The 69335-nt window shown below is 57.8% G+C and overlaps 1 long non-coding RNA gene across 3 annotated transcripts; it reads left to right on the forward strand.

Annotated features, from left to right (window-relative positions):
* The first annotated feature begins 1238 nt into the window (after positions 1-1238).
* On the forward strand, positions 1239-36404 carry LOC135272963 (uncharacterized). Of its 3 annotated transcripts, none has more exons than XR_010340861.1 (5): positions 1239-1306; positions 16128-16165; positions 33567-33696; positions 35299-35382; positions 36311-36404. It is a non-coding gene; the product is annotated as an uncharacterized LOC135272963 (long non-coding RNA). The 3 variants fall into 3 exon arrangements; XR_010340860.1 differs by lacking the exon at positions 1239-1306 and adding an exon at positions 3350-3427; XR_010340859.1 differs by lacking the exons at positions 1239-1306; positions 16128-16165 and having other exon boundaries at positions 33372-33696.
* Positions 36405-69335: the final 32931 nt, after the last annotated feature.

The raw sequence follows: 69335 nt of genomic DNA on the forward strand, positions 1-69335 counted from the left end.
CTCTTAAACTCTTCATCCACCCACCTTATCCTCCAAGAGTGACGGGATTACATGCGTGAGCATCCGCGCCCTGCAGATTTTTTTTTTTATTTTTAATAAAATGGGGTTTCACCATGATGGCCAGGCTGATCTTTAACTACTGACCTCAGGTGATCTACCCACTTCGGCCTCCCAAAGTGCTAGGAGAGACAATGAGGGGTGGGGAGGGAGCCAGCCTGTGTGCCACATTCCTGGAAACAAGGTATGGGGTGACGCCCACTGAAAACCCCAAACCTCTCCGGAGGAAAGGCCTGCAGCACACAGCTGGGACAGAGAAGGGGAGGCCTACCTGGGGCAGGCCGGTGTCCTCGTCAGCCTTCTGTGGGGTGGTCTCAGGGTCAGGGTCTTCACCCACATCGCTATCGGCCTCGTCCTGGGGGGTGGCCGTCGAGACCTGGCTGTGGAGGGCCGTCTCTGGGTGCGCCCCCCGCACAGTGGGGCTTGGGACAGCCTCTGAGCCCTCCTCACAGGGGAAGGCTCAAAGCCCAGCCCTGAGATCCAGCTTCCTCAGTATTCGCGGTGTGCACCACTCAGGACGACTTACGGCTTAAGTCCCAGGACAAAGGGGGCATGTCCTTTCTTGAAAGTCTTGGCCGGGCGCAGTGGCTCACGCCTGTAATCCAAGCACTTTGGAGGCCAAGGCGGGTGGATCACCTGAGGTCGGGAGTTCAAGACCAGCCTGACTAACATGGTGAAACCCCGTTTTAATACCAAAGAAAAAAAAATCCTACTTCTTGAAAACGAAAACGAAGTCCTGCTCTGGCTGCCTGCCCTCGGGGAGAAGCTGCGCCCCCTCAGGCTCCAGGGCTCTGGCCGCCTGCCGCCGCCCATTCCCGGCGCGCAGCTGGAAGTCCCGAGTTCGGGCCCCGCCTTAGCCGCCCCCTCCATCGCCCCGCCCCACTCCACCGCGCCTGCGCCCCGCTCCACCGCGCCTGCGCCCCGCTCCACCGCGCCTGCGCCCCGCTCCAACGCCCCGCTCCAACGCCCCGCCCCGCTCCACCGCGCCTGCGCCCCGCTCCACCGCCCCGCCCCGCTCCACCGCGCCTGCGCCCCGCTCCACGGCGCCGGCGTAGCGGGCGCCGAGGCTGCAGTTGCAGTCTGTCGGGCGCAGTGCGCGGGTTCGCTGGCGTCTGGGGAGCCGGCGGTGTTCGCGGCGAGGGAGTGGGGTCGGGGAGGCGCCTTCTGGCTCGGGCTGGGGCCGGCGAAAGCCCGAACGAGCGACGGCGGCAACCGTGGGCCTTTGGACGGCGGCCTCAGTGGCCAGCAGGTAAGGTCCGCGCGGGGCGAGCATGGGTCGTGCGGGCCCGTGAGGGGGTGCGGGTTGCGAGCGGGCCAGGGGTGCGGCGGCCTGGTCGGGGGCGCAGGTGAGCGCGGCCCGCGCGGGGCCCGGCAGAGCATTGTCTTTCCGGCGGCGTCCGCACCGCGGCCACTGCCGGCCGGGCCGTGGCGGGGACCCGGGTGGGGCGGGCCTGGGCTTCGGAGCGGGCGCGCGCTCCTTTTTCGTCGGCCCGTACTCCTCCGTCGCCGCATCTCCGCCGCCCCCCGCCAACATGGCCGCCACCCTCCTGTCCCCACTTCCCTGGCCGCTGTCTCCATTGCCCTGCAGACTTCCCATTCCTCCTTCCTAACCCAGCTTCCCTGAGTCTGACCCTTTGCCTGCCCAGGCTGGGATGTCCTTGAGATCCACTCTCTTGTTTGACTCAGAGAATGGCTCTGGGAAGCCGTAAACCATCCAGTGGGAAGAACCTGTGCCTGCATCCTCATGGTGGCCCTTTTGAGGCTGTGCCCACCCTGTTTGGTCTCTCCCCAGGTGCTTTGAGAGGCTGGCTGCACACGGCTCTTTTTTGACCTTTTGCTGGACCGTGTTGCTTTGCCCGTTTCCCTCATCCTTCAGGTTTCAGTTCGAGTACCAGGTTCTCAGGAAGGCACCTCCCTGCCCTGTCGCCGCGTTCTCTAGCATCTGCCCTTCCTCCAGAACTGTCTACTGCCAATGACCAGCCAGCCATCTGGACGTCCACTGGGGCAGTGATTCTCCGCCCTCAGCTGGAGCCCAGGAGGCACAAGGGGCTGGCTCTGTGTTGTTTGCCAGGTGCCTGTACACAGGGCGGACACCCCTGTCCTAAAGTGGAGGGCTCTTTTGTCTTGCAGGGTGAACCCTCACCAGCACGCTTTTACTGAGCAGGTGCGGTGGCTGGTGCATTGCGATGCCCATGGTGACCAAGGCTTCAAAGGGCTCAGAGTCTAGTAGGGTGGAGTAGTGAGCGGGAACAGAATCCTGTGTGAGGAGTGCTTTATCAGAGGTATTTACAGGCTCCTTGGGGGCACAGAGGAGGGACAGGCAATTCTCTGGAGGTGGGTGGGGCAGGGAGTGGGGACGTTGTCAGGATGACATTGTCAGGATGATGAGGAACTCAAGGACTGTTCTGATCATTTGTTTATGAATCTCTCTGCTCCCCTGGGCTGACTGTCCCTACTAGGATGCAGTGCACTGCTGTCTCTTGGGCATCCTGAGTCTCAGCAAAGGGCCTAGAGTCCAGTAGGTGCACAGGGAATGTAAGTTGTATGACAGTCCAGACGAATTTGTGACCTGGCTCATTGATCTGTTCTGTTCTTCTCTGGCAAATCCATGTAAAATGGCTCCAGCTGTTATTTCCAAAGTTTTTTCGAGAGCAGTTGGAGGTGATGAGTCCCCCACCCTAAGGCCAAACCCAGCCCTACCCTGGGGCTGACTCCCATCCGGGCACTGAGCTCAGCCCTCCCGTCGGACTTGCCCCATCCAGAGAGGTGGCAATATGACAGAATCTTCCAGAAGCTCCCAAAGCGGGAAGAGGCGCCCAGGCCAAATTTCATCTGAATAATTTCTGGTTGGTGGTGGTTATCAGATGGGAAGCAGCCTTTTGCTGCCTCTAAATTCTGCTCCCCTGTCACAAGACAACTCCTTTCTCAGCTGCTTCCACGTGGAATTTACGCGTGGATTTTAACTGAAATCCTTCCTGTTTTCTAACTCTGTGGCTGGGAAGAAGGCCTGGCCCCCTCCCAGATGTTTCTCCACTGTCTGGCTTGTCAGGATTTGAGGTTTTTGCATGCCAGGGACGTCTGGGTTGTGTTAGTTGATTGTGCTGGTGGATTTTGATTTATAAAACTCCCTGAGTACTGTAGCCAAGCTCATAAATCCAAGTATTTGTTTTACAGTAACTGTGATCTGGAATTTTATGTTAAGTTGTGGGGTTGTTCTCTGTCGGTTTATTCAGATGGATGTAATGCTGCTCTCTGGGTGCTCACGGTCTGCGTGGGCATGGCGGGGGGAGGAGGCGAGGACAAGTGGCAACTTCTGATTCCATGTCCTCGAAGCCGGGGAAGGGGCAGTGCTGTGCTTCACTGAGTCTGCGTGAGTATCGGCAATCCTGGGACCCTAGTAGGCCTGAAGTGTTAAGACATGTGAGGAGCTCTGTTCCAGAGGATGGGGTCGAAGCCTGGCCTTTGCGGGACTCGGCCAGGTGTGCCCTGGCCTAGGGTGAGCGTGGATGGGCAGGCTCCCCTATCACCCTCGCCTCTCCAGCCGGCTCACTGTGGCTAGCATGGGTCAGATGCCTGCTGTGTTAGGTGCTGGGCACCCACACACACATGGACATCTGTCACCAGGCTGCTGGGCCAGTGAGGAACAGACAAGTCCTGGACAGTCACAGGCATGTGTGTGGGGGGACTGGGGTTCTCGGGAGGGTGCTCCTGGTTTACACGGCGTTGAGTGGTCCCACTGCCGGGGTCTGCTTACAGAGTCCAGTGGGGGCTTGTTTCCTTCAAAAAACATATTTGAAGTAGACAAGTACTAACAGGATTTCCTGAGTTAGACATCAGATGTTTTTGAGGGATTGGTACCATCTTCTTTCTTTCCTTTCGTTTTGCAATGTTCTATAATATGATCCCTTTGAATATCTGATGGAAATGCAGAGATGGTCTCCTTTGCACCCGTGCCTTGTGTTGGAGGATATCTTAAATGGGGAGCAGGTTGACAACAAGGTAGAGACAAGAAGGTACGTCCCCTACATAGATGATGTAAGTAATTATGTTAAGGATGGGAGCTGGCACCTGGGGCAGAGCAGCAGGCCGGGCCCCAGTGGGTCTCACTGTCTCTGGGCTTGATTCTCTGGACTGTGAAGTGGTCAGTGAAGCCTGGCCGGCCCTGCTCACAAGCTGTTAGGAGGAACGTGTGAGTCAAGGGATGTAAAAGGACTCTGTCAGCCCTTGAGTGCTTCACCAATACTACTCATTGCCACAGCTGATTCAGTGTCCTGTTTGTGAAGATTAAGGCCACCTCTATTGGTTGATTGATTGGTCTTTGAGCGACTCAAAGGTTAAGGCTGTGGTCTCCAGAGCCATACAGATGTGAGTTCAGACCTCAGCTCCACTCCTGCTCTGTGCCTCAGTTTCCTTGTCTGCCGCATGAGGACAATAACTGAAACTCATCAAGGGTTGTGTGAGGATCACATTCATGCCTGAGCACGTGAACCGTGCTCATACGTTAAGAACCCCTTGAGGGGGTTAGCAAGTATTACTATTGATTGATTGATTGATTGTCTTTCTTGTAGAGATGGGATCTTGATGTTGCCCAGGCTGTTTTCCAGCTCATAACCTCAAATGATCCTGCCAGCTTCCCCTCCCAAAGTGCTAGGATTACAGACGTCGACCACTGTGCCCGGCCCCAGTGATGATTTTTTGAGAAAAGAAAAGCGTTAATGTGGATAGAATGAGAGAGAAAGAATAAAACTGAATACTGGGGATAAAAACTTGAAGAGTTTTAGGAGCGGTCATCTTGAAGTGCAGCTCAGTGTTCTTGGGCAGATGTGATGTGGGGAGGTGAGGATCTGTGGAGAGAGTGAGAACAGCAAATAGATAAGAGCATGGAGAGGGCCGCCCTGTGACATCGGACGGGGGACCCCGTGGACATCGAGTGCTGCCGGTGCAGAGCAGGCACACAGCAAGGGCTGCCCTGGCTGGAATGGGAGCATCTTGGGCCTTGTCCCCATCCCTGAGCAGGTGTCCAACAGAGTGTGGTCTGGGGGCTTTAACCTCCCTCTTGGGAGGCACCTGGCTGAGGAAGTGGTGCTGTGGGAAAGCAGGCTGGGCGTAGCAAGAACCTTGGGGTCTCTGCACTGCCAGTCAACCTGCCACAAAGGCCTGTGCAAGTACTGGAGTTTGTGAGTGACCATCTTGGTTGACTGATTCTTGATTGATTGATTATTGATTGGTTAATGCTCTCAACAATTCATTTTTCTAGCGCTTTTTGGGTGCTTACCTCCCTAAGGCTGTGTGACCCAGCTCCCTGTCACCTTCTTACCCATTTGCTGCCATTTTTCTTCTTGTCCCTTCAGTTTTCTTGACCCGATACAGAACGTGAGTGTTGACCCCTCCCTCTGCCTTCAGGCTCCTGCTCCACTTTCCTGGCATTACTTCCTGGTCCTCGGGTAATCTGATCGAATCCAGGTTTCCTACTGATTTCCCTTTCCTCTTGCTCTGCAGTGTAGATTCATGAACGTTTTCTGTGTTCCCAGTCGTATCCAGTTCCAGACCAGTTTCTGTAGGTACCCAGGACATATTTATAGGCTTACAAAATGTTTCCGTTGTGGATGTTAATGAATACCTGTGGAATTAATGAGGGAATAAAGGGTAGAAGTATTTAGTGTGGTGAGTTTTAACTGGTGGTTAGCTTTGCATCTTTACAGACATCTGGTTTGTTGGAGGTGGTGAAGGTCCCCTCGGGTGAGCTCTTCCCCTGCCCCTCCCTGACAAGACTTATCTGAGACTTGCCCCGTGGGTGGCTTTCACTGGTGAAGATTGGTAATGACACGTTTTCTGTAGGTTTCTTTTGTCAAGAGTGAGACTGCAGGGTGCTGCGGCTGTGGCCATGGTGAGATGAGTGTAATTTGAAGAGGGGCTTGTGGAGACCATCCAGGAAGACAGCTCAGCAGGGCTTCTGTTGCAAGGTTGAGGATTCTTGTCTTCAGGTGACATTGGCCAGGCTCCAGTAGGACCCATAGAATTGGCACACCCCATGACATTGTGAAGGAAAAAGAGCCTGTGTAACTGTACCAGGCTAAATTGGTATAGAACACATGAACTATATATATTTTTTTCTTTTAGATAGAGTTTTGCTCTTGTTGCCCAGGTTGGAGTGCAGTGGTGTGGTCTTGGCTCACTACAACCTCCACCTCCCGGGTTCAAGTGATTCTCCTGCTTCAGCCTCCCGAGTAGCTGGGATTACAGGTGTGTGCCACCACGCCTGGCTAATTTTTGTATTATTAGTAGAGACAGGGTTTCCCCATGTTGGCCAGGCTGGTCGCAAACTCCTGACCTCAGGTGATCCACCCGCCTGGGCCTCCCAAAATGCTGAGATTACAGGTGTGAGCCACTGCTCCTGGCACACATGAGCTAGATTTTTATTTGTGTATGTCTGTGTATCTTCACAGGAAATTTTTGCTCTTGTCAGCGTATTAGAAGGAGGACGGACCTTGCCCATTTCCTTCCATGCTGCCACATGTGTAGATGGGGCATTAGCAGGGTGGGGGGTGCTGCTTGCTGAGTTGGAGCGGGGCATAATCACTGGGAGTGTAGACGGGGCAGAGGCAGGATGTGGGGACGCTGCTGCTCACTGAGTTGAGATAGGGTCCTGGTAGTCACTGCAAGTGTAGACGAGGTAGAGGCTGGATGTGAGGATGCTGCTCATGGAGTTGAGATGGGGTCCTGGCAGGCACTGCAAGTGTAGATGGGAGCCTATCAGAGTCTGGGATGGACTGCTGTACAGGAGGCTGTAGCCCTGGATAGTTGCACCGTATTTCTGCTCCTCGGTGCTGCAATTTTAACAATTTGTATGTTAGAGTAGTTAATCTCCAGGATCTTCTCTTTCTCAAAACACTACATAGAAATCTACATGGGAGATTCTGGGGAAATCATCTCCCAAAATAGATGATTTCATAGTGTCCTCTACTTATAATTAACATATGTCGTATACATTTGCGTTTCGAACCCTTTGTGTACATGCTACCTAGAGACAACAAGGTATGTGCCTTACATAGATTATGTAAGTAACCATGCATCACAGTGATGTGACATTTTGGTAGATGTATCCTTTCTTTGGCTTATTTCTGGGGAAGCAGCAGAGCATGGTGGAAGTGAGGTGGATGGTGAAGACAACCTGCCGGCGTTTCTGCTCTGCCTCTTTCTGCTTAGAGTCATTGTGAGGAATAGCAGGGTAAATACACATGAAACACAGAGAACACTGAGGAGCTCAAGAAAGTGTTCAGTGGTGTCACTAATGACAACGCTGATGTGATGGTGATGAGGGTGACAGTGGTGACACTGACGATGATGTTGTAACCGACGGTGATGGTGGTAACAACGATGATGGGGACGACGATGATGATGATGGCGCAGTGATGCTATGTCAGTGATGATGGTGTTGATGGGGTTGGTGATGACGGTATGATGGTGAAGATGGTGATGGCTGTGATCATGATCGTGATGGTGTAATTGATAGTGATGATGGTAACAATATGATGGTGATGGTGTGGTTGATGGTGACAGTGGCACTGGTGATTATGGTGATAGGGATGATGGTGATGGTGATGATGTTGAGGAATGGTGACAGTGGTGGTGATGATGGTGATGACGGTGATGTGACTGGTGATGGTGACAGTGATGGTGTAGTCGATGGTGAGGGTAACAGTGGCAGTGGTAATGGTTGTGACAAAGATGTTGATTGTGGTGATACTGATGTTGGTGATAGATGGAGAAGAGTTAGGGGCATATTCTGTGATGCAGGCCAGTATTTTTACCCTTCCTTTTCTGCTTATTCTTGGACCTTCAGGCCCCTGACTTTTCACATTTTAACCTCCTATTTAAATGCAAATTTCATATGTGGCTAAGTTGGAAGAAGACGTTTCATGTTTTAAAAACTGTTATGTTAACATGTAAGGGCCCTGCTATCTCTACTGTTGGAACTTGAAGTAAGGGAAAGAAAAGCTAGAAATGACATTGAACAATGGGCTTAAGTGTCCAGTTACGGTTTTTCTTATACTGCTGAAAACCTTGCTGGTGTGCCCGTACCATCAGTTAGGACTCTGAGGTAGCCTGTTCTCACTACATGTCACTGAATTCCCTTGGGTGGCCTAACATGGTTCAGTTGCCACTGATATCCCAAACTGGCTGTATTTCACAGAGGAGAGAGGAAGGCACTGGTAAGTGTGAGTCTTGGCATTCGGGTATCGAGTAGATTGAGCCCCAAGAGTTACAAGTTTTGTGGGACTTGGTCCCTGCAGGAAGGTAGATGCAGGGAGGATCCAGAGTCAGACCATGCAGAAATGCTCCCTTTGTGAGAGATGGTTTTCCTGGATCTAATGGTGGAATCAGTGAGACTAGCATGGAATGAGTGGGATAGGATGGCACAGAATAAAGAAGCGCCACACAAGAGAGACAGCTGCAGGGAAGAGCCCAAAGGAGATGAGAGTTGAGAAAGGAAGCAAGGAGAAAGCTGAGAAGGGAGACCAGAGGGAAAATGGGATGAAGGGAGTTTTGTAAGAAGATTTGGTAATGGGCTATTCCACTCAATTAACCCAACATTATTAAGCACCTGCTGGGAGAGAAAGATGAAAGTGTCGTGTCCTGTCTCTCAGTCCATCACAGTCAGCAATACACTAAGTGATTGCAGATGAAGGTTTGGAAATAGGAGGGCAAGTTGGTAGGTGTGTGTTTTTTAGCACTTGCTTTGAGCCAGGTGCAGTATTAGGATTCCAGAGAACATGATAGTTATTTAAGACTAACAAGGCAACAATGGGGTCACGGGGCCAAGGAGTGAAGGTGGGCATTGGGCAGGCCCTGTCTGGCGGTCCCCCCCTGTGGGTTGGTCACTCCCCTCCTGCCTTGTGGAGCTTGTTACTGGGACACAGAGAGGCTGGCAAACTTGACAGTAGATGTGAGGAGAAGCACAGGGTGACTCACAGGCTTGTTGATAACTTGGTCAATATGTGTAGAGTGTTGTATGAAAGATTCTGACAACCCTGTAAGACAGTGGCCTGGATTCCCAAGGCTCGTGGAGACGTTGTGAAGAATAGCAGTTCCAAGACAACATATAAAAATGTTGGGCGTTTGCAAGCCAGACAGCTCTGGGCTATAACTGCTGCAGCGGGAGCCAGGATTCTTAAACATGAGTCTGGAAACCTTGTCTGACAGGGGAACTGATGTGCAGTTTGCAGATCGTCAGCTGTGGAGCGGAGTGTTCAGGCAAAGCCACCAGAAGGGGCCTGCCACACACCTGCTCAGACGCCGGAGAGTAAGCGGGGCAGGAGAAGGGACAGGCTCCTCACAGGGAGATGCTCTTGGTGGAGCCTACTTGCATGGAATGTTACCGACTCTCTCACTTGAGATTTTTCAGCTTTTCAGTTTTGCAAGTTGTTGGATGAAAAGTGATGTCTCCTTTTTATTGTGTTTTTCATTCATCTGGTGATTGCATGAGGTTGAACATCTAAAAAGATACACAAAAGCTGCCTGTAGCATTTCTGTTTACTTAACAAAGTAGCCTTTCAAATCCTTTGCTCATTGCTTATTTTACAGTTAGATTATTTTAGGGCGTGGCAAAGGTAGCTTATGCTTGTAATCCCAGCACTTTGGGAGGCTGAGGCGGGAGAATGGATTGAAGCCAGGAGTTAGGGACCAGCCTGGGCAATAAAGCAAGACCCCATCTCTGCAAAAAATTTAAAAATTGACCTACACAGTGGCATGTGCCAGTGGTCCCAGCTACTCTAGAGGCTGAGGCAGGAGGATTGCTTGAGCCTGGGAATTCGAGGCTGCAGTGAGCTATGATCATGCCACTACACTCCAGCCTGGGTGACAGAGTGAGACCTCATCTGTAAATAAACAAACAACTAAAATTTAAAAAATGTAAAAATCAAGTGTTTTAATTTCTATGAATTCACTGTATGATGTATACTAAATCTTATCTGTGATATTGGGCAGAACTTTTGCCAATTTCTAATGACTTTCGTCCTCAGAACAGGTTAGTTTCTTATCTTTCCACTTTGCACATTGCAGACATTCTAGTCAGTTGCTTGTCTAAGTTTGTTTGTGCCCTGTTTGTCATGCAGAAGTTGTGATGTTTGGTTCGTTCAGATCTACCCATCTTTTCATTGAGTTCCCGTTCTTGCTCCTTGTTTTAGAACGCCTGCCCTTCTCCAAGACCACAAAGATGTTCTCTGACATTTTATTCTAATATTCGTTTCTGCTTTTCCGATTCCGAATTCAGTTCTGTGATTGATGCATCTAAAATTCATGTTATTTCTGCCATTATTATTATTTTCATGGGATAACCGGTTTTCCCAGTTTTATTGTCTGGCTCCTCCTTTCTGGTCTGCATTGCCCTGTCTCTCTCCAGTGTTGGTTCTCTCTTACGGATGAGGCCACCGCATGTGTCTGTCTTTCCCAAAGTTTACCACATACAATACAGAGTGCTGTGTGTCTGTCAGCCTTGCCTTTTATAAGAACTTTCCCATGTGAAATAGCTTGACATTATAATTTTTCAATAGCTATCTAATATTTTATTTGTAGAAGTATATATAATTTTATCTTTTTATTGCTTAGGTAAAATTTTTTTTTCACGGCAGAGAGGAATCTTGGCTATCACCCTGTTCTACTCCTAAGTACAAAAGGGGAAATGGGTGTCAGAGGGAACATGACTGGCACGGATACTTGGTGAGAGGATGGGGTGAGCATCGTCCTTTCAGCTCCTCTGCTCCATGGACACCGGATCCTGGTCCTGGTGTAGCTGGTGGTAGTTGTTTGCTTTAGTGGCCTCATGCATGTGGAGCCCCAGTTCTTGCACCAGGCAGAGTGCCTTTGCACACCAGCTCTCTGGGTGTTCCAGTCCAGCTCTAGCAGGTGGGCTCTGCCCACGTAGAGCCAGGCTGGCAGCTGATGTCACTACTTGACCTGCTCTGCCACTCAGGGCAGGCAGCTTCCGCTCTGTGCTTCAGTTTGCTGTTCGTACAATGGAGCGAGAATGTGCCTTTCCCTCTGGTCCCTGTGGGAACGGGTGGAATAAGCCATGCAAAGCATATGGAGCTGCGTGGGAGGCACCATGGCAGCCAGTCACGGGGCTGCACAGATGGAGCCTCTTTCAGCCAGCAGGGCATGGGTCTTCTGCTGGGGGCAGGTGTGGTGGCTGGTGGGCTCCGGGCAGTGCACCTGGGCCCTGGTTCAGCAGCCCGAGTCCTCCAGGTTCCTCCTGTGGGTCCAGCTCCGTGCTCAGAGGGGCAGGGTCCAGAGGCAGAGGCATATTCCTTCTCTTGCTTCATTCATAGGAGTGGGGAGGCCTTCGCCAGAAGCCCCTGAGAGAGTTCGCTTACCTTTCTGTTGGTCAAAATTGAGTCCTTACCCCTTTCTGAGAGCCTCAGGCAAGGAGAATGAACGGGGTTGCCCTCGCACTGCGTGTCTCAGGCACCCATTGCGGGGCTGCTGGAAGACCCTAAAGGGTTCCTGTCAGTGTGATTTATATTCATCACCATTTACCCTATTAGATAAGGGAAACTGATGAATGTTTAAAATATTTAAGCCAGCTAAAGGCAACAGTAATGAACTCATTATATGTTAAAGTGAACATATGTTTAATAAAAAAATGACTGTACGTGTCAAAACAACAAAATGAGAGGAGGGGCATTCTTCTTGTGATCCTGTTATGCAGCCTTAATCAATAGGCTGACTCCTCCTGTGGACTCCTCCTGCATGCAGTCTTTCTGCATAATGCTTGGTTTGAAGTGTTGAAGACTATCTAGCCCCATAAACATACCTACTTGGAAAAGGAAGCATTTTAATAGGCTTTTCAGGCCATCGTGAATATTACATTTTGATTCTACACTAAAACTCAAGTGACAGTTGCTTAAAGTTCAGTTTCACCGTGGAATCTGAAACTGTATGGGTGGAGTTTTTCCTACTCTGTTTTATTAAAATCCACTGACCTGTCTTGCACTCTGAGTGCATCTTTTACCCAGTGTGGAACACCACACACTGGCCATTTGGAAATTATTGGTCCACTGACAATGATGCAGAACTTCTACATGTTGACATGTTTGTTATACAGTCTCAGGAAAATCCCCACATTTGTTAATATGATCATTGATTTTAACAGAAATGTCCTGGGGTTGTTAGGCTCTGGTGATGGGTACAAGTCTTTTTTTTTTTTTTTTTTTTTTTTGAGACAGAATCTCACTCTGTCACCCAGGCTGGAGTGCAGTGGTATGATCTTGGCTCACTGCAATCTCTGCCTCTTGGGTTCAGGCAATTCTTGTGCCTCAGTCTCCTGAGTCGCTGGGATTACAGACATGCACCACGATGCCCAGCTAATTTTTTGAATTTTTAATAGTGACGGGATTTCACCATGTTGGCCAGGCTGGTCTCAAACTCCTGACCTCGGGTGATCTGCCCTTCTCAGCCTCCTAGAGTGTTGGTATTACAGGCGTAAGCCACCATGCCAGGCCTGGGTACAAGTCTTCTAAAATTCTGATTTTCACTTGAAATCTCAAATTTTGACATTGGTTTATGACTACAGACTCATTAAATTTTTGAGAAAATGACAAGCACTTGAGTCTGAATAACTACATTTTGTCTGCTAGGAGTTCTTTCAGATAAAAATGACCTTCCCTGAGAAGGCGGCTGCTTAGCTGCCAGCTCAAACAGGTGGTATTCCAAAAAGGAGGCAAGTCTGTGTGGCTGAGGGTCAAAGTGAATGCATACATTTTGTCTTTTGGGCCTGTGTGCTTTGGAGATGGATTTTGGTGAGAAGTTCCTCGGCTGTTTTGGAGTCTCCCTTGTGGCCAGCACCTTCACAGCCCGGAGTCCCTCATTACCTCATCAGGTAATGGGGTCTCCACAGCACATGGGCCTGCTGGCTATGGGCTTCTGAAAGCAGACCTGGAACAGGTCAGGATTGGCACACGGTTGCTCAGCACATGAATCCTCAGTCTCATCCATAAACCGCAGTCTCACATTGATAAAACAGGCAAAGACAGGCAGCTTCTTTCCGGGGTGTGGTGGAAATTTGGTAATGCCCATGCAGTCAAACTTTTAGGCATTGAGTGCGTCAGCTGCTTGTCACTCCTGTTAGTGCTGCTATTGTGAGATCCCGGTCATGTACAACAGAGACGCCGTCCCTTGATGAGCTTGCAGCCCATCAGGAGAGGTGGACACAGGGAGATCACCATGATGTGACAAGCTATGATGATCCACTGTGATGACCCATCCTGATGGGTCAGTGGCACAGAAGGGTGTGGAGAATTCAGGCACAGAGGCAGCTGAGCTGGGCCCAGGAGGTGGGTGCAGGATGGCGTGAATGAGGAGCTGGGGTTGGCATGGGCAGGGTTAGGGCAGGCAGGGGGCCATCTTCTGTATGTGGCAGGATAGGAAGCTGAGCCTGGGCACTGTCTGATTCTTTTTTTTTGTAATATGTCAGAAAGGCAGGGAGAGTACAACTGGCTGAAAACGCTGAACTTGATGCACAGACGGGCTGGAGTCCTACCTTCACAGACCATGGCTGCCTGCTTGGCTGAGTCACTCTTACAGTTTCTCCCTGAGAGGTGCTCATGAGGAGCAAGTGCAGTAACATACAGGGAAGTATCTCATACACTGCCTGGTGCAGTGCTGACCACAGCTGGACCACGGACAGGTTGACAGTGGACTTGCTACTCTGAGGATCACCCATGCTGCTGGCAGTTGAGTGTAAAGTCCTAGTGCAAACATTTGTAAAACTCTGAGGGTTACTTGCTTACATACCAGAAACAATGGCTCTGCCTCTCAGGATTGTAGTCTTGGCTCATGGGCAGTTGATATGATTTCACTATGGTTATTGAATATAATGATTTTTCTCTACAATGCCGATAGCTGTCTGGTGGCCAAGTAGGATTTATCATACCAGTGCTGCCCTTGCACTGACCAGGGCCCTTTTTTGTGTTTAGTTGGCACGTTATATTCCTGTTCCATGACAAATTACCCCCAAAGTTAGTGCCTTAGCGTAACAGTAAGCATTTGTTTTCTCTCACTGTGTCACTGGATCAGGAATTTGGGACATAGGTGACTGGGCAGTTCTGGCTCAGGGTTTCTGGAGAGGCTGCATCATCTGAAGACTGGCTGGGGTTGGAGACCAGCTTCTGAGGTGGCACACTTCTGGCTGTTGGTGGGAAGCCTCAGTTCCTCTCCATGGGGGCCTCTCCACAGGGCTGCTTGAGTGTCCTCACACCATGGCGTCTGGCTGTCCTCAGAATGAGTGATCCTGGAGACCAGGGCAGAAGCACGATGCCTTATCGCCACAAAAGTCACACACTGTCCCTTCTGCCAGGTTGTATTGTCACACAGCCCAGCTAATTCACTGTGGGAGGGGGCTGCGCACAGGCATGGTCCTCTGACATGCTGCTAGACATGTGTGGGCAGAATTCTTCCCCTGACTCTCTCTTAGCCAGAGGCCAAAGGCCTGCCCACCGCCCTTTTCTTTATCTCAGTCTTTCTTGCTGGCCTCTGCCGGGGATGGTGTCTGTCTGGACTTTCAATCCTGTGTGGAAGCCCCTTGTGGCGAGTCTCTCTTGATTTGAAAATCATTGATCACTTTTGTGTGTTTTGCCCATTAGAAGGTGTAGGATAAATACATGTTTTTGTGAATAATCTCACAAACCTCAGAGCTATAGAAAGACAGTTCAGCAGTTCAAAAGAATAGATCATACATAGATTAACAACGTAACTGTAACTGGAGTTCGAATAAAAGCCAGGAAGTGGGCAAGTGACCTTATCTGTTTTATCTTCATTCAACCCTACACAAACGTTTTTGACTTTGGTAGATCATAGAAAACAGAGTGCAGGATGGGGAGTGAGACATTGGTTGAATTCACAGGGCCTTGACACACAGAGCCGGGATGTGCAGTCCCTCTCGCTGACTTCTGAGGCCTTAGTCTCTGGTCCCACACACTTCTGCATGTGGATGTTGCTTTCCAGTTTCAAAGCAGGGTGCCTCGAAGGATTCCTTTTGACCCATGATACCTCTGTGGGAGGAAACAAGAGACCCAGCTAGAGGTGCAGAGCCTGGATTGGCGTCCCCAGTCACTGTTCCCCCAATCCAGGTCTCTTTCCTCCTCCCACAGCTGTCCTTGTGGGCTGGCAAACATGGGGGAAAAGAGGGAATGTTCTGGACCTTTCCCTGGAGCTGGCACAGGAGACCGTGCTGGGACTGTTCGGTGCTGTGGCTTCATTTCTTTCTCCCTGTCCTGCAAGGCCTGCCTGCAGCATGCTGGTGTTGGTGGGGAGGTTTATGCCTCCTCATCACAGCTGCAGCCTCTGGGCGAGAGGGCCTGTGAAATCCACATTGGTTCCAGCTCTGCGTGGCATTGTTAGGGCCCCCGAAGGGACACAGGACTCATCCATTCACACAATGGCCCCTGTGGAAGGATTCTCCTGTAGGAATTTAGACATGAATTTATTCTGACAGTCAATTCTCAGGTTGTCCGGAAGTGGAAGCAGTTCCGAAATCATATGCACGACTTTCTCACAAATTTAAAGGCTCCAATCCTGTCTTTCATGGATACTTTAAATTCTTATTCTTAAGGGCATTTTCCAGTTTCTTTTCTTTTTTTAGGGATCAGCTGTAATTTCTGGGCACACAGGAATGCTTTCTGCTGCTGAAGTTCACTATTCTTCTTTAGGAATCCAGTTTGGCTGGATGCACATACCACTTGAAAAACCAATCTGCTCATGATCCTGCTCCCGAGACATTCCCCCCTGAGATATTCCCACCCAAGACATTCCCACCCGAGACATTCCCACCTGAGCCGTCCGAACTGTTGCTAACAGGCAGCAGTTGTAACTCAGCTCTTGCACACCACGTCCTCACTGCCTTCTGTCCACACTGCCATGCGTCATAAGTAACAATCTCCCTCGTGCCAGAGAGAGGCCACCCATGGGGATCTTCAAGCCAGAGACTGAAGGATTGAGAGGGTTTGGAAATGTAAGAATCCTTGCCAGAGAGACTGCTCCACACACATTCTTTCTCTCTCTCTTTTTTTTTCCAGCCTGCAAGTTTTCCTGCCACAAGAAATGTGAAGCCAAGGTAAGCATTCCGTTGCCTTCCTGTGGGACTCTATAGCTGAGTTGGCCTTCGTTGAATGATATGTGTTTGCGGGGGGAGGTGCCGCTTTGGACTTCGGCCACGGAAAGAAAACTCTTGAGGAAAGCCGGGGCTGGTAGCTGCTTTTCGATACGGTGTATACTTTTCATCTCAAGAATCAAAGAACTTTGAAATCCATGGTTTCAATTATAGAAAATAATTCTTAAGAATTTGATTTCAGATAAGAATTAAATAATTTGTCCCCTGGCTACATCAACAGCTCTTTTTCAGTGGTACCGGTCCCTGGTTTCTCACTGCCTTGTCTTACTGCCTCTCAGGGCGGAGACGGCAGGAGTGGGGAGGTCCAGGGCATTCTCCTGGCCTGGGGACTTTTCCGGCCTCATTTTGGAAATGCTTGTGAGTAGATGGATTGGAGTTTTCAGGTGCCGGGGAAACCTGGGAACCCTGGAGTAAGGTTTAGTGATGCTGAGTTTTTTTTTTTTTTTTTAATTGAACTTTAGGTTCTGGGGTACATGTGCTGATCATGCAGGATTGTTGCATAGGTACATAGTTGGCAAGGTGGTTTACATCCTCCATCCTCCCGTCACCTGTAACTGGCATTTCTCTCCCCATGTTATCCCTCCCAGCCTCTCTGATGCTGAGTTTGTGAGTCCCTGGAGAGGTCAAATAGCCTGATGGCCTCCATGACCGAAGGAGGCTTGGCTATGTCCTTTTAGGTTTATGGTTTCAGTGAGTGGGGAAGTGAGGTGGCCTGGAAGTGCCATGTGGGAAGTGACAGACACCCCCAGGAAGAAGCACATGGTTTTCTGCCTTGTCTTGGTGCCTGCACCTTCAGATCTCCTGGGGATGGTGGCTGTACCCATAGAATCCCCAGTCGTGATTTGGGTCTGCAGTCGGGGCTGCAGTGTTTTGCCCCATCTACTGTTCGGCCTTGCCTATGGGGGCTCTGTAGGTGTTCTGACAGGTTGTCTGCATGGCTGTAGGTCCAGGGAGGAGGAGTTTTAGAGTCTTGGGATTTTGCTACTGTTACAGACCTCATGGGTCAGCGTTTTGATCATTTCCAGCCCTGCCTTGGGCTCTGCTGTGCTGGAAGCGGACTTCACGTTACCATGAGCTCACTGCACGTGAGTGTTTTCCATGTGAGGACTAGGGGGGCTGGTTTCCTCGACTCTCCCCATCTCAGGGATATACAAACACACACGTGCATAAATACACAGGCATGCATACACAGAAACACACACACATGCATATGTGTGCACACAAATACATGCTCATACACACACACACACACACACACACACACACACGCAAAGTTAAAGAACTAGACTAGTACAGTTCTATTTCTTTTTTCCCAAGAGACTTTTCTTTGTAAAGTCTTCATTATGGAGAATGCTGAGCACGTGCAGGAGCAGAGAGGCTGGCACAGGGGCCCTGCTGCCCCCTTCCTCAACTCCAGACCAGCGGCCTCTGTGACCTGGCCACACCTCTTTGCTGGCTGCCTCTGCCAGATGTCATGCGGGGTGCACTTCTCCGGCCTCTTGAAGCCGGAGCGTTTCTGCTCTTGCTTCCTGGCCTGCTCTGGAGAGGGCTTCCCCTTTTCCAGAGGAGATAGGCGTTTCTTGTTCACACACTCCTAGGCGTAGCTGATTTCCGACTGTGTATTTGAGGTTTTTTTGTGCACAGGTAGGCTCCTTTCCTGAGGTGCTGTGCCCCTTTAGTGGTGTGGGAGCGGTGCTCCTGAACGCGGTGGTGAGTGGGGAAGATGGCCCCTCTAGGGGAGTATTTCAGACCCGGAGCGGTTCCCCCTCCCCGAGGAGGACTGGAATATGTCCCTCGCCCCTGTTGTGTGGTGGCTGTTGTCCGCGTGGCTTGCACCTTGTGTGGGCTCCGGGGTAGGAGGAGGAGGTGGTGGGCTGCTTGTCTTGACTATGTTGTGGGCCCAGCCACTTTTGAGCCGTAGCTGCAGAGATGAGCCTGCTGTTGTTCCTTCCATGTCTTAAATGGGGCCTGTCGCTGGCTGCTCAAGGGATTGAATTCTTTGGTTTGAAGTGTATTCCAAAAGCCTTACGTATCACTGAATATGGAATTTCTAACGGCAGCAATTGGCAGTTTGCTGAGGGATGGATAAGCTCTTATTCCTATCAGATCACCGTGCAGAGAAATATATCCATGTTCATTTTTTTTGATAATTCAGCTTTGAACCGCAGGAGAGAAAGCCCCTGGCAATAACAAGGCACCTTCTTATTCCAAAAATCATGCTGGCGTTGTTGGGGATATGAGGGCCACAGCTCCTCAGCAGCTCCTGCAGGGTACGCGGCCAGGGGAGCGGCTCGGTCTTCCAGGAACTGAATGTGGCTGTGGCTTCTCCCACGTTATTGCACTCGGGTTTTGAGTCTTTGATTACCGTGTTTACATATATCGCCCAATGGGCTCCTTAGACACTGTGCTCAGATTGCTCGGGAGTTCGAAGCCTTGGTTCAACACATAGGGTTGGGTCTCACGCCAGACCTGAGACTGGGTGATAGCGTGTGCTGTGTTAAACCCCCCGACGGTGCTCCCCTCTGTGTGGGAGCACTTGTTCCCGTGTCCACAGGCTCTGCACATGCCCTGCAGTATGTGGCTGGTGTGTGTGGTGCTAAAGGTCACAGCCGTTGATCTGCTGCTGTCAGTGACATGGTTACGGGCTCCTCCGGTCCAGGCCCTCGGAGCTCCTTCTGTGGCACTGAAGATGTAGAGGAACCATCCTGCAGAAATGGGGACTGAGACAGCAGCTGGGGGCTCAGGCAGGGAAGCAGAGCCATTGTTGGAACGTTTTGAGAAACTCCAAAAGAGTGCTGTTACTCTCTTCCTGAGCCGTTAGACAGTGTGTCCTCTCAGGCCAGGCCATGAAGCTCAGTGGGTGGATGGAGGTAGAGACCTGGGCTTGGATCCCAGCAGGGCTTTTGCTCTCCCGAAGCCGTTCTAGTCCCCCTTGCTATGGTCGTGATGTTTATGTCTTCCCCCAAATTCCCGTGTTGAAACCTGACCCCCAAGGTGATGGTAGTTGGGAGTAGAAGGCCTTGGGGAGGTGATCAGGTAATGAGGTGGATACCCATAAACGGGATTAGTGCCTTTATGAAAGGGACCCCAGAGAGATCCCTTACGCCTTCTGCCATGTGCATACATGGTAAGAAGGCATCCTCTATGAACCCTGAAAAGGGCCCACACCAGACACTGAATCTGCTGGTGCCTTGATCTTGGTTCTAGAATTCCCAGCTCTAGAACCATGAGAAATGCATTTCTATTGTTTATAACCTTCCCGGTATTTTGTTATAGCAGCCTATGTGGACTTAGATAGGCCCTGAGCCTTACTTTCTTCCTGCATAAAAAACGTGGATAATAGTTTTCTTTCTTTTTGTTCTTGTTGCTCGGGCTGGAGTGCAATGGTGTGATCTTGGCTCACTGCAACCTCCGCCTCCCAGGTTCAAGCGATTCTCCTGCCTCAGCCTCCCAAGTAGCTGGCATTACAGGCATGTGCCACCATGCCTGGCTAATTTTTTATTTTTGGTAGAGACGGGATTTCTCCATGTTGATCAGGCTGGTCTCGAACTCCCTACCTCAGATGATCTGTCCGCCTCAGCTTCCCAAAGTGCTGGGATTACAGGCATGAGCCACCAAGCCCAGCCAATAGTTTTCCATAATAAACAGAAAAATGACTTTCTTTTAGCTGTTGGTAATGATAATACTTATTATATAAGTTTTACAGAAGTCAAACAATTTACGTACAGTTACTTGAAAGTTTGGGATTTCAAATATTTTGCTTCCTGGAATGTTGTGCTTATTCATTTGAGCCACATGAGCTGTGTGGGATTCATGACTTGCTTCTTTCTCGGCTATCACTTGACTTAATGGCAAGAGTGAAAAAGGAAGTAGGAGAAATGAAGCCGTTTTAGGAAAGCAGATGTGGGTGAGGGGAGAAGGGGGAGGAAAGGGTGGCAGGTAGGGTCCCCCTAAAGGAAATGAAGGCGAGGTTCTTTGGAGCTTGGGCGAGCAGGTGGAGGCGTGGTAATACCATCCCTGAAACCTGCAAACGTTGCATCTGGTGAGATGCCCCTTCTGCCTCTGCCCACTTGCAGGCATGTCTGCTCCTTAAGAGTTGCACTTTGTGTAGGGTATCGAGTGTCATCTTGAATCACCAGAGGTGGAATGGACCTTCAGATAATGTTTTTGTAAACTTAAGACCCCACATAGGGAACACACACAAGAGTTAGCAAGGGAAACATGCATGGGAGTAATGTTGAGGAGACGCCCTGCAGGGGGTCCCGATGCGCAGTGCCTCCTTTAATCCAGGAAAAACACAGAACCTCCTGCCATCTGGGCTCCCATGCTCTCAGACGCCCTGGCTCATTCATCAGCTTTCACAGCCTGGCTGCGAAGATCCGGCTCGCCGTTCCTGTCTCTGGGCACATCTCAGTTTGCACCATTCTTGGATATAAAGTACAGGAGTGCTGGTGCTGCCTGCCCTTCTTGAGTCTGTAGAAGGGGAATGCAGCAAAAGGAGCGAGGTCCCAGGCTCTCTCCAGCCTCTTGGCTCCTGCAGACGGCCTTTTTTTCCCCTGTCCTGGTGCTCCATCTGGGCAGGCGCCAAGCCAGGAGCCTTCCCTCACTCTCCAGCTTGCCGCTTGAGGGAGAGATCTGTGTGACAGGCTTGCTGCTCTTTTTAAGCCGAGACTACAGGAGGTCCCGGGAAAGTCATTGGAACCCACCGCTGCTCTCATCGTCCGCTACCCTGGGGGCCTTTGCTGGCCTCTCCTGGCCTCTCCCGTCGGGGATCCCCATGTCCTGGCTGCAGTTGATGCGGGAACCCTGTCACTTCCATCAGACAGGCCTGGGGTAAAGACTTGGTCCTCTGCCATGGTAAACACGGGACCTAAAGTTTATGACTTCTTCAGAAACTGTCTCTAGACATTCATGCTGGGTATCTACAGACGCTCAGTGGCCTGACTAATAAGTGCTAACCATTAACTTCCATCTGGCAGTTAACCTTCATTTCAGACCACTTCTCTTCTCTGCGTAAGAGCCGCTGCTGCCGTGCAGTGGGATACAGGCCTGCTGGGTCCCAGGGACTGACCTGTCCAGCTCCCTCTCCCCATTGTCTGATGAAAAACCTTGAGACCCGGGGAGGTGAAATAACTTACCTATTGTCTTATAGGTTCTGAGGCCCAGAATTCCTCGGTGTTGTATTTCAAACTCTGATTTTTGCTGTTCCCCGTGTTCTTTTTGGCGCTTTCCCATCTTCACTTATCAGAAATGGAGCTGAGGTTCGCATGGGTGACTCTAGCTCACCTTGCTCGTATGCCTACGGAACGTACTGTGCCTCTTGGGAACTGCAGCTCCAGGACCAGCTTCTCTAAAACATGAGTTAAGCGGGATATAAAACATATCCCGCTTGGCTTGGGGTTCACTTCTCCTGGGCTGTGTCTCCGTTTCTCTCTCATGAAGGATGCCTGAGAATTCTCTGACTCCCTCATGGCTCAGGTCTCTTCTTCCCCCTGCAGGCTCTGCTCATCCTTCGTTTGTGGCATTTGTCTGAGACTCCCAGCCCTCCCAAGGGACACTGAGCAGGGGCAGTATCTCTCCCCAATTCTCACAGCTCTTTGCAACCCTGCAGGAACCTCAGCTGTCACAGCTGTGTGCTTCTGTGTTGGACCTCCTCACCCATACACAAGGAGGGAGGCTGTGGGAGATGCGGCTTTGCTGACCGTGAGCCCTCGGTTACTGCATTCTCTGGGCCTGTCTCATCTCCCTGTCCAGACCTTACCCTGTCTATGGCCCCAGAGCTTCCACTCTCCAGTGTCCCACCAGCCAGCTGCGCTCTGCTCAGGGCAGGGGCCTGTCTTTCCTGCCAGTGGGATGGCCTTGGAGGCAGGGCCTGGAGGTTGAAAACTCGTCCCCGCCTTCAGCAGGGTTGGTGCTCTCTGGGCTCTTGGTGAAGGGACCGAATCCGGTGAAGCTCATTGCTACAGCATTTAAGGTTGGGGTGTCTGCTTTGACTTCCCAAAAGGTGTAAGTGGTGGGCTCTTTTCATATGGTCTTTCGCTAGGAACGAATGATCTGAATTTGTTAGTAAAAAAGACTAATAAATTTCTATTTATTTATTTATTTATTTACTTATTTATTTTTAGACAGCGTCTCCCTCTGTCACCCAGGCTGGAATACAGTGGTGCAATCTTGGCTCACTGCAACTTCCACCTCCCGCGTTCAAGTGATTTTCCTGCTTCAGCCTCCCAAGTAGCTGGGATTATAGGCATGTGACACCACACTTGGCTAATTTTTTTTTTTTTTTTTTTTTTTTGTATTTTTAGTAGAGACGGGGCTTCTCCATGTTGGCCAGGCTGGTCTCGAACTCCTGGCCTCAGGTTACCCGTCCGCCTCGGCCTCCTAAAGTGCTGGGATTACAGGTGTGAGCCACTGTGCCCTGCCCATGTCAGTTTTTAACATGAGTGTGCATGTAGTTGTTAGTATGTTCTTTTATTACCTGTTTAGTGACTACAGGATCTGTGGTTATATGTTCTCTTTCAGTGCTGGCATTCTTAATTTGAATCTCCTCTATTATTTTAGCATCAGCAGATTGTGAAGTTTACTGATTGTATTAAAAGAACAATTTTAAGCTGCGTGCTGACCATCGTAAAGGACTGAGCCTTTCTTCATTCTTTCCCATGGCTCTGATGCACGGTTTCCAGATACCAGTTAGGAAAGAAGTTCCTGAGATGATGGAACTTGTGCTAGTCCCATAGGGCTGCTAGGACAAAGTGACCATAGACTTGGGGGAGCATATTAAAAACAGAAATGCATTAGTCACAGTCTGGGGGCTGGAAGTCCAAGGTTAGGGTCCCAGTGTGGTGAGGTTCTGGTGAGGGCTCTCTTCCTGGCTTGCAGATGGCTGCCTTCTCACTGTGTCCTCGTGTCAGGGAGAGAGAGCTCTGGGGTCTCTGCTTCTTACCAGGGCCCTAATCCCAACATTAGGTCCCCACTCTCATGATCTCCTCTAACCCTGAAGAACTCCCAAAGGCCCCATCTCGAAATACCATCATCTATCCTGGATTAGGGCTTCAACACAGGAATTGGGCGGGAGAGGGGAACGAACGTTCAGTCTGTCAGAGCCCCCCAGTCGCCCCTATTGTCCCCATTTAGGGGCAGATTTTAGGCCTCAGGTGGGACACAGAGGTGGAGGAAGCACACGTTCTGCCTCCTGGGAGTGGTTCAACCAAAACAAGGACAGGGACGTGGGGCAGACAACATCCAGTGGGGTAACCAGCAGGAGTCCCGAGGTGTCACTAAGCCGAGGTGTCACTTTCATCTTTAGGTGAGGAAGTTGACTGAGCACCCACACACAGCAGAGTACAGACCACGTTCCCTTCAAACACAGCTCACTTACCATTCCTCAACCCTGCAAAGGGGAGGTGCTACCTCGTCTCCTGAGGATGGTCCTGGAGGTAGAGGAGTCACGGGAGCTGCGCACATCACCCACCAGTGACTCTTCACTCCCCACATTTTCCCCGATGGGCTGATGTGCGCTGAGCTGGGGATGCCTTGCCAAGATAAACTCTTCTTCCCAAAGGCCACAGAGGGCAGGCCTCTGACACTGCCCACATGGAGCAGAAGTGATGGGGCGGAGGGGCATCCATCCAGCTGACTGGTGTATTCTGGGGGAGGATGGGGCCGGAGAGGACCCAAACATGGCTCCCTTTGTCACTCGGCAGAGGGGCCAGACCACCGTGTGCCAGACAGCTGTGCCTCACCAGCTTCTGCTGCCGGGCCAGCCCCTGGTACCATGACCACAGCTCTGCATACAGGCAGTGCTGGGACCAGTGCTCTGGCAGTCACCATGGTCCTGAGCCAACAAGGGCCCTGGGGAGGAATCGGAAGTCAGACAGCGAAGAAGGTATTGGCCAGAAGGGAACCGGGGCGGGTGCCAGGTCCTGTCTGTGCTGGGATCTGAGATTCTGAGAGGTGGATTAGGGGTAAGGGGGTAGAGGTCAGCCACATGGGGTGAGGGGAGTTCAGCAGAGATGAGGAGGACCGGACGATGTGGGAAAGAGCAGAGCATCCTCCCCAGCCTCAGTCCCTCTCCTGATGCAGTCGTCGTCTCACTCTTAGACTCCAGAAGTCTCCCTTCAGCGAACACCTGGCCCCCAAATCCCAGGGCACTTCCCAGACAGCCAGTGCCACATCTCAGGCAACCCCTGCTCTGCCCTTGAGGTCTGTGCCTGGCAGAAGGGCAGCTGACCCTCGGCCCCTCTCGGCCTGGGTCCCAGCTCTCCCTGGCCCTGGGACCAGCAGACACAGCCACCCTGCGCCTGGCAGACTGGCCATGCTTGTACCCGTTTGTGATGGTGGATTGGGAGGGAACTGTTTGAGATACCAGTGTAAATCTGTGTCTGCATCAATTCCACACAAGAGTTGAATTATCATATGGGAAGGGAATCATAGCTGTGGGGGGCTCCATGCAGCACCCCGAGGGCCCCTGAGGCCAGTCCCTGTGGCCACGGCAAGGAGCATCTGCTTCCGCCAGTTGGACAAGATTCTTTCCTGCCCAGAAACCGGCAGAAGGACTTTCTCTGCTCCCCACCCACCGTCGTATCCCAGACACACCCGTGTGGATGGATGCCTTGACATCTCCCCCCAGCCCAGGGCCTGAGCTCTTCCTGATGAGGGTTAAGCAGGAGCGGCCGCCTCTCCCCGTGTCCATGTTGCGGGCAGTTGCCTTCTCCTCAGGTCCCACGGGGCAGAACAAGAGCCAGCCAGCTCTCAACATCCCAGGATTTTCCAGGGATGCTGATAACTAAAGCAGGCGGGGCCTTGTGAGTGGGTGGTGGGAGGGATCAGGGTTTCCTCAGCATCTGTCAGTCCCTGGAGCATCTGAAGGGGCAGCCTACACCTGGAGGAACGAGTGGGGCTGGCCCCCGTGGGTCCCCAGTGCCTGGCATCTCCCGGTCCCTCTGCTCTCCCAGACCCCCTCCACTGAGCAGCACAGCCCTGAGGACAGAGACAGCAGCCCAGAGAGCGTTCCCAACACCACTATATTTATTCCTATTTACATAGGAGACCCCCTAGGCATTGCTCCCACCCCCTCCCCCTCCCCCCAGGCCCTCCCTTCTGGTTCAACCACCCTCTCCTTCCCCTCCCTCCCTCCCCCACCCTTCCCTATCAAGCTAAGGCCCAGCAAATCCGCACTGGGGGAGAAGCTTTTGTCTGCTTTGGGGCAACAGATGTCAGAGCCCCACCTCGGGGATTGGCACCAGAGAGCCTGCCGTGTCCCCCTACTGGCTGCAAGCCCGCTTCTTCTTCTTCTTCCTGGAGACCACGGGGTCACCCTTTCTCTTTTGAGGCCGCGAGGGGCCAGCCAGCCCCCAAGCCAGGGATTGCGCCCCAGAGACTCTGAGCCCAGGCCCTAGGTGGGGCGTCTGTTGAGCAGAGGATGGGCCTCCGAAGAGAGCTCGCTCCTGGGACTCGGTGGTGGGAGCCGCTGCTGGGCTGAGGCCTCCTCTCTGAGCAGAGGGAGACTGACGAGCTCCCTGGGGACCCTGTCCTTCTGGGTTGAGGCGGCCTTGGGTGGCAGGCAGGGAAGCCTGAGGCAGCTGGGCTTCCTGTCAAAGACAGAGGGTGTGGCTGTGCCGGGCATCCCGTTGGGCCTCACTCCAGTTTGCATCCTGACTCCCCTCCCTGGCTCCTCTCCATCCCGCTCCATCTGAACCTGCACCTCCCCACCTCGGAGTGGCTCCCCAAGAAGCCGAGCATGCCCCGCAGGGTGGGGTAGACAATCAGGTGGGGCTTGTGTGCCGGGTCCCTCCTGCCCCCGGGGTACCTGGGTTCCCCTCCCTCCCTGCTCTACCTGGGCAAGGGTGAGTCCTTCCTCCTGCTCCAGCTCCTGGCTTAGGGCCAAGAGATCCATCTGTGGATCTGGGGAAAGCAGTTCTTCCAGGAATCGGGGGTGAATGATGTCCTCCACCTGGAAACAGAAGGAAGACGGTGAGAGCTACCTGGGCAGGGAGTAACGTGGAGCCAAGGACACCTGGAGGAGATGCAGAAAGCAGCGAGCGCCCCGTCCCCACCCTTCTGGAGCTGTCTCATAGCATGGCGACCACCAGCTCCACACACAGACCACAGACCTGGTAGCATACACACATGCAGACAGAGACACACAAACAGACCCACATATGACACAGGAAAAGACACAGACACAAGTAACGTCCACACTCCACACTCACACCCACGCAGACACACAAAGAAACACAGTAAGAAATGACAGGCACAAACATACAGCAGAGCTTAATTCCAAGGACCTGCGAGTGACCCCCTTACCCACCCCGGAATCCTGCAGACCCCAGCACTTCAGGCCAGCCCACCTTGCTGAGGAAGTCTTCCTGTGAGCACAGCTTTTCAATGTAGCTCAGGAGGCCTGGGTCTTCCCATTGTGCCTCGAGCTCCCCCGTGGCCCCAGCGGGAGGCTCCAGCAGCTCCTCCATGATCTCCATATACTCCTGTACCAGTTCAGGGGGGATCTCCTCGGGGGCCTTGGTGTTCACTGGCCGCCGGGGCGGTAGTAGGTTGGTCTTGGTCTCTGCTGGCCGCTGGGGCCTGGGTGGCGGCAGGCAGGCAGGTGGGGCCTTGGCGCCGGCCTTCCTCGGAAGGTACACTGAGGCAGGGAGGGAGGAGGATGGGTGTGGTGAGGGCTGCTCCTCCTGCCCGCGCCACACGAGGGAGGGCAGGGCTTGGGGACATGAAGTGGGACCCAGCTGGGTCAGGACCACCTGAACCACAGCGCCCCAGAGGAGACGCCGCAGGAGGGGCACATCTGAGACAGCATCGTTTGGGAGGAAGTTTGGAGCCACCGATATGCCGTGTACTCGACCCGCTCGTCCCTGTTCCTGGGTGGATTGTATGTTGAGTTTTGGACAGGCGAGGGGAGAGTAGCTAGGAAACCTGACCAGGTCAATACCCTCCTTGGTGACCATGGGCCGCCCACGAAGTGACCTGGTCAGTACCCAACATATGCCCTTGGGAGCTGTCCTATTGGAGGAGCACATCCCTCTCTTGAAGGAAGGCATGGGGTGTGGGGACAGTGGCCTCCCTCGGCCCCTCTGGCCTTTGCCGTGGCTCCTATGGGAATGTGGGAAGCCGTACCTGGCTGCTTGACCACCTCAGGGGCCAACGGTTTCTGAGGTTCAAGCCTCGGCAGGGCTGGAGGAGGCAGGCACTGGGGCCCCTTCATCCGCTGTGAGTTCTGAAACCGCGTCTCCTCCTCAGCCTCAAACTCCAGGAACCTGGGGTGAAAAAGGTTATAGGCCGTGTTGAGAGGGTCCAGGCCCCCTGCCCCCAGGACCAGGCAGCAGCCGATGGCAGGGATGGGAAGGCGTGCCGTGGACGGGCTGTCCAGGCCCTGCCTGGGGCCTGTCCCCCAGTCCCAGAGGGAGCTGCTCCCAGAGTTCTGGGCTCTCCCTCCCTCACCCGGCCCCCGCAGAGCCCATGGCATCAACAGGGCTTCCTGACTCAAGTCAGGGCCACGCGGCCCAGGAGGGCACCAGGGGGACCCCTCCTCCTGGCTTCAGCTGGCCAGGGGTGGGGTTTATGGCAGAAGGTGTCAGGAATGTTGCCCAGATGCAGGAGTCCTGAGGTTGGGACTATGGGTCCCTGAAGTATAACCCAGGAGCACGAGGCCTGGGAGACCCCTGGTCAGGAGGAAGCAAAAGCTGGGCCCCTTTCCCCCAAGGCTGCTGTCCTTCTGTCTTAACGGAGGGGACTTCCCGGGAGCAAAGGCAGGGAGGCCAGAGATGGGTCTCATGGTGTCCTGGACGCAGGTGGCCCCTGACCCAGCGAAGGTTTCTCCAATCCTGGCCAGGCCGGGATGGGTGAAAACCGACTCGTGGCCACTGCTGTGAGGAGAGTGCATCCCGCTCTGTCTATAGTCGCCAGCCCCGCTTCTCCCCATCCCCACAGCTGGCGGTGATCTCCTTTGGGCTGTGATGCTGGCTGCTCCCTCCATGACCCCCAGTGTCAAGGCAGGGGTTGGCCCCAGGCCAAGCAGGGCGTGGCTTCCCACCAGGGCAGTATAGAGACCCCAGAGCACTCTAGGAGGGAGGAGCAGTTTCTTGAGGGAGGCAGGGGCCCAGGAGGGCCTGTGTTTGTCCACACCCTCATGCTCCACGCTGAGAAGCCACCATGGCCACCGGGCCTCTGTCACCTTCTCTTACCGTGCCATGCGGGCTCTGCCCCTGCATCCCAGACTCACTTTGCCGCCATCTGGTAATAGATGATCCTGTCAGACTTGCTGATGTGCTGCCATTCCCGCATGGCCCGCCACAGTTGCTCCTCCAGGGTCATGCTGGGCTTTCGCCGGGCCAGGGTTCTGAGAACTGGGCTGTAAGGCGGTGCAGTCAGTCCCAGTCCATAAGCCTACCCTCCATCCCAAGCCCACCTGGTCCCAACACCCGGCCCCTGTCCTCCCCACACCTGTCCTGCCATGTGTCCCCATCCTGTTTTCCCCCACGTGGGCTCCTCAGCCTCTAGGACACCCCCCCAAGATCAAACATCAACACAAGCCACTGGGTGGCCTCTCCTACTGCCCCTCGAGTCCTCAGTGTTGACAAGTGAACTCAGTACTATGGGTGGAACGTGTGTGTCCCCAGCATTCCTGTGCTGAAGCCCTGAGCCCCAGTGTGTCGGTTCTTGGAGTCAGTCAGGGTTAGAGCAGGTCATGAGGGTGGGTTCCTGTCATGGCATCCGAGCCCCGATAAGGGCAGGAGGAGACAGCAGGGCTGTCCCTCTCAGCCACAAGGGGACACGGCCAGAGGCAGCCCTCTCCAGCCAGGACACCAATCTGCTGTCGCCTTGATCTGGGACTTCCGGCCTCTGGAACTGGGAGACGTGACTGTGTCCTGATGAAGCATCCAGTCTGTAGGATTTGTTATGACAGAGCCCGAACTGACTGAGACAGCGCACACACAGAATGACCGGGGAGCGAGGGTTAACGTGCAGGTTCCAGGGCCCCAGGACTGAGCATTTAAGCAGCTTCCTGGGGACTCTGGAGTAAGGTAGCCCCTGGGGACATAGCCTCAGGGTCCTGGAGAGTAGTAGAAACCAGAACCAAAGCAGAGCGGCATCGAAGCCCACTCCACGCCAAGCCTGTGAGCCTGGGGCGACTCCACTCTGAGAATCAGGGTCCCCAGTGCACCGGGACTCAGCTCCAAGGGAGAATGCAACCAGTTCCAGGATGCAGGGGCGGCAAGATTTTTGGGAACAATGATGGGGCCTCCTTACACCTACAGCCTGGGCAGGGGACTTGCCTAGGGAGTGGCCAGTGTGTTGCCTGGTGGTTGTGCTCAAGCTCCCGTGGAGTACGGGTTTGCTCATCAGCGGGGGACACAGGGTCACAGAGGCCCTGCAGGATGGAGAGAGGCAGGACTGGGACTGAATCGACAAACCCTCAGACCTGAGGCGTTGCTGCCTCAGTCACCACAGTCCACAGCCCTGAACTGCTGGGCTCGTGGGCTCGTGGACTCGTGGTGCACTGAGAGCCATCACTGGAGCCCGTGGCTTTGGGGAGCGCTGTCCTAGATGGCCTAGTTCTGATAGCAATAGCAATAGGGACAGTAATCATAACAGCTATCATGTAATGTGTCCCAGCATGTGCCGGGCACTGTGCTATGTGCCTCATATGTGAGCTCAAGTCACCTCCTCACCATCCTCTGAATGAAGCATCATTGTCCCTTCTTCTAGAAGGGATCGAGGGCGAAGCTGCAAATACCTGCCCAGCATGGACCCTAGTGCGGGGCCCAAGACCATCCCTTGTGCAGGCTCCACCACCACTGTGCCAGCTGGACCTCAGCAGAACAGTGGGCGTGTGCCGGTTTCCTGCACCTCCCACCCCCAGCTCCATGTGATGTGCCCCTGGCCTTTGCCACTCAGGTCAAGGGGAGGCACTGGGGTGCACTAAACCCAACCCGTGGCTCATGTTGGACCGGGAACCCTCTCTGATCTGGGTCTTCTGTAAACGTTGTCATGACAATGTTTGAAAGTAAGGATTGGCCGGACTCACAGGACAGTGAGGGGCAGGTGAGATGAGGCCCCTGAGAGTCTGTCCTGAGCGGCAGCCAGATTAATGTTGCTGAAAATGTGCCCTTCCATAGCTCCACCCGTCACCTTTAAGACCACCCTGCAAGCTTCCCTGAACGGCGTGACCTCCCGTCCATCCAGCAGCCTCTTTACGGGTGAGCTGCGAGATGAACTCCGGTGCCCCGAGGACACTCACATAAAGAAGCAGGAAAGCGCTTCCATGTCTGGACTCTGGGGAATGTGCCTCCGGGCCAGGGTCTTGTAGTGCTGCCAGAGTCGGAAGTTGTCATACACGCTCTTGCAGGAGTCGTCCGGTTGGGCCTTGGCCTGGGAGGGAGCCTGGCTGCCGTCTCCATGAGCCCCTTGTGGCCATGGACAAGCATTCCCTGGGGCCATGATGGGGGCCGGCTGGGGAGCCGGTGGTGGTGCTGGAGGAGGAAGGCTCTGGGACCAGCCTCCCTCGCAGGCCCGGGTGCCCCCAATGACGTGGGCAGCCCTAGCGGGCACCGCAGGGGCAGCTGCTAGGGGTCGGGGAGGTGGACAGGTGACACCCGCGCAGAGGGTGCCTGGAGCCTGCCAGACGAGGGGTGCCTGAGTTAGGACCAAGGTCTGTGCCTGAGGGGCCTTCATAGGCCCCGCTTCTGTCTTTATCTGGAGAAGGGCGTTGGAAGCCCCAGCCCAATTCAGGCCTTGGCCATCCTGTCCTGCCACCAGAGGGGTGCTGGGGAAGGCAGACAGCACCAGAGAGCTGCCTGGAGGAACCACTGTAATCACGAGGGTCGGCCCGTGTGCTGGGCTGGGAGCAGGTGTGGTGAAGGGCAGAGCCGTGAACACTGGCATGGAGGTGCCAGGGTTCTTGGTCACACTTGGCTCCAGCACTGGGCATGCTGTGGAGACAAAGGAAAGAGGTGAATGAGCTGGGGTCTCCAGGTCCGCACTAGTCACTGGGAATCAGAGGGGTGTCCCAACAGCTGAGGGTGTGGGACAAGGAAACTCTGCAGCTTGTACGTGTCCATGAGTGTGTATCGCATGCTCTGTTCCTCCACGGGAGGGTCGCTTCGCTAGAGAGCCTGGCCCTGGCTCCACTAGACTCCCTGACCCCGGTCTGCCAAGAAGCAACAGCCAAGCCTTCGCTGCCTCTGAGGGTCTCCCTGGCAGACCCTGTGAGCCTTACAGGCATCTCCCAAGCCATGGGTCAGGGATGAATCTCTCGCCGGCTTGGTGGCCCTCAGCATGCTCAGCAGCAGGTGAGGGGCCTCCCCCAGGGCGGTGCTATGCGCTCAGAAGGCCTATAGGAAGCCAGAAGATTCCTAATATTATGGTCGTGTCTCCTCTTCAGTCTTCCTTTTCCTGAAGCTCTTGAAAACCCCTTTCTGTCCTAGCTCAGCACAACAAAATAAAACCACTGATTAGAGTGGGTGTGGCGATTCATGCCTGTAATCCCAGCACTTTGGGAGGCCGAGGTGGGCAGATAACCTGAGGTCAGGAGTTGAAGACCAGCTTGGTCAATGTGGTGAAACCATGTCTCTACTAAAATACAAAACTCAGCTGAGTGTGGTAGTGCATGCCTGTAATCCCAGCTACTCAGGAGGCTGAGGCAGGAATATTGCTTGAACCCAGGAGGCAGAGACTACAGTGAGCCGAGATTGCACCACTGCATTCTGACCTGGGTGACAGAGCAAGACTCTGTTAAAAAAAAAAAAAAGAAAAAAGAAAAAGAAAGAAAAAGAGAAAGGGAGGAAGGAAGGAAGAAGGAAAGAAGGAAGGAAGGAAATCATTGGAAAGAAATCTGTCCCAAGCCAGCACCCTGTGAACCCTGAAGATAACCCATATGTGTTATGGCCAGTGTGCAAGTGATTGTCCTGGCACCATGCACGGCAAGTGCTAAACAGGGGTCAGATTTGGGCCACCCTTTCCTCAGTGCTCGGTGGTCCTGGCTGCCAGTCAGGAAGGTGTGTTCCCAGGGGGCAGGTCTGAGAAGCAGTGGTGGAGTTCCCTGAGATACTTTGATTGCTCAGCCAGCAACAGCTGCACACGATTAGAGCACAGCCAGGAAGCAGTGAGCAGTGGGGCTGTCAGGGGAGGTGTCCAGGGATTTCCACAGCTGCTGGTCATGTTAGAATAGGTCATGGGACAACGAGCCCGTCTCTGGTCCTTTTCCTTTGAGCTCCCAATAACTGAATCTAGTGACCAACCAAGAACCAGAAGTTCTTGGGCCACAGGCCAGGTGTGGCAAAGTTGTCTGGAGCTCATCCCTGTTCACTAGGACCTCATGCAGTCTCCAGTCAAGGGGACTAGGGATACAGCACATGCACCTCATCAGTCAGGACACACATCCTGACTTGAAGGAGAATAATAAGAGGACCGTCTTCCTATTTGTACGCTACTCTCCTTCCTCTACTGAATAGGAAACCAGTCTTTCCAGACCCTTCCACTGAGAACCAACAAGAGTCCACACCTGACCCCTGTTCATGAGGTAGTAGACATGGAAAAGAGACAAATTCTTCCTCTCCACAGTAACACAAAGTGCAGAGGACAGGCCATGAGCTAGCAGACAAGAGGAAGTGGGTCTGAAGACCTGAGCTTCCACAAAAGGACGAAGAATTCAGAACAAGCTGGGAAGCCCAGGCCGTGTTGCCTGATCTTCCCCAACTGCCCCCACCCCTGTTAAATGAGAGCCAACAGCCACCTGAACCGACGGAGAAGCCACCTCTGGGGAGGGAGCTGAGAGGCTGCGGCAGTTACAGTAGCTCCAGCCTCGCCCACCCAGAGGCTGTCACTGCGTGCTCTGTCACAGACAACCCACCCAACAGTTTTCTGGCTGAGCCCACTTCTCCCCACTCTTCCCTAAGATCTAGAAACGTCCAGTCCAAATCCCTCTGAACAATATGGAAGGGCACCTTCCAGGTGCCTGAAGACACACAACACAGGGCTCAGACTTGCCTGTCATCCTCCCTGGGCCACCAGCACAACACGATCCCACCACTCCCTACAAAGACACGGCGATGTGACCTGTCCCCCTCTAGAAAGAATCAATACATCCACTCCATCCTTTCCCCTACATGGTGTATTCCCCCAGGCACCTTGGTCCACCTCTAAGGAGCCGTCCTCCCTAACCACAGACTCAGGGTGCCATGGCCCTCCCCAGGTGTGATGTATTTGGGAACATCCAGTGCTTCCTCCCTCCTGGACATCAGCCCTATCAGCTGTCCCCTGGGGCACTGTGAAATTTGAATTCCCAAGGATTTGAAACATGGCAGAGAATTGGATAATGCCCTTGTCCCTACAGACTCACCTCCATTTGAAGCCATCGCCTCAGGCTGGGTGCTGACCACCGCTGTCTGGCAGTTTCTGTGGTGAGAAAAGTCAAGGGCAGGACCCAGAGAGTGACCTGCCTCAACAGATTCTCCTGAGTTCAGGTAGGTCAGGTAAAATTTGAAAGTATGGCAGTTTAGAACATAGGACCCAGACATTCTGCAGAGGGGGAGGGGCGCTGCAGTAAGTACCGGTCGCGGCAGGGGACATTCTGTGCAGGGCTCCAGTCAGTAGGCAAGAGCTGAGCTTCCCTTCCAGCTGGAGGGCAGCAGCGCGGACTGTGTGCGCCTCTTTAGGCAACTTTTAAATTGTCCTTCTGACTCACAGCACAAAGCTTCAACCTGATGTCCCCTTTACTTCCGTTCTTTGTCAACAGACCTACTTTTGTGCCCCTCAACCCATGCTCCTTCCCATTTGGGCTCTTTCCTTCTCTTGATGAATCTCAACAGGGGCTGCACTTCCTACACACAATTTAGGACACTTCCCAAGAAGCCCTGTGTTTGTCAGACGATCCACATCTGGATCCTCTGCTTGGTTCAGGCAGAAAGCCTTTCCTGGAAAGCCTCAGTCTGGGAAAGAGTGGCTCTGTGGCCAGAAAGCCTTTGATTTTGTTTCCCAGCATATTGTGCTTGTATTAAATATTTATTTTTTATCTTTTAAATGACTTGAATTTAACCAAGCAATACTTTTGCATGGTTCGAAATTCAAATTGTGCACAGTGGACTAGGCAGTGACCAGTCTTCCTCCCACTTTTTTCTGTCCACAACATTTTGTTTCCTGTAACAAACGGGTGTTCTGATTCTTTTTCATCTTTCCAGAGATATATTATACAAACGAAAGGATAATGAAGCTGTTTTTGCTGTCTGCAAATGCTTTCAGGTTTTTTTGGGTGAAAGTTGATATATTAATATTAATATGTTCCAGTACTCTGACACTTCCCGTTGGCACTTAGGAAGCATTTGCCCCTTCCTAAGACAATTGGACTCATGCAGGCAGAGTTGCGAGACAACATAACCGGGGCCACACTGCAGGGAAGGCGGCGGATTGCAAGTGTGAAGCCCAGGGTTCTCCCCTCCTTGCTCCGGTTGTGTGAGAAACTCATTTTCTGACTCCTGTCCGATATCCCTCATGAGTTCTCGGTTTGATCCCGATTCTGAATGTGAATGGTCCTTGAGCATTTCTATGAAATGCCTCCACAGTGGCCACTGGGAGGGGAGCGACCTCCACGCAGTGCCTGCCTGTCCGGGTGCTCCCAGGCCTTTTGTCCTCTGAGACAGAGCTGCCTTCTTACACGCAGCCCTCTTCCGCCGTGCAGCTCACCTCGATCTTAGCTGAGAAGATTGGTGGAGAGCAATTGAAGCAAAACGATGGTAAACTTACCGAAACAACGTCCCCAGTAGTGGGGATTCCAGGTGTGCACCACCACACACAGCTAATTTTTGTGTTTTTAGTAAGAGACGGGATTTCACCATGTTGGCCAGGCTGGTCTCGAACTCCTGACCTCAGGTGGTCTGCCTGCCTTGGCCTCCCAAAGTGCTGGGATTATAGGCGTGAGCCACTATGCCTGGCCTGTTAACGCTAACTTCTGAGTTACTCCTTCCCATTTCCTTTTTTGTATTCCTATTTGCAAATGCTTTGTATCCTTATATATCAAGATCATCTGTGATATGACTGACTTAATTGGCATCTCCCTTTTGTTTTACAAGTGACGGCCAAAAAATGAGCAAACGGAAAAAGAATTATCCAGATCCAGTTTCCATCATCCAGAAGTATGGTGCTGATGCGCGCAGGTACAGACCAGTGCTTTGCCTTGTGTGTCTTTATTGTTTTATATGTAAGCGTCTCCTATACTATTGGTCAGAATTGTTAGGTTTCGTTTATACTTAGGTTTTTAACAACACATCTCTGTTACGATTTGGGTGTTATGTTGGTGTGCTTGTTGATCTTCAACTCCCCAAATAGTTTTCTAGATGATAAAGGCATTTTTCAACCTAGAGGTCCGTTTGGGGAAGAGGACCTCTGTTGGGTGTTGGTCGAGCTGTCCAAGTCCTCCCCAGGCTAGATGTGGATTGCCTCTGCCTTCCTTCCTTTCTAGGTTCCCTGTCTTGTTGGTATTCGAATTCTCTTTCACCATTTATTTTAATTTTGTACCTACAGAGCCATGTGAGATATATCTATGCTGGAGCTAATATGTGTATGCTAGAGGCTGGTTGTGGTGCTGCCAGAGAAACAAAGCAGGACATGAGTTCTGTGTGTGGAGCAGGGACTTAAGATCAAGGAGGATTTTGCAGAGTGGGATAGAACATTCTGGGTAAAATGAACAGCTTTAGCATGGCAGTTCCTTCTCAGTACTCATTTTGAGTTTGTGGACAATCATTCAGTCCTAGACAGTTTTACTGTCCTTCCTTCCTGAGGTTTAAAGGAATTAAACCCTGCACTTTCTGACAAGGTTTTAGAATCTCTCTCAATTCTTAATTACTATTTGGTGCAGAGAAGTAATGTTTTCCTAAACTCTCTTCGGTTCACTCAAAAACATAATCGAGGACTTAATGTCGTACGTTGGTGCTTATGGTGAAAGTATTGCTGAAAATCAGAAATTCACACTGCCAGCAGTGTTTGGGATTTTTGTTATTTGTTTGTTTAAGAGATTGTAAAAGTTGATTTCCTTATAGTAACTTACCCCAATGTGCAAGTGTTTAACTGATTGTTCATTCCTAGGAAGAAGAAGTAGAATTTCTCTCCAATGAGAACACAGTTAGAAAAAGGCCCACCATGACGGACCAGTGGATCCTGTCCTTCATGCGGTCTATCATTGGCTTCTTTGAGACTGAAATGGCAGGTGAGTCTCTCTTGGTCTGTCCTCCCAGAAGTACTCTCTTTGTAACTGCCCTTTTGGCATGTGTCTGTCTATAAACATAGTGGAAATATTGAGAGAGACAGAAAATTAAATAATTACTTCCTTTCACCTCTCAAATGTAGTTTTGTTAAGGCTTGTTAATTGTCGGGATATCTTTGTTTCAAGGCCCCGGGGAATTCTGACCTGGCTCGGTGGCTCACACCTGTAATCCTGGTGTGATCCGGGGGGCCTGGATCTCTGGATAGTTGTCGGTGCCGAGGGGCCTGGGACTGGGTAGGTACCGGGGTCCAGTGCCTCTGGACAGAGGCAGGTCCTGGGGTCCAGTGGCTCTGGACAGAGGCAGGTCCTGGGGAGCCTGGGTCTCTGGACAGGGGTAGGTGTCGCGGGGCCTGCATCTCTGGACAGGGCTAGATGTGGGGTCCTGGACCGGGGTAGGTGTTGGGGTCCTGGGCCTCTGGACAGGGGTAGGTGCCGGGGCCTGGGTCTGTGGACAGGGGTAGGTGCCGGGGGCCCGGGTCTCTGGACGGGGGTAGGTGCCGGGGCCTGGGTCTCAGGACAGGGGTAGGTGCCGGGGTCCAGGGACTCTGCACAGAGCTGGGTGCCGGTGGCCCTGGGTCTCTGGACAGGGGTAGGTGCCGGGGAGCCTGGGTCTCTGGACAGGTGTTGGTGCCGGGGTCCAGGGTCTCTGGACAGGGTAGGTGCCAGGGGCCTGGGTCTCTGGACAGGCGTAGGTGTCAAGAGTCCTGGGTCTCTGTACAGGAGTAGGTGCCAGGGGGCCTGGGCCTGGGTAGGTGCCGGGGTCCAGGGTGTCTGGACAGGGTCAGGTGCCGGTGGGCCTTGATCTCTGGACGGGGCCAGGTGCCGGGGTCCTGGGCCTCTGAACGGGGGTATCTGCCGGAGTCCAGGGCCTCTAGACGGAGTAGGTCCCGGGGGACTGGGTTTCTGGACAGGGGTAGGTGCCAGGGGTCCAGGGTCTCTGGACGGGGTAGGTGCCGGGGGCCTGGGTCTCTCGACAAGGGGAAGTGCCTGGGGGCCTGGGCCTCTGGACAGGGGTAGGTGCCGGGGGGCCTGGACCTGGGTAGGTGCCGGGGTCCAGGGCCTCTGGACAGGGGCAGGGGCCGGGGGCCCTGGGTCTCCGGACAGGGGCAGGTGCGGGGGCCCTGGGTTTCTGAACGGCGGGGGTAGGTGCCGGGGTGCCTGGGTCTCTGGACAGGGATAGGTGCCGGGCTCCATGGCCTCTGGATGGGGTAGGTGCAGGGGGCCTGGGTGTCTGGACAGGTGTAGGTGCCGGGGGGCCTTGGCCTGGGTAATTGCTGGGGTCCAGGGTGTCTGGACGGGGCAGCTGTCGGGGGCCAGGGTCTCTGAACGCGGGTAGCTGCCGGGGTCCAGGGCCTCTGCACAGGGGTAGGTGCCTGGGGGCCTGGGTCTCTGGACGGGTATGTGCCGGGGTCCAGGGCCTCTGGGCAGGGGTAGGTGCCCTCGGAGGCCTGGGTCCCTGGACGGGGTAGGTGCTGGGGGCCTGGTTCTCTGGACAGGGGTAGGTGCTGGGGGGCCTTGGTCTCTGGACACGGATAGGTGCGCGGTCCTGGAAGGGGGTAGGTGTTAGGGGTCCTAGGCCTTTGGACAGGGGCAGGTGCAGGGGTCCAGGGCCTCTGGACAGGGGCAGGTGCCGAGGGTCTGGGCCTCTGGACAGGCGCAGGTGCCGGGGCGCATGGGTCTTTGGACAGGGGTAGGTTCCGGGGGGCCTGAGTCTCTAGAAACTGGTAGCTGCCGGGGTCTGGGTCTCTGAACAGGGGAAGGTGCCAGGGGCCTGGGTCTCTGGACAGGGGCTGGTGCCGAGGAGCCTGGGTCTCTGGACAGGGGCAGGGGCCAAGGTCCAGGGCCTCTGGACAGGGCTAGGTGCTGGAGGCCCTGGGTCTCTGACCCGGGGTAGGTGCTGAGGGGCCTGGGACTTAGTAGGTGCTGGGCTCTAGGGCCTCTGGACAGAGGCAGTTGCCGGGGGCCTGTGTCTCTAGACAGGGGTAGGTGCCGGGGTCCTGGGTCTCTGGACAGGGGTAGCTGCCAGGGTCCTGGGTCTCTGGACATGGGTAGGTGCCGGGGGCCTGGGTGTCTGGACAGGGTTAGGTGCCGGGGTCCTGCATCTCCGGACGGGATAGGTCCCGGGGGCCTGTGTCTGTGGACAGGGTTAGGTGCCGGGGGTTCTGGGTTTCTTGACAGGGGTAGGTCCCGGGGGGCCTGCGTCTCTGGACAGGGGTAGGTGCCGGGGTCCAGGGCCTCTGGACAGGGGTAGGTGCCAGAGGGCCTGGGTCTCTGGACGGGGGTGGGTTCCGGTGTCCAGGGCCTCTGGGCGGCAGTAGGTGCCGGGGTCCTGGTTCTGTAGACGGGGCTAGGAGCCAGGGGGCCAGGATCTCTGGACGGGGGCAGGTTCCGGCGGGTCTGGGTATCTGGACCGGGATAGGTCTCGGGGTCCACGGCCTCTGGACAGGGCAAGGTGCCGGGGGGCCTGTGTCTCTGGACAAGGGTAGGTGCCGGGGGGCCTGGGCCTGGGTAGGTGCCGGGGTCCAGGTCCTCTGGACAGGGGCAGGTGCCGGAGGGCCTGGGTCTCTGGACAGGGATAGGTCCCAGGGTCCATGGCCTCTGGACAGGGCAAGGTGCCGGGGGGCCTGTGTCTCTGGACAAGGGTAGGTGCCAGGGGGCCTGGGTCTCTGGGCAGGGTTAGGTGTCGGGGGGCCTCGGTCTCCGGACAGGGGTAGGTGCCGGAGTCCAGATCCTCTGGACAGGGTAGGTGCCGGGGGCCTGGGTCTTTGGACAGGGTTAGGTGCCAGGGGTCCTGAGTCTCTGGATGGGGGTAAGTGCCGGGGGGCCTGGGCCTTGGTAGGTGCCAGGGTCCAGGGCCTCTGGACAGGGGTAGGTGCAGGGGGACCTGGGTCTCTGGACACGGACAGATGCTGGGGACCTGGGTCTCTGGACAGGGGTAGGTGCCAGGGGCTGGGTCTCTGGACAGGGGTAGGTGCCGGGGGGCCTGGGTCTCTGGACCCGGGTAGGTGCCGGGGGCGTGGATCTGTGGACAGGTGTAGGTGCCGGGGTCCTGAGTCTCTGGACAGACGTAGGTGCCGGGGGTCCTGGGTCTCTGGACAGGGGTAGGTGCCGTGGGGCATTGGTTTCTGGACGGGGCAGGTGCCGGCGGGCCTGGATCTCTGGACAGGGGCAGGTGACGGGGGCCTGGGTCTCTGGACAGGGGTAGGTGCCGGTGGCCTGGGTCTCTGGAGAAGGTTAGGTGCCAGGGTTCCTGGATCTCTGGACAAGGTAGGTTCCGGGGTCCTGTGTCTCTGGACAGGGGTAGGTGCCGGGGTCCACGGCCTCTGGACAGTGGCAGGTGCCGGGGGGCCTGGGTGTTTGGACAGAGGTAGGGGCCGAGGGGCCTGTGTCTCTAGAAAGGGATAGGTGCTGGGGGGCCTGGGCCTGGGTAGGTGCCACGGTCCAGGGCCTCTGGACAGGGGTAGGTGCCGGGGGACCGGGGTCTCTGGGAGGGGCATGTGCCGGGGGCCTGGGTCTCTGAAGGAGGATAGGGACCGGGGGGCCTGGGTCTCCGGACAGGGGTAGGTGCCGGAGTACAGATCCACTGGACAGGGTAGGTGCCGGGGGCCTGGGTCTCTGGACAGGGTTAGGTGCCAGGGGTCCTGAGTCTCTGGACAGGGGTAAGTGCTGGGGGTCCTGGGCCTGGGTAGGTGCCAGGGTCCAGGGCCTCTGGACAGGGCTAGGTGCAGGGGGACCTGGGTCTCTGGACACGGAAAGATGCCGGGGACCTGGGTCTGTGGACAGGGATAGGTTCCGGGGTCCTGAGTCTCTGGAAAGGGGTAGGTGCCGGGGGGCCTGGGTGTCTGGACAGGGGTAGGTGCCGCGGGGCATGGGTCTCTGGACAGGGGTAGGTACCGGGGTCCAGGGCCTCTGGACAGGGTAGGTGTCGGGGGCCTGGGTCTCTGGACAGGCGTAGGTGCCAGGGGTCCAGGGCCTCTGGACAGGGGTAGATGCCGGGGGACCTGGGCCTGGGAAGGTGCTGGGGTCCAGGGCCTCTGGACCGGGGCACATGCCGAGGGGAGTGGGTCTCTGGACAGGGGCAGGTGCCGGGGGCGTGGGACTCTGAACGGGGGTAGGTGCCGGGAGGCCTGGGTCTCTGGATGTGGGTAGGTGCCGGGATCCAGGGCCTCTGGACAGGGTAGATGCCGGGGGCCTGGGTCTCTGGACAGAGGTAGGTGCCGGGGTCCTGGGTCTCTGGACAGGGGCAGTTGCCGGGCGCCTGGGTCTCTGGACAGGAGTAGGTGCCGGGGGGCCTGGGTCTCTGGACAGGGATAGGTGCTGGGGGGCCTGGGTCTCTGAACAGGGGTAGGTGTGGGGGGGCCTGGGCCTCTGGAAGGGGCAGGTGCCGGGGGCCTGGGTCACTGAACGGGGTTAGATTCTGGGGGTCCTGGGACTGGGTAGGTGCTGGGGTCCAGGGCCTCTGGACAGGGGCAGGTGTCGGGGCCTGGATCTCTGGACAGGGGTACGTGCCGGGGTCCAGGGCCTCTGGACAGGGGTAGGTGCCGGGGTGGGGGGGGCTGTGTCTCTGGACATGGGTAGGTGCCGGGGTCCTGCGTCTGTGGACAGGGGTAGTTTCCGGGGGGCCTGGGTCTCTGGACAGGGGCAGGTGCCTGGGGGCCTCGGTCTCTGGACAGGGTTAGGTGTCGGGGGGCCTGAGTCTCTGGACAGGGGTAGGTGCCGGGGTCCAGGGCGTCTGTACGAGGTAGGTGCCTGGGTTCCTGGGTCTCTCGACAGGGGCAGGTGCCAGAGTTCCTGGGTCTCTGGACAGGGGTAGGTGCCGCGGTCCTGGGTCTCTGGGCAAGGGCAGGTGCCGGGGTCAAGGGCCTCTGGGCAGTGGTATGTGCCACGGGTCCTGGGTCTCTGGAAAGGATAGTTGCCGGTGGTCGGGGTCTCTGGACAAGGGTAGGTACAGGGGGGCCTGGGTCTGTGGACAGGTGTAGGTGCCTGGAGTCTGGGTGTCTGGACAGGGGTAGGTGCCGGGGTCCAGGGCTCCTGGACAAGGCTAGGTTCCCAGGGGCCTGGGTCTCAGGAAAGGGGTAGGTGCCGTGGGGCCTGGGTCCGTGGAAGGGGCAGGTGCCGGAGGCCTGGGTCTCTCAACGGGGGTAGGTTCTGGGGGTCCTGGGTCACTGAACAGGGGTAGGTGCCGGGGGTCCTGGGTCTCTGGACGGGGGTAGGTACCGGGGGACCTGGGCCTGGGTAGGTGTCGGGGTCCAGGGCCTCTGGATAGGGCCAGGACCCGGGGGATCTTGGTCTCTGGACAGGGGTAGGTGCCGGGGGCCTGGGTCTCTGAACGGGGGTAGGTGCCAGGGTCCTGGGTCTCCGGACAGGGTAGGTGCCGGGGGCCTGGGCCTCCTAACAGGGGCAGTTGCCAGGGGGTCTGGGCCTCCGGACAGGGGCAGGTGCCGGGGGGCCTGGGTCTCCGGACAGAGGCATGGGCCGGTTTGCCCGGGACCCCGGACAGCGGCAGGGGCCCAGGGGGCCTGGGACTCCAGCCAGCGGTAGGTGCCGGGTGGCCTGGGTCTCCGGATAGGGATAGGTGCTGAGGGGCTTGAGTCTCTGGGAGGGGCAGGTTCTGGGCGGGGTCACTGAACGGGGGTATGTGTCGGGGGGCCTGGTTCTTTGGACAGGGGCAGGTGCCGGGGGCCTGGATCTCTGAACGCGGGTAGGTGCCGGGGGCCCGGGTCTTTGGACAGAAATAGGCGCCGGGGTCCGGGGCCTCTGGACAGGGCTAGGTGCCTGGGGCCTGGGTCTCTGGACAGGGGTAGGTGCCAGGGGTCCTGGGTCTCTGGACGGGGTAAGTGCCGGGGCCCTGTGTCTCTGGACAGGGGTAGGTGCCGGGGGGCCTGGGTCTGTGGACAAAGGCAGGTGCAGGGGTCCAGGGCCTCTGGACAGGGCTAGTTTCCGGGGGGGCTGGGTCTCTGGAGAGGGGTAGGTGCCCGAAAGCCTGGGTCTCTGGACAGGGCTAGGTGCCTGGGGCCTGGGTCTCTGGACAGGGGTAGGTGCCAGGGGTCCTGGGTCTGTGGACGGTGTAAGTGCTGGGGCCCTGTGTCTCTGGACAGGGGTAGGTGTCGGGGGGCCTGGGTCTGTGCACAGAGACAGGTGCCGGGGTCCAGGGCCTCTGGACAGGGCTAGTTTCCGGGGGGCCTGGGTCTCTGGAGAGGGGTAGTTGCCCGAAGTCTTGGGTCTCTGGACAGGGGTAGGTGCCGGGGGGCCTTGTCGTGGGTAGGTGCCAGGGTCCAGGGCCTCTGGACAGGGTCAGGTGCCAGGTGGCCTGGGTGTCTGGACAGGGGTCGGTGCCAGCGGGCCTGGGTCTCTGGACAGGTGTAGGTGCCGTGGTCCAGGGCCTCTGGACAGGGTAGGTTCCGGGGGCTGGGTCTCTGGACACGGGTAGGAGCCAGGGGACCTGGGCCTTGGTAGGTGCCGGCGTCCGGGGCCTCTGGACAGGGGCAGGTGCCGGGGTCCTGGGTCTCTGGACAGGGGTAGGTGCCAGAGGGCCTGGGTCTCTGGATGGGGGTAGGTTCCGGTGTCCAGGGCGTCTGGGCGGCAGCAGGTGCCGGGGTCCTGGGTCTGTAGACGGGGCTAGGAGCCAGGGGGCCAGGATCTCTGGACGGGGGCAGGTTCCGGCGGGCCTGGGTATCTGGACAGGGATAGGTCCCGGGGTCCAAGGCCTCTGGACAGGGCAAGGTTCCGGGGGGCCTGTGTCTCTGGACAAGGGTAGGTGCCGGGGGGCCTGGGCCTGGGTAGGTGCCGGGGTCCAGGGCCTCTGGACAAGGGCAGGTGCCGGGGGGCCTGTGTCTCTGGACAGGATCAGATACTGGGGATCATGGGGCTCTGGACAGGGTTAGGTGTTGGGGGGCCTGGGTCTCTGGACAGGGGTAGGTGCCAGGGGTCCTGGTCCTCTGGACAGAGTAGGTGCCGGGGGCCTGGGTCTCTGGACAGGGGCAGGTGCCAGGGGGCCTTGGACTCCGAACAGGGGTTGCTTCCGGGGGCCCTGGGTCTCTGGAGAGGGTAGGTTCCGGGGAGCCTGGGTCTCTCAAGAGGGGCAGGTACCGGAGGGCCTGGGTCTCTTGACAGGGGTAGATGCCGGTGGGCCTAGGTCTCTGGACAGGTGTAGGTGCCGGGGGTCCTGAATCTCTGGACAGGGGTAGGTGCCCGGAGCCTGGGTCTCTGGACAGGGGTAGGTGCCCGGGGGCCTGGGTTTCTGGATGGGGGCAGGTGCCAGGGGGCCTGGGCCTCGGTAGGTGCCGGGTTCCAGGGCCTCTGGATAGGGATAGGTGCTGGGGGGACTGGGCTGGGTCTCCGGACAGGGGCTGGTGCCGGGGGCCTGGGTCTCTGAACGGGGATAGGGGCCGGGATCCAGGGCCTCTGGACAGAGGTAGGTGACGGGGGCCTGGGTCTCCGGACAGGGTAGGGGCTGGGGACCTGGGTCTCTGGAAAGGGTTAGGTGTCGGGGTCCTGGGTCGCTGAACAGGGGTAGGTGCGGAGTCCTGAACAGGGGTAGGTGTTGCGGTCCTGTGCCTCTGGACAGGGGCAGGTATTGGGGTACCTGGGTCTGTAGACAAGGGTAGGTGTGGGGTCCTGGGCCTCTGGACAGGGGCAGGTGCCGGGGTCCAGGGCCTCTCGACAGGGGCAGGTGGCCTGGGGCCTGGGTCTCTGAACAGGGGTAGGTGCCGGGGGCCTGGGTCTCTGGACAGGGGCTGGTGCCGGGGGCCTGGGTCTCGACATGGGTAGGTCCCGGGATCCAGGGCCTCTGGATACGGGCAGGTTCTGGGGAGCCTGGGTCTCTTAACAGGGGCAAATGCAGGGGCGCCTGGGTCTCTGGACAGGGATAAGTGCTGGCTGGCCTGGGTCTGGGGACAGGGGTAGGTTCCTGGGGGGCCTGGGTCTCTGGACAGGGGTACGTGCCGGGGTCCAGGGCCTCTGCACAGGTCTAGGTGCCGGGGGCCCTGGGTCTCTGGACAGGGTAGGTGCCGGGGGTCTGGGTCTCTGGACAGGGGTAGGTGCCTGGGGGCCTGGGTCTCTGGACATGGATAGGTGCGGGGTGCTGGACAGGGGTTGGTGTTGGGGGACCTCGGCCTCTGTACTGGGGTAGGTGTTGGGGGACCTTGGTCTCTGGACAGGGGTAGGTGCGGGGTCCTGGGCTTCTGGACAGAGGCAGCTGCCGGAGCTTGGGGTCTTTCAACAGAGGCAGATGCCGAGGGGCCTAGGTCTTGGTAGGTGCCGGAGTCCAGGGCCTCTGAACAGGGGAAGGTGCCGGGGTTTAGGTCTCTGTACAGGGGCAGGTGATGGGGGCCTGGATCTGTGGACAGGGGAAGGTGCCGCGGGGGCTGGGTGTCTGGACAGTGGTAGGTGTCGGGGGGGCTGGGTGTCTGGACAGTGGTAGGTGCCGGGGGGCCTGGGTCTCTGGACAGGGGTAGGTGCCGGGGGGCCTGGGTCTCTGCACAGGGGTATGTGCCGGGGGGCCTGGGTCTCTTGACAGGTGCAGGGGCCGGGGCTCCTGGGTATCTGGACAAGGGCAGGTGCTGGGGGCGCTGGGTGTCTGGACAGTGGTAGGTGTCGGGGGGGCTGGGTGTCTGGACCGTGGTAGGTGCCGGGGGGCCTGGGTCTCTGGACAGGGGTAGGTGCCAGGGGGCCTGGGTCTCTGGACATGGGTAGGTGCGGGGTGCTGGACAGGGGTTGGTGTTGGGTGACCTCAGCCTCTGTACAGGGGTAGGTGTTGGGGGACCTTGGTCTCCGGACAGGGGTAGGTGCGGGGTCATGGGCTTCTGGACAGAGGCAGCTGCCGGGGGTTTGGGTCTTTCGACAGGGGCAGATGCCGAGGGGCCTAGGCCTTGGTAGGTCCCGGAGTCCAGGGCCTCTGAACAAGGGCAGGTGCCGGGGTTTAGGTCTCTGTACAGGGGCAGGTGCTGGGGGCCTGGGTCTGTGGACAGGGGAAGGTGCCGGGGCGGCTGGGTGTCTGGACAGGGGTAGGTCCTGGGGGGCCTGGGTCTCTGCACAGGGGTATGTTCCGGGGGGCCTGGGTCTCTTGACAGGTGCAGGGGCCGGGGGGCCTGGGTATCTGGACAGGGGCAGGTGCCAGGCTCCAGGGCATCTGGACATGTTCAGGTGCCGCGGGCATGGGTCTCTTCACACGGGCAGATGCGGGGGCGCCTATGTCTCTGGACAGAGGTAGGTGCCGGAGGGCCTGGGTCTCTGGATAGGGGTAGATGCCGGTGGGCCTAGGTCTCTGGACAGGTGTAGGTGCCGGGGGTCCTGAATCTCTGGACAGGGGTAGGTGCCCGGAGCCTGGGTCCCTGGACAGGGGTAGGTGCCCGGGGGCCTGGGTCTGTGGACAGGGGTAGATGCCGGGGTCCAGGGCCTCTGGACAGGGCTAGGTGCCGGGGTGCCTGAGTCTCTCGACAGGGGTATGTGCCGGGGGGCCTGGGTCTCTGGACAGGGGTAGGTGCCAGGGGTCCTCGGTCTCTGGACGTGGTAAGTGCCATGGGCCTGGGTCTCTGGACAGGGGTAGGTGCCAGGGGTCCTCGGTCTCTGGACAGGGTAAGTGTCGTGGGCCTGGGTCTCTGGACAGGGGTAGGTGCCGGAGGGCCTGGGTCTCTGGACAGGGGTAGGTGCTGGGGCCTGGGTCTCTGAACGGGGGTGGGTGCCGGGGGCATGGGTCTCTAGACGATGGTAGGTGCCGAGGGGCCTGGGCCTGGGTAAGTGCCGGGATCCAGGGCCTCTGCACAGAACAAGGTGCCAGGGGACCTGGGTCTCTGGACAGGGCAAGATGCTGGGAGCCTGGGTCTCTGGACAGGGTCAGGTGCGGGGGCACCTGGGTCTCTGGACAGGGTTAGGTGACGGAGGGCCTGGGTCTCTGGACAAGGGTAGATGCCGGGGGGGCCTGGGTCTCTGGACAGGGGTAGCTGCCCGAGGCCTGGGTCTCTGGACAGGGGTAAGTGCCGGGGGCCTGGGCCTATGGATGGGGTAGATGCCGCGGGGCCTGGGTCTCTGGACAGGGGTAGGTTCTGGGGTCCTGGGTCTCTAGACGGGGGTAGGTGCGGGGTCCTGGACAGGAGTAGGTGTTGGGGGTCCTCAGCCTCTGGACAGGGGCAGGTGCCAGGGTCCAGGGCCTCTGGACAGGGTCAGGTGCCGGGGGGCCTGGGTCTCTGGACAGGCACAGGTGCCGGCGCACCTGGGTCTCTGGACAGGGGTAGGTGCCGAGGGGCCTGGGTCTCTGGACAGGGGTAGGTGCCGAGGGGCCTGGGTCTCTGGACAGGGGTAGGTGCTGGGGGGCCTGGGTCTCTGGACACGGGTAGGTGCCTGGGGGCCTTGGTCCCCAGAGAGGGGTAGGTGTGGGGTGCTGGACAGGGGTAGGTGTTGGGGGACCTCGGCCACTGGACAGGGGTAGGTGTTGGGGGACCCTGGTCTCTGGACAGGGGTAGGTGCGGGGTCCTGGGCCTCTGGACAGAGGCAGGTGCTGGGGGTTTGGGTCTCCGGACAGGGGCAGGTGCCAAGGGGCCTGGGCCTCGGTAGGTGATGGGGTCCAGGGCCTCTGAACAGGGAAAGGTGCCAGGGGTTTAGGTCTCTTGAGAGGGGCAGGTGCCAGGGGCCTGGGTCTCCGGACAGGGGTAGGTGCTGGGGGCCCTGGGTCTCTACACAGGGGTAGGTGCCTAGGTGCTTGGGTCTCTGGACAGGTGCAGTGACCGGGGCCCCTGGGTATCTGGACAGGGGCAGGTGCCGGGGTTCAGGGCATCTGGACATGTTCAGGTGTCGGGGTCCTGAGTCTCTGGACAGCTGTAGGTGCCGGGGGACCTTGGTCTCTGGACAGGGGCAGGTGCCGGGGAGCCTGGGTCCCTTGACAGGGGCAGGTGCCGGGGTCCAGGGCCTCTTGACAGGGCTAGGTGCCGGGGTGCCTGAGTCTCTGGACAGTGGTAGGTGCCGGGGGGCCTGGGTCTCTGGACAGGTGTAGGTGCCGGGGGTCCTCGGTCTCTGGACGTTGTAAGTGCCATGGGCCTGTGTCTCTGGACAGGGGTAGGTGCCAGGAATCCTCGGTCTCTGGACGGGGTAAGTGTCATGGGCCTGGGTCCCTGGATAGGGGTAGGTGCCAGGGAGCCTGGTTCTCTGGACAGGGATAGGTGCCGGGGGGCCTGGGCCTGTGTAGGTGCCGGGATCCAGGGCCTCTGGATAGGGGCAGGTGCCAGGGGGCCTTGGTCTCTGGACAGGGGTAGGTGCCGGGGGGCCTGGGCCTGGGTAGGTGTCGCGGTCCAGGGCCTCTGGACAGGGGCATGTGCCGGGGGGCCTGGGTCTGTGGACAGGGGTAGGTTCCGGGGGACCTGGGTCTCTGGACAGAGGCAGGTGCCAGGGGGCCTGGGTCTCTTGACAAGGGTACGTGCCGGGGGTCTTTGGTCTCTGGACAGGGGTAGGTTCCGGGGGGCCTGGGTCTCTGGACAGGGGTAGGTGCCGGGGGGCCTGGGTCTCTGGACGGGGACATGTGCTGGGGGGCCTGTGTCTCTGGACAGGGGTAGTTGCCGGGGATCCTGGGTCTCTTCACAGGGGCAGGTGCCGGGGGGACCTGGGTCGCTTGACAGGGGCAAATGCGGGGGCGTCTGGGTCTCTGTACAGTGGTAGGTGCCGGCTGGCCTGGGTCTCTGGACGGGGTAGCTGCTGGGGGCGGGTGTCTCTGGGCAAGTGTAGGTGCCAGGGGTCCTGAGTCTCTGGACAGGGGAGGTGCCGGGGGCCCGGGTCTCAGGACAGGGGTAGGTGCCGGGGTCCTGAGTCTCTGGACAGGGGTAAGTGCCGGAGGCCTGGGTCTCTGGACAGGTGTAGGTGCCGGGACGCCTTGGTCTCTGGACAGGGGTAGGTGCTGCGGGGCCTGGGTCTCTGGAAGGGGCAGGTGCCTTGGTCTCTGGATAGGGGTAGGTGCTGGGGGGCCTGGGTCTCTGGAAGGGGCAGGTGCCGGGGGCCTAGGTCTCTCAACGGTGGTTGATGCCAGGGGGCCTGGGTCTCTGGACAGGGGTAGGTGCCAGGGGTCCTTGGTCTCTGGACGGGGGCAGGTGCCAGGGGACCTGGGCCTCGGTAGGTGCCGGGTTCCAGGGCCTCTGGACAGGGAAAGGTGCTGGGGGGACTGGGTCTCTGGACAGGGACTGGTGCCGGGGGCCTGGGTCTCTGAACGGGGATAGGGGCCGGGATCCAGGGCCTCTGGACAGAGGTAGGTGACGGGGGCCTGGTTCTCCGGACAGGGTAGGGGCTGGGGGCCTGGTTCTCTGGAAAGGGTTAGGTGTCAGGGCCCTGGGTCGCTGAACAGGGGTAGGTGCGGGGTCCTGAACAGGGGTAGGTGTTGCGGTCCTGTGCCTCTGGACAGGGGTAGGTATTTGGGGACCTGGGTCTTTAGACAAGGCTAGGTGTGGGGTCCTGGGCCTCTGGACAGGGGCAGGTGCCGGGGTCCAGGGCCTCTCGACAGGGGCAGGTGGCGTGGGGCCTGGGTCTCTGAACAGGGGTAGGTGCCGGGGGCCTGGGTCTCTGGACAGGGGCTGATGCCGGGGGCCTGGGTCTCTCAACGGGGGTAGGTGCCTGGGGCCTGGGTCTCTGGACAGGGACAGGTGCCTGGGGGCCTGGGACTCTGGACATGGGTAGGTCCCGGTATCCAGGGCCTCTGGATACGGGCAGGTTCCGGGGGGCCTGGGTCTCTTGACAGGGGCAAATGCAGGGGCGCCTGGGTCTCTGGACAGGGATAAGTGCTGACTGGCCTGGGTCTGGGGACAGGGGTAGGTTCCCGGGGGGCCCGGGTCTCTGGACAGGGGTACGTGCCGGGGTCCAGGGCCTCTGCACAGGGCTAGGTGCCGGGGGCCCTGGGTCTCTGGACAGGGTAGGTGCCGGGGGTCTGGGTCTCTGGACAGGGGTAGGTGCCGGGGGGCCTGGGTCTCTGGACATGGGTAGGTGCGGGGTGCTGGACAGGGGTTGGTGTTGGGAGACCTCGGCCTCTGTACAGGGGTAGGTGTTGGGGGACCTTGGTCTCTGGAGAGGGGTAGGTGCGGGGTCCTGGGCTTCTGGACAGAGGCAGCTGCCGGGGGTTTGGGTCTTTCGACAGGGGCAGATGCCGAGGGGCCTAGGCCTTGGTAGGTCCCGGAGTCCAGGGCCTCTGAACAGGGGCAAGTGCCGGGGTTTAGGTCTCTGTACAGGGGCAGGTGCTGGGGGCCTGGGTCTGTGGACAGGGGAAGGTGCGGGGGGGGCTGGGTGTCTGGACAGTGGTAGGTGTCGGGGGGGCTGGGTATCTGGACAGTGGTAGGTGCCGGGGGGCCTGGGTCTCTGGACAGGGGTAGGTGCCGGGGGGCCTGGGTCTCTGCACAGTGGTATGTGGCGGGGGGCCTGGGTCTCTTGACAGGTGCAGGGGCCGGGGGGCCTGTGTATCTGGACAGGGGCAGGTGCCGGAGCGGCTGGGTGTCTGGACAGTGGTAGGTGTCGGGGGGGCTGGGTGTCTGGACCGTGGTAGGTGCCGGGCGGCCTGGGTCTCTGGACAGGGGTATGTTCCGGGGGGCCTGGGTCTCTTGACAGGTGCAGGGGCCGGGGGGCCTGGGTATCTGGACAGGGGCAGGTGCCAGGCTCCAGGGCATCTGGACATGTTCAGGTGCCGCGGGCATGGGTCTCTTCACACGGGCAGATGCGGGGGCGCCTATGTCTCTGGACAGAGGTAGGTGCCGGAGGGCCTGGGTCTCTGGACAGGGGTAGATGCCGGTGGGCCTAGGTCTCTGAACAGGTGTAGGTGCCGGGGGTCCTGAATCTCTGGACAGGGGTAGGTGCCCGGAGCCTGGGTCTCTGGACAGGGGTAGGTGCCCGGGGGCCTGGGTCTGTGGACAGGGGTAGATGCCGGGGTCCAGGGCCTCTGGACAGGGCTAGGTGCCGGGGTGCCTGAGTCTCTCGACAGGGGTATGTGCCGGGCGTCCTGGGTCTCTGGACAGGGGTAGGTGCCAGGGGTCCTCGGTCTCTGGACGTGGTAAGTGCCATGGGCCTGGGTCTCTGGACAGGGGTAGGTGCCAGGGGTCCTCGATCTCTGGACACGGTAAGTGTCGTGGGCCTGGGTCTCTGGACAGGGGTAGGTGCCGGGGGGCCTGGGTCTTTGGACAGGGGCAGGTGCTGGGGCCTGGGTCTCTGAACGGCGGTGGGTGCCGGGGGATGGGTCTCTAGACGATGGTAGGTGTCGGGGGGCCTGGGCCTGGGTAGGTGCCGGGGTCCAGGGCCTCTGCACAGAACAAGGTGCCAGGGGACCTGGGTCTCTGGACAGGGCAAGGTGCTGGGAGCCTGGGTCTCTGGACAGGGGCAGGTGCGGGGGCACCTGGGTCTCTGGACAGGGGTAGGTGCCGGAGGGCCTGGGTCTCTGGACTAGGGTAGGTGCTGGGGGCCTGGGTCTCTAGATAGGGGTAGGTGCGGGGTCCTGGACAGGGGTAGGTGTTTGGGGTCCTCAGCCTCTGGACAGGGGCAGGTGCCAGGGTCCAGGGCCTCTGGACAGTGTCAGGTGCCGGGGGGCCTGGGTCTCTGGACAGGCACAGGTGCCAGCGCGCCTGGGTCTCTGGACAGGGGTAGGTGCCGAGGGGCCTGGGTCTCTGGACAGGGGTAGGTGCCGAGGGGCCTGGGTCTCTGGACAGGGGTAGGTGCCGGAGGGCCTGGGTCTCTGGACACGGGTAGGTGCCTGGGGGCCTGGGTCTCTGGAGAGGGGTAGGTGTGGGGTGCTGGACAGGGATAGGTGTTGGGGGACCTCGGCCACTGGACAGGGGTAGGTGTTGGGGGACCCTGGTCTCTGGACAGGGGTAGGTGTGGGGTCCTGGGCCTCTGGACAGAGGCAGGTGCTGGGGGTTTGGGTCTCCGGACAGGGGCAGGTGCCAAGGGGCCTGGGCCTGGGTAGGTGCCGGGGTCCAGGGCCTCTGAACAGGGAAAGGTGCCGGGGGTTTAGGTCTCTTGAGAGGGGCAGGTGCCAGGGGCCTGGGTCTCCGGACAGGGGTAGGTGCTGGGGGGCCTGGGTCTCTACACAGGGGTAGGTGCCTAGGTGCTTGGGTCTCTGGACAGGTGCAGTGACCGGGGCGCCTGGGTATCTGGACAGGGGCAGGTGCCGGGGTTCAGGGCATCTGGACATGTTCAGGTGTCGGGGTCCTGAGTCTCTGGACAGCTGTAGGTGCCGGGGGGCCTTGGTCTCTGGACAGGGGCAGGTGCCGGGGAGCCTGGGTCCCTTGACAGGGGCAGGTGCCGGGGTCCAGGGCCTCTGGACAGGGCTAGGTGCCGGGGTGCCTGAGTCTCTGGACAGTGGTAGGTGCCGGGGGGCCTGGGTCTCTGGACAGGTGTAGGTGCCGGGGGTCCTCGGTCTCTGGACGTTGTAAGTGCCATGGGCCTGTGTCTCTGGACAGGGGTAGGTGCCAGGAATCCTCGGTCTCTGGACGGGGTAAGTGTCATGGGCCTGGGTCCCTGGATAGGGGTAGGTGCCAGGGAGCCTGGTTCTCTGGACAGGGATAGGTGCCGGGGGGCCTGGGCCTGTGTAGGTGCCGGGATCCAGGGCCTCTGGATAGGGGCAGGTGCCAGGGGGCCTTGGTCTCTGGACAGGGGTAGGTGCCGGGGGGCCTGGGCCTGGGTAGGTGTCGCAGTCCAGGGCCTCTGGACAGGGGCATGTGCCGGGGGGCCTGGGTCTGTGGACAGGGGTAGGTTCCGGGGGACCTGGGTCTCTGGACAGAGGCAGTTGCCAGGGGGCCTGGGTCTCTTGACAAGGGTACGTGCCGGGGGTCTTTGGTCTCTGGACAGGGGTAGGTGCCGGGGGGCCTGGGTCTCTGGACGGGGACATGTGCTGGGGGGCCTGTGTCTCTGGACAGGGGTAGTTGCCGGGGATCCTGGGTCTCTTCACAGGGGTATGTGCCGGGGGTCCTGGGTCTCTGGACGGGGGTAGGTGCCAGGAGACCTGGGCCTGGGTAGGTGCCAGGGTCCAGGGCCTCTGGACAGGGGCAGGTGCCGGGGTCCTGGGTCTATGGACGGGACACGTGCCAGAGGCCTGGGTCTCTGGACAGGGGTACGTCCAGTCCCGGGGGGCCTGGGACTGGGTAGGTGCCGGGGGTCCTGGGCCTCTCGACAGGGGCAGGTGCCGGGGGTTTGGGTCTCACGACAGGGGCAGAGACTGGCTGAGCAGAAGCTCTTTCGTTAAATCCCATTTATCAATTTTGGCTTTTGTTGCAATGGCTTTTGCTGTTTTAGTCATGAAGTCTTTGCCCTTGCCTATGTCCTGGATGAGATTGCTTAGGTTTTCTTCTGGGGTATTTATAGTTTTAGTTTTTATGTTTGCGTCTTTAATCCATCTTAATTTTTGTATAAGATGTAAGGAATGGGTCTAGTTTCTGTTTTCTGCATATGGCTAGCCAGTTTTCCCAGCACCATTTATTAAATTGGGAACCCTTTCCCCATTGCTTGTTGTTGATAGGTTTGTGGAAGATCAGATGGTTGTGGACGCGTGGTGTTATTTCTGAGGTCTCTGTTCTGTTCCTTTGGTCTACATATTTAGTTCCTACCAGTACCATGCTGTTTGGGTTACTGTATCTCTTTAGAACAGTCTGAAGTCAGGTAGTGTGATCCCTCCAGCTTTGTTCTTTTGACTTAGGATTGTCTTGGCTATACGGGCTCTTTTTTGGTTTCATATGAAATTTAAAGTAGTTGTTTCTGGTTTTGTGAAGAAAATCAGTGGTAGCTTGAGGGGAATAGCACTGAATTTATAAATCACTTTGGGCAGTATGGCCATTTTCACGATAATGATTCTACCCACGAGCATGGAATGTTTTTCCATTTGTTTGTGTCCTCTCTTATTTCTTTGAGAGGTAGCTTGTAGTTCTCCTTGAAGAGGTCCTTCACTTCCCTTGTAAGTTGCATTCCTAGGTATTTTATTTTCTTTGTAACAATTGTGAATGGGAGGAGTTCACTCAAGGTTTGGCTCTCTGCTTGCCTGAGATGATGGGGTTTTGTAAATATACACTCATGTTGTCTGCAAACAGAGACAATTTGATTTCCTCTCTTCCTGTTTGAATACACTTTGTTTCTTTTTTTTGCTTGATTTCTCTGGCCAGAACTTCCAATACTGTGTTGCATAGGAGTGGTGAAAGCCGGCATCCTTGTCTTGTGCTGGATTTCAAAGGGAATGATTCCAGCTTTTGCCCATTCATTATGGTACTGGCTATGGGTTTGTCATTAATAGCTCTTACTATTTTGAGACAGTTCTGTCAACACCTAGTTTATTGAGAGTTTTTAGCATGAAAGGGTGTTGAATTTTATCAAAGACCTTTTCTGCATTTATTGAGATAATCATGTGTGGTTTTTTTTGGTCATTGGCCAGGGATATGTGCCGAGGGCCTGGGTCTCTGCACAGGTTAGGTGCCGGGGTCCAGGGCATCTGGACAGGGCTCGGTGCTGTGAGCCCTGGGTCTCTGGACAGAGGTAGGTGCCGGGGCCCTGGGCCTGGGTAGGTGCTAGGGTCCAGGGCCTTTGGACAGGGGCAGGTACCGGAAGGCCTGGGTCAGTCTCTGGACAGGGGTAGGTGCTGGGGGTCCTGGGTCTCTGGACAGGGGTAGGTGCCGGGGGGCCTGGGTCTCTGGACAGGGGTAGGTGCCGGGGGCCCTGGGTCTCTGTACAGGGGTAGGTCCCGGAGTCCAGGGCCTCTGGACAGGGTAGGTGCCAGGAACCTGGGTCTGTGGACAGGCGTAGGTTCCAGGGGTCCTGGGTCTCCTGACGGGGGTAGGTCCTGGGGATCTTGGGCCTTGGTAGGTGTCGGGGTCCAGGGCGTCTGGACAGGGCCTGGTTCCTGGACAGGGATAGGTGCCGGTGTCCTGGGTCTCTGGACAGTGTAGGTGCCGGGGGCCTGGGTCTCTGGACAGTGTAGGTGCCGGGGACCTGGGTCTCTGGACAGGGTTAGGTGCCCGAGGGCCTGGGTCTCTGGATAGTGTACGTGCCGGGGGCCTGGGTATCTGGACGGGGTTAGGTGCCGTGGGGCCTGGGTCTCTGGACGGGGGCAGGTGCCGGGGTTCAGGGTCTCTGTACAAGGGCAGGTGTCGAGGGGCCTGGGTCTCTGGACAGGGGTAGGTGCCGTGGTCCTCAGTCTCTGGACAGGGGTAGGTGCCGTGGTCCTCGGTCTCTGGACAGGGGTAGGTCCCAGGGGCCTCAGTGTCTGGACAGGGGTAGGTGCCGGGGGACTGGGTCTCAGGACAGGGGTAGATGCCAGGGGCCTGGGTCTCTGGACAGGGGTAGGTGCCGGGGGTCCTCGGTCTCTGGATAGGGGTAGGTGCCCGGGGGTCCTGGGTCTCTGGACAGGGGTAGGTGCCGGAGGCCTGGGTATCTGGACAGGGATAGGTGCCGGGGGGCATGGGTCTCTGGACTGGGGTAGTTGCCGGGGACCAGTGCCTCTGGACAGGGTTAGGTGCCGGGGGCCTGGGTCTCTGGACAGGGTTAGGTGCCGGGGGCCTGTGTCTCTGGACAGGGTTAGGTGCCAGGGGTCTTGGACCTCTGGACGGGATAGGTGCCGGGAGCCTGGGTCTCTGGGCAGGGTTAGGTGCCCGGGAGCCTGGTTCTCTGGACAGGGGTAGGTGCCGGCGTGCCTGGGTCTCCGGACAGGGGTAGGTGCCAGGGTCCAGGGCCTCTGGAGATGGTAGGTACCGGGAGCCTGGGTCTGTGGACAGGCCTAAGTGCCAGGGGTCCTGGGTCTCTGGACGAGGGTAGGTCCTTGGGATATTGCGCCTGGGTAGGTGTCGGGGTCCAGGGCGTCTGGACAGGGGCAGGCGCCTGGCGGCCTGAATCTCTGGACATGGCCATGTGCCGAGGGCGTGGGTCTCTGAACGGCTGTAGGTACCGGGATCCAGAGCCTCTGGACAGGGGTAGGTGCCCGGAGGCCTAGTTCTCTGGACAGGGGTAGGTGCCGGGATGCCGGGGCCTGGGTAGGTGGCTGGATCCAGGGCCTCTGGACAGGGGGAGGTGCCAGGGGTCCTGGGTCTCTGGACAGGAGTAGGTGCCGGGGGGCCTGGGTCTCTGGACAGGGGTAGGTGCTGGGGGGCCTGGGTCTCTGTACATGGTAGGTGCTGGGGGGCCTGGGTCTCTGGACAGGGATAGGTGCGGGGTCCTGGAAAGGGTTACGTGTTAGGTGTCCTCGGCCTCTGGACAGGGGCAGATGCAGGGGTCCAGGGCCTCTGGACAGGGGCAGGTGATGGGGGTCTGGGCATCTGGACAGGCGCAGGTGCCGGGGCGCATGGGTCTCTGGACAGGGGTAGGTGCCAGGGGGCCTGAGTCTCTAGACACTGGTAGGTGCCGGGGTCTGGGTCTCTGAACAAGGGTAGGTGCCAGGGGCCTGGGTCTCTGAACAGAGGCAGGTGCCGGGGAGCCTGGGTCTCTGGACAGGGGCAGGTCCCGTGGGGCCTGGGACTTAGTAGGTGCTGGGCTCTAGGGCCTCTGGACAGAGGCAGGTGCTGGGGGGCCTGGGTCTCTAGACAGGGTAGGTGCCGGGGGACCTGGGTCTCTGGACAGGGTAGGTGCCGGGGGGCCTGGGCCTGGGTAGGTGCTGGGTCCAGGACCGCTTGACAGGGGCAGGTCCCGGGGGGACTGGGTCTCTGAACAGGGGTAAGTGCCGGGAGGCCTGGTTCTCTGGACAGGGGTAGCTTCTGAGGGGCCTGGCCCTGAGTGGGTGCCGGGGTCCAGGGCCTCTGCACAGGGGCAGGTGCCAGGGGGTCTAGGTCTCTGGATAGAGGTATGTTCCAGGTTCCTGGGTCTCTGGACAGTAGTAGGTGCCAGGGGTCCTGAGTCTGTGGATAGGGGTAGGTGCCGGGGTCCTGGGTCTCTGGACAGGGGTAGATGCCGGGGGGCCTGGATCTCTCGACATCGGTAGGTGCCAGGGGCCTGGGTGTCTGGAGAGGGGTAGGTACCGGGGTCCTGGGTCTCTGGATGGGATAGGTGCCGGGTGCCTGTGTCTGTGGACAGGGTTACGTGCTGGGGGGCCTGGGTCTCTTGACAGGGGTAGGTGCTGGGGTCCAAGGCCTCTGGACAGGGCTAGGTGCCGGGGGACCTGATGTCTCTGGACAGGGCTAGGTGCCGGGGGGCCTGGATCTCTGGATAGGAGTCGGTGCCGAGGGGCCTGGGACTGGGTAGGTGCCGGGGTCCAGGGCCTCTGGACAGAGGCAGGTCCCGGCGAGCCTGGGTCTCTGGACAGGGGTAGGTGTCGCGGGGCCTGCATCTCTGGACAGGGCTAGGTGCGGGGTCCTGGAGCGGGGGAGGTGTTGGGGTCCTGGGCCTCCGGACAGGGGTAGGTGTTGGGGGACCTGGGTCTCTAGACAGGGGTAGGTGCGGGGTCCTGGGCCTCTGGACAGGGACAGGTGCCGGGGTCCAGGGCCTCTCGACAGGTGCAGGTGCCAGGGGGCCTGGGTCTCTGGATAGGGGCAGGTGCCGGGAGGCCTGGGTGTCTGGACAGGGGTAGGTGACGGGGGACCTTGGTCTCTGGAAAGGTGTAGGTGCTGGGTTCCAGGGCCTCTGCACAGGGTAGGTTCCGGGGGTTGGGTCTCTGGACAGGGTTAGGTGCTGGGGGCCTGAGCCTGTGTAGGTGCCGGGGTCCAGGGCCTTTGGACAGGGGCAGGTGCCAGGGGTCTGGTTCTCTGGACCGGGGTAGGTGCCGGGGGGCCTGGGTCTCTGGACAGGTGTAGGTGCCGGGGGGGCCTGTGCCGGGGTAGGTGCCGGGTTCCAGGGACTCTGGACAGGGGCAGGTGCCCGGGGCCTCAGTCTCTGGACGTGGTAGGTTCCAGGTGGACTGGGCCTGGGTAAGTGCCGGGGTCGAGGGCATCTGGACAGGGGCAGGTCCCGGGGTGCCTGGGTCTCTGGACAGGGGTAGGTTCCAGGTGGCCTGGGCCTGGGTAGATGCAGGGATGCCTGGGTCTCTGGACAGGGGCAGTTTCCAGGGGCCTGGGTCTCTGAACGGGGGTAGGTGCCAGGGTCCAGGGCCTCTGGACGGGGTAGGTGCCGGGGTCCTAGGTCTCTGGACACGGATAGGTTCCGGGGGCCTGGTTCTGTGGGCAGGTGTAGGTGCCCACAGGGTCCAGGGCCTCTGTACAGAGCTAGGTGCCGGGGGGCCTGGGTCTCTGGACAGAGGTAGGTGCCGGGGGGCTTGGGTCTCTGGAAGGGGCAGGTGCCGGGGCATGGTTCTCTGAACGGGGGTGGCTGCAATGGGTCTTGGGTCTCTGGACGGGGTAGGTGCCTGGGGCGTGGGTCTCTGGACAGGGTAGGTGCCGGGGGGCCTACGTCTCTGGACAGGGCTAGTTGCCGGGGGGCCTTGGTCTGTGGGCAGTTGTAGGTGCCGGGTTCCAGGGCTTCTGTACAGTGCTAGGTGTCGGGGGGCCTGGGTCTCTGGACAGAGGTAGGTACCGGGGGACCTGTGCCTGGGTAGGTGCTGGAGTCGAGGGCCTCTGGACAGGGTCGGTACTGGGGGCCTGGGTCTCTCGACAGGGGCAGGTGCCAGGGGGGTTTGTGTCTCTGGACAGCGGTAAATGCCGGGGTCCTGGGTCTGTGGACAGGGGTAGTTTCCGGGGGACCTGGGTCTCTGGTCAGGGGAAGGTGCCGGGGTCCAGGGCTTCTGGAAATTTGCAGGTTCCCGGGGGCCTGGGTCTCTTGACAGGGGCACATGCGGGGGCGCCTGGGTCTCTGGACAGGGATAGGTGCCGGGGGGCCTGGGTTTCCGGACAGGGATAGGTGCCGAGGGGCCTGAGTCTCCGGACATGGGTAGGTACCGGGGTCCTGGGTCTCTGTATAGGGGTAGGTGCCGGGGGGCCTGGGTCTCTGGACAGGGATAGGTGCCGGGGGGCCTGGGTCTCTGGACAGGGGTAGGAGCTGGGGGCCTGAACCTGGGTAGGTGCTGGGGTCCAGGGCCTCTGGCCGGGGGCAGGTGCCAGGGTTCTGGGTCTCTAGACAGGGTTCGTGCCGGAGGCCTGGGTCTCTGGACAGGTGTAGGTACCGGGGTCCTGAGTCTCTGGACAGGGGTAGGTGCTGGGACGCCTGGGCCTTGGTAGGTGGCTGGATCCAGGGCCTCTGGACAGGGGGAGGTGCCAGGGGTCCTGGGTCTCTGTACATGGTAGGTGCTGGGGGGCCTGGGTCTCTTGAATGCAGTAGGTGCCGGGGGGCCTGGGTCTCTGGACAGGGCTAGGTGCCAGGGGGCCTGGATCTCTGGATAGGAGTCGGTGCCGAGGGGCCTGGGACTGGGTAGGTGCCGGGGTCCAGGGCCTCTGGACAGAGGCAGGTCCCGGCGAGCCTGGGTCTCTGGACAGGGGTAGGTGTCGCGGGGCCTGCATCTCTGGACAGGGCTAGGTGCGGGGTCCTGGAGCGGGGGAGGTGTTGGGGTCCTGGGCCTCCGGACAGGGGTAGGTGTTGGGGGACCTGGGTCTCTAGACAGGGGTAGGTGCGGGGTCCTGGGCCTCTGGACAGGGACAGGTGCCGGGGTCCAGGGCCTCTCGACAGGTGCAGGTGCCGGGGGCCTGGGTCTCTGGATAGGGGCAGGTGCCGGGAGGCCTGGGTGTCTGGACAGGGGTAGGTGACGGGGGACCTTGGTCTCTGGAAAGGTGTAGGTGCCGGGTTCCAGGGCCTCTGCACAGGGTAGGTTCCGGGGGTTGGGTCTCTGGACAGGGTTAGGTGCTGGGGGCCTGAGCCTGTGTAGGTGCCGGGGTCCAGGGCCTTTGGACAGGGGCAGGTGCCAGGGGTCTGGTTCTCTGGACCGGGGTAGGTGCCGGGGGGCCTGGGTCTCTGGACAGGTGTAGGTGCCGGGGGGGCCTGTGCCGGGGTAGGTGCCGGGTTCCAGGGACTCTGGACAGGGGCAGGTGCCCGGGGCCTCAGTCTCTGGACGTGGTAGGTTCCAGGTGGACTGGGCCTGGGTAGGTGCCGGGTTCGAGGGCCTCTGGACAGGGGCAGGTCCCGGGGTGCCTGGGTCTCTGGACAGGGGTAGGTTCCAGGTGGCCTGGGCCTGGGTAGATGCAGGGATGCCTGGGTCTCTGGACAGGGGCAGTTTCCAGGGGCCTGGGTCTCTGAATGGGGGTAGGTGCCAGGGTCCAGGGCCTCTGGACGGGGTAGGTGCTGGGGTCCTAGGTCTCTGGACACGGATAGGTGCCGGGGTCCTGGGTCTCTGGACAGGGTAGGTGTCGGTGGGCCTGCGTCTCTGGACAGGGGTAGGTGCCGGGGGGCCTGGGTCTCTGGACAGGGGTAGATGCCGGGGGGCCTGGGTCTCTGGACAGAGGTAGGTGCCGGGGGGTCTGCGTCTCTGGACAGGTGTAGGTGCGCGGGGCCTAAGCCTGGATAGGTGCCGGGGTCCAGGGCCTTTGGACAGTGGCAGGTGCCGGGGGGCCTGGGTCTCTGGAGAGGAGCAGGTAACGGGGGCCTGGGTCTCTGGGCAGGGATAGGTACTGGCGGGCCTGGGCCTGGGTAGGTGCCGGGGTCCAGGGCCTCTGGACAGGGGCAGGTGCCAGGGGGCCTGGGTCTCTGTATAGCGGTAGGTCGCGAGTGGCCTGTGTCTCTGGATAGCGGTAGGTGCCGGGGGGCCTGGGTCTCTAGACATGGGTAGGTGCCAGAGGGCCTGGGTCTCTGGAAGTGGCAGGTGCCGGGGCATGGTTCTCTGAACGGGGGTAGGTGCCACGGGTCTTGGGTCTCTGGATGGGGTAGGTGCCGGCGGCCTGGGTCTCTGGACTGGGTAGGTGCCGGGGGCCTGTGTCTCTGGACAGGGACAGGTCACGAGGGCCTGGTTCTCTGAACGGGCGTAGGTGCCAGGTGGCCTGGGTCTCTGGACAGGGGTAGGTGCCGGGGGGCCTGGGCCTGGGTAGGTGCCGGGGTCCAGGGATTCTGGACAGGGGCAGGTGCCGGGGGGACTCAGTCTCTGGACAGGGTAGGTTCCAGGAGGACTGGGCCTGGGTAGGTGCCGGGGTCAAGGGCCTCTGGACAGGGGCAGTTTCTGGGGGGCCTGGGTCTCTGGACAGGTGTAGGTGCCGGGGGGCCTATGCCTGGGTAGGTGCCGGGGTCCAGGGATTCTGGACAGGGGCAGGTGCTGGGGGGCCTCGGTCTCTGGACGGGGTAGGTTCCGGGAGGACTGGGCCTGGATAGGTGCCGGGGTCGAGGGCCTCTGGACAGGGGCAGGTCCCGGGGGGTGTGGGTCTCTGGACAGGGGTAGGTGCCGGGTAGCCTGGGCCTGGGTAGGTGCGGGGGTCCAGGATCTCTGGAGAGGGGCAGGTGCGGGGGGGCCTGGGTCTCTGGACAAGGGTAGGTTTCGGGGGCCTGGGTCTCTGAACGGGGGTAGGTGCCGGGGTCCAGGGCCTCTCGACGGGGTAGGTGCCGGGGTCCTGGGTCTCTGGATGGGATAGGTGCCGGGCGGCCTGGATCTCTGGACAGGGGTAGGTGCCGGGGGGTCTACGTCTCTGGACAGGTGTAGGTGCTGGGGACCTGAGCCTGGATAGGTGCCGGGGTCCAGGGCCTTTGGACAGTGGCAGGTGTTGGGGGGCCTGGATCTCCGGACTGGAGTAGGTGGCGGGGGGCCTGGGTCTCCGGACCGGGATAGTTGCCGGGGGGCCTGGGTCTCTGGGAGGGATAGGTGCCGGGGGCCTGGTTCTCTGAACGGGGGAAGATGTTGGGGGCCTGGGTCTCTGAACAGGGGTAGGTTCCATAGGTCCTGGGTCTCTGGACGGCGGTAGGTGCCGGGTGGCCTGGGCCTGGGTAGGTACCGGAGTCCAGGGCCTCTGGACCGGGCAAGTTGCCGGGGGCCCTGTGTCTCTGGACAAGGGTAGGTGCCGGGGGGCCTGGGCCTGGGTAGGTGCCGGGGTCCAGGGCCTTTGAACAGGGACAGGTGCCGGGGTCTAGGGCCTCTGGACAGGGGCAGGTGCTGGGGCGCCTTGGTCTCTGGACAGGTATAGGTTCCGGGGGTTCAGGCACTCTGGACAGGTTAGGTTCCGAGCGCCTGGGTCGCTGGACGTCGTAGGTGCTGGGGGCCTGGGTCTCTGGATGGGGAGGTGACGGGGGCCTGGGCCTCTGGACAGGGGCAGGTGCCGGGGGCCTGGGTCTCTGGATAGGGGTAGGTGCCGGCGGGCCTGGGCCTGGGTAGGTGCCGGGTACAGGGCCTCTGGACAGCGGCAGGTGCCTGGGTCCTGTGTCTCTGCAAAGAGGTAGGTGCCGGGGGGCCTGGGTCTATGTACAAGGGTATGTGCCGGGGTGCCTGGGCTTGGGTAGGTGCCGGGGTCCAGGGCCTCTGGACAGGGGCAGGTTCCGGGGGCCTGGTTCTCTGGACAGGGGCAGGTGCTGGGGGCCTGGGTCTCTGAACGGGCATAGGTGCCAGGTGGCCTGGGTCTCTGGACAGGGATAGGTGCCAGGGGTCCTGGGTCTCTGGAAGGGGTAGGTGCTGGGGGCCTCTGTCTCTGGACAGGGTAGGTGCCAGGGGCCTGTGTCTCTGGACAGCGGTAGATGCCGGGGGGTCTGTGTCTCTGGACAGGGTAGGTGTCAGGGGCCTGGGTCTCTGGACGGGGTAGGTGCCGGGGGCCTGTGTCTCCGGACAGGGGCAGGTGCCGGGGGGGGCGGCTGTGTCTCTGGACAGGGGTAGGTGCCGGGGTCCTGCGTCTGTGGACAGGGGTAGTTTCCGGGGGGCCTGGGTCTCTGGACAGGGGCAGGTGCCGGGGTCCAGGGCCTCTGGAAAGGTGCAGGTTCCCAGGGGCCTGGGTCTCTTGACAGGGGCAAATGCGGGGGCGCCTGGGTCTCTGGACAGGGATAGGTGCCGGGGGGCCTGGGTCTCTGGACAGGGGTAGCTGCCGCGGTCCTGGGTCTCTGGACAGGGTTAGGTGCCAGGGGTGCTGAGTCTCTGGACATGGGTAGGTGATGGGAGCCTGGGTCTGTGGGCAGGTGTAGGTGCCCACGGGGTCCAGGGCCTCTGTACAGGGCTAGGTGCCGGGGGTCCTGGGTCTCTGGACAGAGGTAGGTGCCGGGGGGCTTGGGTCTCTGGAAGGGGCAGGTGCCGGGGCATGGTTCTCTGAACGGGGGTGGCTGCAATGGGTCTTGGGTCTCTGGACGGAGTAGGTGCCTGGGGCGTGGGTCTCTGGACAGGGTAGGTGCCGGGGAGCCTGCGTCTCTGGACAGGGCTAGTTGCCGGGGGGCCTTGGTCTGTGGGCAGTTGTAGGTGCCGGGGTCCAGGCCTTCTGTACAGTGCTAGGTGCTGGGGGGCCTGGGTCTCTGGACAGAGGTAGGTGCCAGGGGACCTGTGCCTGGGTAGGTGCTGGAGTCGAGGGCCTCTGGACAGGGTCGGTACTGGGGGCCTGGGTCTCTGGACAGGGCAGGTGCCAGGGGGGTTTGTGTCTCTGGACAGCGGTAAATGCCGGGGTCCTGGGTCTGTGGACAGGGGTAGTTTCCGGGGGACCTGGGTCTCTGGTCAGGGGAAGGTGCCGGGGTCCAGGGCCTCTGGAAATTTGCAGGTTCCCGGGGGCCTGGGTCTCTTGACAGGGGCACATGCGGCGGCGCCTGGGTCTCTGGACAGGGATAGGTGCCGGGGGGCCTGGATCTCTGGACAGGGATAGGTGCCGGGGGGCCTGAGTCTCTGGACATGGGTAGGTGCTGGGGTCCTGGGTCTCTGTATAGGGGTAGATGCCGGGGGCCTGGTTCTCTGGACAGGGCTAGTTGCCTGGGGGCCTGGGTCTCTGGACATGGGTAGGTGCCGGGGGGCCTGGGTCTGTGGGCAGGTGTAGGTGCCCATGGGGTCCAGGGCCTCTGTACTGCGCTAGGTGCCGGGGGGCCTGGGTCTCTGGACAGAGGTAGGTGCCGGGGGGCTTGGGTCTCTGGAAGGGGCAGGTGCTGAGGCATGGTTCTCTGAACGGGGGTGGGTGCAATGAGTCTTGGGTCTGTGGACGGGGTATGTGCCGGGGGTGTGGGTCTCTGGACAGAGAAGGTGCCCGGGGCCTCGGACTCTGGAAGGGGTAGGTGCGGGGTTCTGGACAGGGGTAGGAGTAGGGGGACCTCGGCCTCTGGACAGAGATAGGTGTTGGGGGACCTGGGTCTCTTGACAGGGGTAGGTGCGGGATCCTGGGCCTCCAGACAGTGGCAGGTGCCGGGGTCCAGGGCCTCTGGACAGGAGCAGGTGCCGGGGGGCTTGGTTCACTGGACAAGGGTAAGTGCCGGGGCGCCTGGGTCTCTGGGCAGGGGTAGGAGCTGGGGGCCTGAGCCTGGGTAGGTGCTGGGGTCCAGGGCCTCTGGACAGGGGCAGGTGCCGGGGGGCCTGGTTCTCTGGACAGGGGTAGGTGCAGGGGGCCTGGGTCTCTGGATAGGGCTATGTGCCTGGGGGCCTGGGCCTGGGTAGGTGCCGGGGTCCAGGGCCTCTGGACAGTGGCAGGTGCCTGGAGGCCTGTGTCTCTGGAAAGAGGTAGGTGCCGGGGGGCCTGGGTCTCTGGACAAGGATAGGTGCCGGGGGCCTGGACCTGGGTAGGTGCCGGTGTCTAGGGCCTCTGGTTAGGGGCAGGTGCCGGGGGACCTGGTTCTCTGGACAGGGGCAGGTGCCGGGGGCCTGGATATCTGAACGGGGGTAGGTGCCAAGGGGCCTGGGTCTCTGGACAGTGATATGTGCCAGGGTCCAGGGCCTCTGGACAGGGGTAGGTGCCTGAGACCTGGGTCTCTGTACAGGGATAGGTGCAAGGGGTCCTGGGTCTCTAGACGGGTAAGTGCCGGGGGCCTGTGTCTCTGGACAGGGGTAGGTGCCGGAGGGCCTGGGTCTCTGGACAGGGGTAGCTGCCGGGGTCCTGGGTATCTGGACAGTGGTAGGTGCCAGGGGTGCTGAGTCTCTGGACATGGGTAGGTGCCGGGGGCCTGGGTCTCTGTACAGGGGTAGTTGCCGGGGGCCCTGGGTCTCTGGACAGGGCTAGTTGCCGCGGGGGCTGGGTCTCTGGACAGGAGTAGGTGTCATGGGCCTGGGTCTCTGGACAGGCGTAGGTGCCAGGGGGCCTGGGTCTCTGGAATGGGCAGGTGCCAGGGGCCTGGGTCTCTGAACGGGGGTCGATGCCGGGGGGCATGGGAGTCTGGACAGGGGTGAGTACCAGGGTCCAGGGCCTCTGGACAGGGTAGGTGTCGGGGGCCTAGGTCTCCAGACAGGAGTAAGTTCCAGGGGTCCTGGGTCTCTGGACAGGTGTCGGTGCTGGGGTGCCTGGGCCTGGGTAGCTGCCAGGGTCCAGGGCATACGGACAGGGGAATGTTGGGGGGGTCCTGGGTCTCAGGACAGGGGTTGGTGCCGGGGACCTGGGTCTCTGGACAGGGGTAGGTGCTAAGGATCCTGGGCTTCTGGACGGGGTAAATGACGGGGACCTGGGTCTATGGACAGTGTTAGGTGCCGGGGGGCTTGGGTCTCTGGACAGGGGTAGGTGCCAGGGATCCTGGGCTTCTGGTCGGGGTAAGTGCCGGGGGCCTTGGTCTCTGGACAGGGGCAGGTGCCGGGGTACAGGGCCTCTGCACAGGGCTAGGTGCTGGGGGCCCTGGATCTCTGGACAGGGGTTGGTACCGGGGATCCTGGGTCTCTCGACAGGGGTAGGTGCCGGAGACCAGGGCCTCTGGACAGGGTAGGTGCCGGGGGTCCTGGGTCTCTGGACAGGCGTAGGTGCCAAGGGTCCTGGATCTCTAGGTGGGGGTAGGTGTCCGGGGACCTGGGCCTGGTTAGGTGCCGGGGTCCAGGGCATCTGGACAGGGGCCGGTGCCGGGGGGCCTGGATTTCTGGACAGGGAGACGTGCCGGGGGCCTGGGTCTCTGAACGGGGGTAGCTTCAAGTGTCCATGGCGTCTGGACAGGGGTAGGTTCCGGGGGCCTGGGTCTCTGGAAAGGGGTAGATGCCGCAGTCCTGGGTCTCTGGACACGGTATGTGCCGGGGGCCTGGGTCTCTGGACAGGGCTAGGTGCCGGGGGGGCCTGTGTCTCTGGACAGGGGTAGGTGCCGGGGCGCCTGGGTCTCTGGACCAGGGTAGGTGTCGGAGGGCCTGGGCCTGGGTAGGTCCCGGGGTCCAGGGCCTCTGGACAGGGGCATGTGCTGGGGGGCCTGGGTCTCTGGACAGGGGTAGGTGCCGGGGTCCTGGGTCTCTGGACAGAGGTAGATGCCTGGGGACCTGGGTCTCTGGACAGGGGTAGGTGACGGAGGGCCTGGGACTGGGTAGGTGCCGAGGGTCCTGGGCCTCTCGACAGGGGCAGGTGCCGGGGTATTGGGTCTCTGGACAGGGGCAGAGACTGGCTGAGCAGAAGCTCTTTCGTTAGATCCCATTTATCAATTTTGGCTTTTGTTGCAATTGGTTTTGCTGTTTTAGTCATCAAGTCTTTGCCCTTGCCTATGTCCTGGATGATATTGCTTAGGTTTTCTTCTAGGGTATTTATAGTTTTAGTTTTTATGTTTGAGTCTTTAATCCATCTTAATTTTTGTATAAGATGTAAGGAATGGGTCTAGTTTCTGTTTTCTGCATATGGCTAGCCAGTTTTCCCAGCACCATTTATTAAATTGGGAACCCTTTCCCCATTGCTTGTTTTTGACAGGTTTGTGGAAGATCAGATGGTTGTGGACGCGTGGTGTTATTTCTGAGGTCTCTGTTCTGTTCCTTTGGTCTACATATTTAGTTCGTACCAGTACCATGCTGTTTTGGTTACTGTATCTCTTTAGAACAGTCTCAAGTCAGGTAGTGTGATCCCTCCAGCTTTGTTCTTTTGGCTTAGGATTGTCTTGGCTATACGGGCTCTTTTTTGGTTTCATATGAAATTTAAGGTAGTTTTTTCTGGTTTTGTGAAGAAAATCAGTGGTAGCTTGAGGGGAATAGCACTGAATTTATAAATCACTTTGGGCAGTATGGCTATTTTCACGATAATGATTCTTTCTACCCACGAGCATGGAATGTTTTTCCGTTTGTTTGTGTCCTCTCTTATTTCTTTGAGCAGTGGTTTGTAGTTCTCCTTGAAGAGGTCCTTCACTTTCCTTGTAAGTTGCATTCCTAGGTATTTTATTTTCTTTGTAACAATTGTGAATGGGAGGAGTTCACTCAAGGTTTGGCTCTCTGCTTGCCTGAGATGATGGGGTTTTGTAAATATACACTCATGTTGTCTGCAAACAGAGACAATTTGATGTCCTCTCTTCCTGTTTGAATACACTTTGTTTCTTTTTTTTGCTTGATTTCTCTGGCCAGAACTTCCAATACTATGTTGAATAGGAGTGGTGAAAGCCGGCATCCTTGTCTTGTGCTGGATTTCAAAGGGAATGATTCCAGCTTTTGCCCATTCATTATGGTACTGGCTATGGGTTTGTCATTAATAGCTCTTACTATTTAGAGATAGTTCTGTCAACACCTAGTTTATTGAGAGTTTTTAGCATGAAAGGGTGTTAAATTTTATCAAAGACCTTTTCTGCATCTATTGAGATAATCATGTGGTTTTTTTTTTTGGTCATTGGTTCTGTTTATGTGACGGATTACGTTTATTGATTTGCATGTGTTGAACCAGCCTTGCATCCCAGGGATGAAGCCCACTTGATTGTAATGGATAAGCTTTTTGATGTGCTGCTGGATTTGGTTTGCCAGTATTTTATTGAGGATTTTCAAATCAATGTTCATCAGCAATATTGGCCTGAAACTTTCTTTTTTTGTTGTCTCTCTGCCAAGTTTTGAAATCAGGATGATGCTGGCCTCATAAAACGAGTTAGGTAGGAGTCCCTCTTTTTCTATTGTTTGGAATAGTTTAGAAGGGATGGTACCAGCTCTTCTTTGTACCTCTGATAGAATTCGGCTGTGAATCCATCTGGTCCTGGGCTTTTTATGGTTAGTGGGCTATTCATTACTGCCTCAATTTCAGAAGTTCTTATTGGTCTATTTAGGGATTCGATGTCTTCCTGGTTTAGTCTTGGGAGGGTGTATGTGTCCAGGAATTTATCCATTTCTTCTAGATTTGCTGGTTTATTTGTGTAGAGGTGTTTATAGTATCCTCTGATGGTAGTTGTATTTCTGTGGGATCAGTGGTGATATACCTTTTCTCATTTTTGTGTGTCTATTTGATTCTTTTTTCTTCCTTAGTTTTGTTCGTGATCTATCTATTTTGCTAACTTTTCAAAAATGCGTTATCCTCAAACTGAACAGGTAGCCTACAAAATGGGAGAAAATTTTTGGAATTTATCCATCTGACAAAGATCTAATATCCAGAATCTATAAGGAACTTAAACACATTTACAAGAATAAATCAAACAATCCCATCAGAAAGTGGGTAAAGGATGTGAACAGACACTTCTCAAAAGAAGATACTTATGCACCCAACAAACATGTGAAAAAAAGCTCATCATCACTGGTCTTTAGAGAAATGCAAATAAAAACCACAATGAGATACCGTCTCATGCCAGTTAGAATTGTGATCATTAAAAAGTCTGGAAACAATAGATGCTGGCGAGGATGTGGAGAAATAGGAACACTTCTACACTGTTGGAGGTACTGTAAATTAGTTCAATCATTGTGGAAGACAGTGTGGCAATTCCTCAAGGATATAGAACCAGAAATATCATTTGACCCAGGAATTCCATTACTAGGTATATACTCAAAGACTATAAATCGTTCTGCTATAAAGACACATTCACACGTATGTTTATTGCACCACTATTTACAATAGCAAAGACTTGGAAGGAACCCAAATGCCCATCAGTGGTAGACTGGATAAAGAAAATATGGCACATATACGCTATGGAATACTATGCAGCCATAAAAAGAATAGTTCATGTCCTTTGCAGAGACCTGGATGATGCTGGAAACCATCATCCTCAGCAAACTAACACAGGAACAGAAAACCGAACACTACATGTTCTCACTCATAAGTGGGAAACAATGAGAACACACGGACACAGGGAGGAGAACACACACTGGGGCCTGTTGGGGGAGGTAGGGGGAGAGAGAGCATTAGGACAGATACATAATGCATATGGACCTTAAAACCTAGATGACGAGTTCATAGCTGCAGCAAACCACCACGGCACACATATACCTACGTAAAAAACTTGCACGTTCTGCACATGTATCCCAGAACTTGAAGTAAAATAAAAAGATAAAATAAAATGATAAAGAGCAGTAAGTGAAATAAAGTGACTCAGTGCAGTGGGTGATTTAAAATGCAGAGTACAGAATCTCAGACTTGTTAAATAGCTGGGTGTTTATCTTAGCAGCGGAAGTATGAGGAGGCAGCTGAGCATCTTAATAAGAGGCTCCATCTCTGTCAGAATCACTCTGCATTGAATCCATCATCTTCATGTAGACACCAGTCAGTGTGAACCTAAGAAGTACCAGTGCTTATTTCCCCTGCTGTCTCCCTGCTTCCGTCCTCTTCTCCTATTAATACTAAAGATCCCCAGTTATTCTGACACTTCTCCCATTTCACATCTTAGGGTGGCTGGACAAAGGAGATAAGTATTAAAGGAGGAAAGGTCTATTCTTCCCTACAGCGTCTTGTACCTTTTAATCTTTATGTTTTCTAAGTGGGACCTCCATGATTTTTCTAATAAATATTACCATCAATCATCATGCATCTGCCCAGTACATGAGCCAAGTGTCAGGACGGCATCTTGGGACTCAGATCTACCACTGAGAAGAAGAGAAGCCAGGTGACCAAGGCGGCAAGTCAAAAGGCTGATCTTAACCAGAGTCACCCTCCCTGAAAAAGAGTTCAGTGACTATAGGCTGTACTTTGCAGGAGGAAGGGTCTCAACATTCATTTGAGCATTTTATCCATCTACTGATTCTAACAGCAGGGAAGTTTTGCTCCATAGAGATGTGTTCCTCTCCCTAGAAAAGAACAAGTCTACAGA

The sequence above is a fragment of the Aotus nancymaae genome, unplaced genomic scaffold (genome assembly GCF_030222135.1).
Source record: "Aotus nancymaae isolate 86718 unplaced genomic scaffold, 86718_ANA_hifiasm-v0.15.2.pri h1tg000156l, whole genome shotgun sequence".
In the NCBI taxonomy this organism is placed as follows: Eukaryota; Metazoa; Chordata; class Mammalia; order Primates; family Aotidae; genus Aotus; species Aotus nancymaae.